This window comes from Sinohyriopsis cumingii, chromosome 1 (genome assembly GCF_028554795.1).
Source record: "Sinohyriopsis cumingii isolate HCF-2022 chromosome 1, ASM2855479v2, whole genome shotgun sequence".
Taxonomy (NCBI): domain Eukaryota; kingdom Metazoa; phylum Mollusca; class Bivalvia; order Unionida; family Unionidae; genus Sinohyriopsis; species Sinohyriopsis cumingii.
The window spans coordinates 159,863,888-159,928,647 of NC_142961.1; the positions used below are offsets into that span (position 1 = coordinate 159,863,888).

A 64,760-nucleotide genomic window follows, 5' to 3' on the forward strand; every position below is an offset into this window, starting at 1 on the left:
CTTTTTTATTGGGTTGATCCCGATAATACGTTTTGTGGAGGAGGGAGAGGGCGGCAGAATTTCTGACTATACTGCTGTTATCAAGTGATGACTTTTTAACATAGAAATTCAAAATATTATGCCGTAACTGAATGTAATTATGAATTTGTGGTCAAAAACCCATCTGAACAGAAAAGCTGACATCATTTTCACAACCTCTAAATAAATTTTTTTGTACTGTTTTTTTATTTTTACAACGTCCTGATATTATTGAAGTATTACATGTATTTAAATATACCAAAGCTTAGACACTGACCACAATTCTGCGCTAAAGGATTTTCGCGACGACAGTGATCAGCTGGCTCTTTAAACAACTATCCCAGCTATAAGAATGAACATTTTGTTCTTTTGGGTTGTTTTTATTTTTAACTCTCTGCACATACATTTTTAGTATCCCCATAATAGTTTCACCACAAGATAGGGGAACTCAAAGCTAGCTTACAATAACATTTCTGGTTATCAGCAAGGGACAATACATGTTGTAGATAGGAGGATAGAGACGTTGTGATAATAACATTATTTTTTCCCGTTTTCCATCAAATCAGATCAAACAATAGTAACAAATGGCAAGAAGAAAACTGATTCTTACACAAGTTACGTTTTCATGATTGAGGTCCGTTTTTGAAGAAATTAGTCCTCTTTTTTTAATCCAATTAGCAGTGTATTTTTCAATTTTTGTTTTGTATGCATTTTGACTATTTGCTTAAAAGCATAAACGGAATGATTTTGGATGTTGAATCTGCAGGTGTAAATTTGAAATTTAGACAAAACAAGCAAGAAATAAAATGTTCACTTCTTAAAAATATTTTTTTATGTACAATCTCTGGGCAAACATAGTACAAAATGTTTAATAAAATGGCTAGAAGACTAAGAAGGAATATCGGAATCACATAAACGATCTTCAGTATTTTCATTCTCACTTCTTACAGAAAGTACACTTGTCTTCGTCTGATATGTTACTTCTTGTAAAAAAAAAATATTAGTAGCAATTATCCCATAAATTAACTTAAAACTTTTGGTCCGATTATAGCTCTCAGATCATTCCTCACTACCTCTATTAGCATTGAATACTTGCGTCAAGTTTCTTGCTTAACAGTGTGTTGCCTTTTAACTTTATTTAAAAGAGCTTTGTTACGAATTTTGTTTTTTGCAATTTAATGAATTTATCCCCCCGCTTATCAAAAATAATGTGTGCTAAATGACTTTTGATACAACTTTCCATGATTTTGGAATTTTGGATATTAAGAAGTGTTCAAGAAATCATTGCATCTAGTGTTTATTTGATCATTTTGAAAGGTATTAAATTACTGTGGTAATCTACTAAGAATTTTAATGCCGACTTCTGTCCAAGATTCTTATTAACAGAACATTATAAGGAAGACAAAATTTAAAATACTCTGGGATAAATACTCATTTGGATTTCGCGGCTTCTCTTTCCAATAAGATACTGCCTAAAATTACATATCTCCAGAACCTGTTTTAATGAACTTACTCATTTTTTCTCATTTACGTCTCCCTTAATTCTAAACATTCTTTCTATTTCTGAATATAGTTGTACTGACAACTCTGCCACGCCCCATCTTCATTTTCCAGCAATCTTTTAACCCATTGTGTCTTAATATACCTAACGAATGAACAAATGTATCATATTTAGTCCTCGCTCATTTTCAGAAGATACTAGAATGTCAAAGCTTTTCTCATTATTTTAGCATCCCATGCAAATTTAAATAAAGCACGATTTAGTTTTGTTTCAACGGTTGCTGATGGATTTGGTTGAGCTGATAAAAGATGGATGAATGCAGGGAGAAGCTGAGTTTTTTTTTCTCCAGAATGACCTTACAACTACTGAAAGGCATCTTTGATACCATCTTGCCAGTATTCTTTTGCATTTGTTACGTTCTTCCTATTATTAATTTTCACCATTTGTTGATTTTCTATAGAAAAATCGGTGCCAGTGAGTGTAAAGTTACAAAAAGACCAATTTAGTTCTCAATTCGAACAACATATTCTTTTACTGGAAAATGTCTTGCTTCCTATTCAATGCCTTTGTTTTTGTTATGCTACAATTAAGTCAAGAAAAAATCTTGCAAAATATTCACAGTTGATATAAGAGAAATCTGAGATCCGTTAAGAAGAATAAGAGTGAACTTAGTTCAAATACACGTAGGTAGTTATTTGGATACAACAACATCAACAATACTAACAACAACAACAATAACAGCAGCAGTAGTAAAACAATTTTTTCTCCAAACTAATAAACCTTCCATTGGAATTTCATAAAATAAGTAAAATCAAACTTTCTTACGGAATACAGACAAAGATTCGAATATTGTGAGTTAAATCGATTGGAATATTGCATGTGAGTGAAATCGATTGGAATATTGCATGTGAGTGAAATCGATTGGAATACTGTACGTGAGTGAAATCGGTTGGAATATTGTATGTGAGTGAAATCGATTGGAATACTGTATGTGAGTGAGATAGATTCTAGTACTGTATGTAAGTGAAATCGATTGGAATATTGTATATGAGTGAGATAGATTCGAATACTGTACACGAGTGAAATCGATTGGAATATTCTATGCGAGTGAGATTCAAATATTGTACGTGAGTGAAATCGATTGGAATATTGTACAGAAGTGAAATCGATTGAAATATTGTATGTGAGTGAAATGGATTCGAATATTGTATGTGAGTGAGATTGATTCGAATATTGAACGTGAGTGGGTTCCGGGACATATGAAATGAGCACTATTCCCGTTACTACCTTCGTCTTGTGTATGTATAACTTCAATAAGTGAACGTATCAGTCGGAGGTACTGCATACTAGGATGTAGCACGTTTCATATATTGGTACTAGCATTTAAACACTGGTTCATATTGCTTGATGAAAGAAAGAAAAAAAGAAGAAAAAAAAGAACTTTGTCACAAGTTTCGCTGAACCATACTTAATTTACAGGTCCCAATTCATAAATCTAAACTTACACATCGGTGTTTAGCGTTAAATGTAAACTTACACATCGGTGTTTAGCGTTAAATGTAAACTCACACATCGGTGTTTAGCGTTAAATGTAAACTTACACATCGGTGTTTATCGTTGTATAAAAATGTGTATTTCAGAATGATACAATGTTATTTCAGTCGACTGTTGATAACACTGCTGACATATGAAGTGAATAAGCTGCATCTTTTTGAGATTTTAACACAAGTATATAAGTAAACTGGAATACAGCGCTGAAATCAAAGTCGTGTATGACTAACTTTTTCTTCGTTCAGATCCATTGTGTTGTTGAATAGCAAAGAAGACTGCTAACATAATTCCGTTATTTTGATGGACTCCTTTAATTGGCGATGGCTATAGATTTCAGCGGTAACTTAAGAAATATAACAGCGATATTGAATGAATATAATTTTCAGGATGCATCAATCATTCCAGACATGGATGAGTTCAAAAATCATCGTTTTCGTTTTTCCGAATTTATATTCTCTGCATGCCACGCAAGTGTTCTTCGCGGTAAAACACATGCACGATGATAACACTTAATGTTTTTATACGTGTAGCTATCTCACATAATTTTATAAAATCAATGACTACATCGCTATTATACCGAAAATCGCTAATTTGGCAAGTTCTCTCGGCCTACAATATTCTCCGCTGCGTAAACATAATCAAAGAATTATTTCAAAACATCAAGCTGAGAGAACGAATCACATAAAACTTTTATTGCAACGGAAAATTAATCAAATAGACGCTTCATCGTTAAACAAAGGTTTATATATTTTATATATTTTTCAGTGCAACAATAGTTATACATTAAATCAACATCAATAATGTAAAACGTTACATAATCCCTTCTTTACAAGATTAGGTTTTGAAACTTATCTAGCCTTTTTGGTAAAATGGTACGATATCCATCCTTTACGGATGTCATTTTTTCATTTTACACTTTGCGAAAGTTTCCACTAGTTTCTCTCTAAATCTCCTATTTAAAATACTGTAAATAAAAGGGTTAACAACATTATTTATTAGGTATGAACGTATTAAAAAGTTTGTCATGATTACGTTTGTTCCATCAAATGGCACGTGCATGAGCTCATGGAATCTGACCACTACGTGCGGCAAGAAGCTGAGAATGAAAGTAAGAGTTACAGAGAAAAAAACAACGGCTGAATGGATACAGATTTCCTGTGTACGACCGGAACCTAACACAGATGTAGTCGTTACATTGTAGAGCCTACCGTCGGAAATCGCTGGCGAATGTAAATTCTTAAGTACAGATGGATAGGAATGTTTTCGAGCTCTTCTTTGCCTTTTGAACCAACGGTGTATCTCAGTTCCTATTAGTGTGTAGACGAGAACGAGGACAATGACACAGATCAGCAGGGAAGAGGCAAGACAGATGTAATAAATCCGATAGAGATTGTAATTCAATTCATCGTCGGGTGCCATGGAACACTGCTTGCCAGTGAGATTTTCTAATTCCACGAAAATGTCTCGACTATTGGAGAAAAAGAATACAGGCCAAGCTAGAAGAACAGCCACAGAAATGCATATGGCGCACACCAGTTTTGCCTTTCTTCCCGTGAACTGCTGCAATGGTTTACATATACTGTAGTATCTATCAAAAGAAATGGAGACGAGGACTAATCCAGAAGCTATCGTTACACAATATTCCACAAGTCTCATTATTTTACAAAACATCGTATTTTCAAATATGTACTGATGTTGAATGTCGTATATTTCCAGTGGCATTGCAACGAGACAATTGATTGTATCCAGAACAGCGAGGAACATGATGAAAATTCGCTCAGTTTTCCTCGAGGTCTTTGATCGATAGACGTACAACACTGAGGAGTTTCCAATGAAGCCAACAAACATCAAGGTGGCTAGAACACAGACGACGGGCAGCAAAGACTTTGACATTTCTTCATTCAGTTGAAACAAATTCCTCTCTCGTTCCGTCACGTTTGATGCATAGATCCTTACAATAGCCATGTCTTCTCGATTCTGCTTTCTAGGTCATCTACACTCCAACCCGAGTTACATTCTTATGGTATAAAAAATAGTTTTGATTCAGCTCTTTTCAAGGCAAAACAAGTACGAGTTCAAGAGTGCTTCAACAATGATGCGACACCTTGATTACTTCCAAAACCATATTAATAGCAACGCTTGTAAATGGTTCCATCTCATGCTTCAGTCTTCAAAGATTTGCTTTACACTGATGTTATCTTGTCATCCAATGATACCTGATAAAATAGCTATTAAAATCGTTGGCTCTAATTGTTGTCATCTCTTCCATTTCTTTATCAAATATCAAATGGAATCAGATGTCATGGTGACCAACAGCGCGCTTCCATTAACCGCACCGACAGCCCTGTAGGAATGCAAACATAGATACATGTCATGAATAATTGAACCAACGTAACGTACAATGTGTTCGACAATCCCTAATGTGAATTATCGTAGAATCGAAATAGATAGAAAAACATTTGATACTTTAGTTTCGATTGTAATGTTAATATTCCCAGACGTGAATCTGGCTCACCATACAAATACTTATATTCAAAGAAAATTATATGGAACAAAGAGATATTGTTGTGAAATATCCTATAAATAGTGTTTTGACCTGAATTCAAAGCAAAAGAGCAAGCATGTGTCTCATCAATTGTAGTATTTCAGTCAACAATTGCATGTTTCAATCATATTTTGTGGGTGGTGTGAATAGGTGTGGGTAGGTGGGAAATATAATGTTTTCTCGACAAATAAAATTAGTGAGAACTAACAAGAAATTTTGAATGAATCTCATATTCAGGATGGCAAATATACAAACATACATGGGTGTGCGTGCGTGCGTGGCTGTGTGTTTGTTCTAAGCTCACGTATTCAGTTTACACCATATATAGTCCAGAAACTTTGTCAAATGCATGTACAAGTAAAGGCTTTTGTGGAAATCAGTAGAACACAAAAGCGCATTAGAATACTGTCTCCACATCAATGACAAAACTACAACATCAAAAGTATATACTGAGGTGTTTCATTAATAGCATATATTACCGAGAAGAAAAAAAAACAAAAAACAAAACAAAAAGGAAAGCAAAGAATTAAAAATTGAAGACGAATGAAAAGGTTTTGAGTTGTATAGTCTACTTTAATCTTCTTGTGATCCAAACGAAATGTTGTACATACGACATTATTTACGTGTTATTTTCTGTAAAGATCACACGACTGCCAGATAAAACAGTTTTAACTGAGAGAGGAAAAGAGAGTGTGTATAAAATGAGATCTCTAAGGTCAGACTGCTTTGTTCAGTCCAGATGAAAGTGTTTTGCTGTCTCTATTTCACCACAGGGACAATTCTTAATGTAAGATACATGATTCGAATATAAATCGTAACTTAAATTATTACATTTGTTCTTAACCTAGATATAACCTGTGACATTTGATTACCAGCACAATAGTAGCAAGGAGTGATTTCTCTTTATCGATTGAAGTAGGCCTAGAAAATATGCATTGAATGAGCGTTTCTTACTTCTTCACGGAAGATGTTCCATTTTCGAATAGCATAGGGTACAAACGAATTATTGAATAATATTGTTTTACACAATGGAGGTCGAATAATGTTTGTTGATCGAATAGAGTTGATTTTATGTTATACAAGTAAAGGTCAAATCATATCATGAAGATATACAGGAGGTAATTTGTGATAAATTTTAAAATATTGAATCAATTTTAATTTTTAACCGCAAGAGTTTAGACTTTCCAAGTTAGTTTCATTGTATAATTGTGAAGAGGATCAACGTTTGGTTGTACTTGGTATTATTCTCGTCACAGCAATATTTTCTTTTTACTTGGAGTATTTTCCGTAGCATTGTACAATTGCTCCAAATGTAATCAGCGTAATAAAAAATGGCAAAATATAGGATCTATACATTGTTTTCCAAAGACAATCGAACTTGTTAGGATTTAAAACTTTTTAAACAGTTTAATATCTCCAACGCTTTATCGAATGTTAATTTACTATGTGCGTGCCAAGAGGCATCACTGCCTAAAATAATGCCCAAATGTTTATGCTGGGTAACATCTTGTCGGGATTTCATTTGGCCATATATAATATAGGATGATGTGCATTGTTCGGTTTTCGTGATATTAGAATTAATTCAGTCTATCTGGTTTAAATGTGACTTGCCAGCGAAAGGACCATTCATGTATATTTTCAATATCTGGGTTTAAGATTTCACCAGCTTGGATCTTACTATCGATTATCATATATAGATACTTGGACCCTTATGTAGGCAAACATTCTCCAAATATGCATGACTGTCTGCAGCATAGAATATGAGACTTGGCGAATTTCATATAACTATTGCCAAATATTTCATTTTTTTTAAAAATTAATTACTTAAAGTTAAACCGTTATTGAACTGAGCAGCTAGCGTTAAGTTACTCAGCTCTTAAGTTCTTCTGCATTTCACGTCTGTTATTAAACAAATTTAGCAAACTATAGATAAATAAATGAATGTGTACTATATGAAGTGTGCCAATAAATTATCATATATATATATATATATATATATATATATATATATATATATATATATATATATATATATATATACACAAACGAAACTTCTAACAGTCCTCAAACAAATAAACAAAACACATTTTTTAAAGATGATTATGAAAAATTTGGATAAAAAACTGTGTACATGCTTAATTGTAATTTAGTTAGCTCCTTGTATTGTTTAACAAAAGTTATGAACTTTTTGTAAACGATCTTGTTAGGTGGATCTTTTTTATTTTATTGTCCTATTTATTTAGGTTTTTTTTTGCCTTTTTCAACAATATTTTGATCAAAATTGTAATCAGGAAATGCGAAAAAATAGGAAAGATAACTGAAAAAAGTATTAAGTTTTATATGCTCAAGTCGCCTTCAGAAGGTCAGATACTGCAATGGCAGAACAAATAGACTGCACAAAGAAAAATACATCATCTACCGAAGACTGAGCTAGCTTTGGCAATGCTGCTGTTGACTGAATGTCAATGTTGAGAAGTTGCTACCTAGATATACGAAGCTGTCTGGAGCCTTGAGTTTCTGACTCTTCACTGATGAACGGTTTACATAGGGCTTCTCAGGGGCAGGTTGGTACATGACTTCAGTCTTTTTGATGCTAATTGTGAGGCCGTAGTTGTCACATGCCTCAGCGAACCTGTTCATGCTGCTTTGCTTGTCTTTTTCTGAACAATCTACATGAAATATGATGAACCGTAGTGCGTGTATTTAATGCTCAAGTGGAGATGAGATTGAAGTAACAGTAGTCTTAGCAACCTGCCCCTACTAATTAAAAAAAAATTAATTAAATCATGTAATTTTAAGTAGCATTCGTAATATTATTAAGTTCCATTAGTGTTCTGTGAATAAAGTGTCTAACCTCTGTTGATTTCGTGGAATCCAGTAATGTTTTAAGATTTCTGCATAGTTGGGCCTGTAAACAACGAATTTATATACTTCTTTCTTAACGGCATTGGCATTCTTATATTAATGATATTCATCTTCAGCCGGTTGCAAAAAATACAGATCCTGTCATCTAGTGGACACATTGTGGTCTGTTCCATCTCCTCGTTGCAATATGTAAAATAAGGGTAGACATTCTTAGTTTTGAATCGGGTTTTCTAACTGTTGTCTCAATTTCTATACTGAAATACTTTTCATAGACAAATTATAAAAACTTTATATAACCCAGACAAAGGGTGCACACTGATTCTTTCCAGGACGGCTTACAAAGACAGTAAGTATTAACTTACATATGACACACACACACACACACACACACACACACATATATATATATATATATATATATATATATATATATATATATATATATATATATATATATATATATATATATATATATATATATATATATATTCTATTACCTGAGGAGATACGCTTTGTCCAGTCTTTCATAATGCGGTAATTATAATATCTATTAATCTTAAGCTTAGTTACTAAATCATCCTAAGTATATTTGATGCCTATACTTTAAACATTTAATTAAAACTTAATTTCCTTTTATGTTGTATTCTTTCCATTGCTCAATTAGGTAACAACTTGTCATTTCTGTAACAGTTGATTGACAATAATTTATTTATGGGACCATCTTTACAACGACCATTCCACCTAACCAAATTAGGATATGACAGAAAAAATAGCAGCCATAAAACGTTATTAAAATCAGCCCTGCTATCAGTCACAGAATACCTAAAGAGTGCCCTGATTTTTCAGTGTGGTCTTTGTTCTGCAGCAAAAGTGTTTCTACCCCTCCCTTTCCGGAAAAAAAGCTGATAAAAAAACAGACCTGTGTTGAAATCTCTATTAACCAGAGACCTCAAATTGCTCGACGTAGTCGGACCCTCAAGAGTTTTATTTTTTTTTATTATTATGGAAAATGCCCCGTCGTCGAGGTACCTGTGTCTGACCCTACATGCATCACTAGACATGTTTGTGCTGCCAGAAGTTGTAGAACACTACCTAACCACCAGTACGCACACCAGCACCCGAGGTATCCATGACAACTCACCGGTGCATAAATCTGCCGTTGTGACAAACGTCAGGAGCACATTATCGAAACTTTGTCACATCCTTCATAGAGCCCTGATTTAGCTCCAATTGCCTTTAGTCTGAATTATGTCACTACAAAAACAGCTGAAGGATAGATGATTTGAAAGACGACATGAGGAGATAAGTGCAGTTTCCTTTTGTATGAACATCATATCAAACAGTGAATACAAAATGGCATCTACTAATTGGTTGATCAGATCTAAAGAATAATAAGAGGTGCTTGGGAAGTACTTTCTAGAGGATGCAATGATGTATTGCTCACTAACAAAGAACATTGATGATGGGCGCATTACTATTCAGAACTTTCGTAAATACTCCTCGGACATGTAAACTATTATAATTCCAATACATACTTGTATGCTAGTAGTATAGGCTGGCATCTATTTGGAAATACATTATTATATTTGGGACGGTATGTCCATCTATGGGAAGTTATCATCCGGATAGGACAGTATGTCCGTCGATAGGAATTCAATATCACGTTCGGGACAGTACGGTCATCTATCTGAATTACGATTACGTTTGGAAAGGTGTGGTAGGAATTTAACATTATGGATGGGATAATGGTACATTAGTGCAGATTTTTAAAAATGTATTGCAAATAATGGGTGAGAAAAATAATCTATGTCCGTGTTTGAACCAAGACAAGGAAATCGCAGTCGCGGGGTAACCGTTTGACTGGGATTTCCTTATCTCGGTGCAAACCCCAAAACTAGATTCTCTTAGTCTAGACCAGATGGTATCATATTCATTAAACACTGGAACATTCACGGAGGCTTTTCTTACCAAAATGGAATCACTTTATATTGATAAAATTCAACTGAATTTTTAAATGCCAAACTTTCGTTTGTTTTTCCGTGAATGGAAGTTGCCAGGATCCTTTTAAAATGTCCAACTTGGTGACATATTTAGCATTTCCAATTTTGTCGATACAATCATCTATTCTTGGCAATGGAGATGAATTCTTTTTTGTGATACTGTTGTCTTTGCTATAATCAGTACACATGCAGAATATATTATTTGGTTTTGGCAGAAGATTATATGGTGAACTCCAGTTACTTTTACTTGGTTCTATATCCTTCAATAAATATTGAATTTCTATCTCCAAGCATTCCAGCTTGGGTGGATTCATCCTGTGAGGATATTTAATAGGTGTAGACTCATTTATAGATTTCATTTGTTCGTAAAAGGACGTCATAAATCAAGTGCTCATATTCACATAATAGCTATTTTAGTTCACTCTTTTCTTCTCGCTGTAGATGTGAACGTTTCTAGTCCAGATTGTTTAATATTTCTGAATTCCGAAGATTGGTTAAACTAAAGTTACTGCAGTTAGATTGTATTCTACTGTTTGGGATATACACAATTAATTGAATGAATAATGAACTGTGTTATCTCTATCAAAATGCCCCTTTATCACATGTATGTGAGAAAGTTGTTCATGTTTCCGTGTCCCAGGAGCTTAATGATTTACTTTAAGTCATTTACTTTCTTTTCAAATTGAATAGGGACCATACCATTTAGCACAAAGATGATTTTGAGGAATGGGGAAGAGAGACAGAACTTTATCACCAGGCTAAAATCTCCATTTCTGTCTATTTCGGTCATTTCTTAATTTCATGTTTGGCAAAGTAGAGTGAGTACTAATTAGTTCATGCTACGTCAAAGCCTTTGACAACTTATATTTAAAATCAGATATAATCAATAAGTCTATTTCATCAAACAATTTATTTCTTAAGAATACAAAATAAAACTTCAAAAGACACTTACAGTATTGTGAATTATGTTACAAAATAATCTTAAATGTAATATCACAAGTCCAAAAGTATATAATGTTCCGAATGAGTTCCAATAATCATTAATGTGCTGATGCACCAATAGTCTTAAATGTCCTGTCTTTGAATAAATTCACAATATCCAAAAATAGTGTGTTAATCGAGTCAATTAGCACTTTGTAATTTCAATGAATGATTAAATAAATATTCGTCCAGAATGATATCTAAACATAATTGTAAATGATTCCATAAACTACTCTTAAAACAGAAATGAATAATTTGTTCATGAAACCCTTATTTATACATATTTCATTTGATCTAAGACGTAATACAATGTTCTGGTAAGCCAATGGAAAATTCCACGAACTCGTAAACAATGTTAAGCCTTGAATTCACATTCTAGTAAACATCTTGTGATCAAAATTACAATTATCACAAAAGTCCGATATGCAAACACTCTATCACAACCCTCAATGAAGGAAAAAAATCAAGTACATAACACCATTAAAGACAGAGGTACATGTAAATCGTATGAGTGACAACACCCTCGAAAATTGTACGAGTGACAACATCCTTGCAAATCTTCCTTCACCAAATTACCATCATTGTCATTTGTTCATGAAGTCAGACTGGTCTAGTTGTTCGTCCATAGCAAACATATTCTGGGCAGAATAAAGCAAGCATAAATCGATTTATCATTTAAGAATCAAACGTAAAAATCAGTCAAGTGTAGTGATATGTGAGCACTGGGTTCTTAAATAAAAATTACTGTAGTATTTCGCCTTTAAGAACCTTTCAGTTGACAATGACTGTTTTGAGGTCCTTGGAAACAGCTGTAAGCTGACGCGGGTGTTTGATTCGCTCGGTATGAGACCGACTGTGTGTACAGAAAACATTGTTTGTTCTACGGATTACTCCGAACTAACTGCAGTTATGTATACTTAATTTATATTATGTACCTGTTTTTTTATCATATCTGTGACAAAGGGTTGTGAAAATGGAGTTTTTGCCAACATGACATTTGTCATGATTCTAAGAAGTAAACAAGATGTTTGTACGATCTTAGTTCAGTGCTTAACCTCATTTACAAGTTGAGAAGGTTCTGTAATCTAACTTGGTTTAAATTTGGTGTAATTATCCATTATGATGATCAGAGTTTCCAGAACATTCTATTGCGACATAGGGCAAGTGAAGCATGCAAATAAAGGATTTGGTAAACAAATATTCATTCCTGGTTTACATAAGTCTTTGGGACTATGTGATCAGAGTTTGCAGTTGTTTTCAGATATCATTCTAGAAGGTTTATTTATTTAAATCATTCATTGGAATTACAAAGTGTTCATTGACATATATCTACATTATACGAATAGCTGCAAGTCTCTTTAGTTTACAGTTGAGCTAGACGTATGAACAATGGATGATATTTCTAACGTACAGCCATGTGACGGAAATTAATTTTGATTACCGACAGCAAGGTGTCTGTAGACGCCGATAGCAGAGTAATCAAAATCGAAAAGTTGGGTATCGTAAAATACATGTTAGATATATAACGTCTTACTAATTTTCTTTACAGCAATCACTGAATATATAGATGCCGATAACAGAGTAATGATAATCGCAAATAGGAAGTTGAAGACGAAGTTTTCATTGTAATGCTGATGTCGGCATTGTGGCCATTGCAAATAGTAGCAAGGACCATGGATATTAACCAAGTGACCGTCTTGATTTCAGTTTAGTTGAAAACAAAATGAAATCACAGACATTGGCTGTATTGCATCTTAAATTAGACACATACTTAAAAAGGTCCGACTATTAGTGTACTGAACAACAAAGTTCCGTTTAAGTGAACAGTTCGTCAGTGCATCCCTTAAAATACCCCTCTTCGAAGTCTGATTATCCAAATATTAAATGCAATTGTGCATTAAAGTTTTCAATATGTTGTTTATACACAAGAAAACTGGCAGCTTTCAAATCGTCTGATACTCCACAATCCTTTGATAACGGGATTCAGCAAAATAAAATTCACTTGGACCTAAATCAGGGCTTTACGGAGAGTGTAGCAAAGTTTTATGTGATGGTACGTTGTCATGGTGTAGAGGGCTACTTCGGATACCTGTGCTCGGATGGGTGGTTTCGTGGTGTTTTACAACATTTGAGCAACACTTTGGAGGCATACAAATATTCAGCGACACTAGCCGAGTCGGACGCTGAGCGACCTGGTCTTAGGCAATGAAAACTATGCATATAAAGCTCTTTTAACAGTCCCTCTACGTCGAACGACCTGCAATCTCTGCTCTTTTACTCTGAGCCAAACTGTACGATTGTCACTTGGGTCTAGTTCAAAACAGATAAATCAAAGTTTCATCACCTGTGTCAATCTCACATTTGTCTGGTCATGTTTTTCATTTTGGGCTAGTAGTTGTTTGGAAGTTTCAATCCATGTCTGCCTTTGATTAGATGTCAACAAATGCGGGACCCATCTTGCACTAAACGCATCTGAACTTCAACCATCTTGAAAACGAAATATCCACCTAAAAACCGTAAGTATCAGAGAGGAGTACATTGTGAACTTTATCCAAGTCCGCCTTGATATCAGTCAGAGAGCAACTCACGAGAGCCTGGATTTTCCTGTAGGCTTAGTAACATAAGTGTTATCGTCCGACATTTTTACCTCACTGTCATTTACCTATTTTACGTTGCACGCATATTTCTGCAGGTGTCTTGCGTGCTGCAGGTGCAGCTGCAAATCATCTTGTTGAACGCTATTTTGTCTAACAACTTGCATAAAATTCATTGACAAGTTTAAATAAATGATGACCAAATATTTAGAACTTTCTAAATGCGCCTTGTTTATTGTGCAATGAAGAGTGCATTTTGAACCATTTCTGCTATTTGACAGATACAGAATATGTTCCGATAACAGTAATGCGTGATCATCGACATAAAGTTTAATACTTCATCAGGAAAACGAGAAGACGTGCTAGCATGACCATTGAAGCAATAACCGAATGTAACAGGTCCAATTACATCACCTCTTGTTAGGTAACATCGTACAGAAATAAACAAGGAATGTGGGAGGGGATACATTTATTGACCATTTACAATAGACTTGGTTATTCATATATGAACGGGGATACATTGCTTGACAATTTACAATAGACTTCATTATTTCAACAAACTATAGCTATACATTTCTTGACAATTTTGGATATTTCAAAATGTTTCATGTGAAGACAAAAAAACAAACAAAACAAATTAAATTTGTCACTTATAACATTATGTAAATATCGATCTATCTTTCAAAGACGGATGTTGTATATCACGTTTTTATTTGATTTTTGGAGCTTTAAATCACAAAATAAATAATTATTTTACTAAACATTAATCATCTGTATTATTTGTACAGAAGGCCGACACACCAGTTAGTCAGCCACTATCAAACGGTTCGTCCACATCAATAAAATTCAATACTTTTTCAATGACCCGTACATATTAAAAAATGACCAGATGATATTCAAAACGTAGGTGGCCCTTGTGACGTCTCTTTAGGTTAATCTTTTCAAGCGACGTTCACTTACACACACACTCATCACAAATGTATGTATGTATGTATGTATGTATGTATGTATGTGTGTATATATATATATATATATATATATATATATATATATATATATATATATATGTATATGTATATATATATATATATATATATATATATATATATATATATATATATATATATATATGTATGTATGTATGTATATATATATATATATATATATATATATATATATATATATATATATATATATATATATATATATATATATATAGAGAGAGAGAGAGAGAGAGAGAGAGAGAGATCTGTGTGTGTGTGTGTGTGTGTGTGTGTGTGTGTGTGTGTTCTGCTTTACATATAAAAAGCGCATCGTTAAGGAAGGTGACAATCATTTTCTCGTCATGATACATATATGTCAAGCAGTTGTAATCAATTAAGTGCCAAAGAAAATTCTGTCAAGTTTCTTCTTTAGGTGAACGAATATTCTGGCAAGGCATTTCAGAACTTATATTTTCTTTCAGATAACAGTGAGAATCTAATATTTGTTACTCATGTTGTTAAAAGAACATAGAAATGGTACAAGTACTCCTAAATGATCTACATATTGCCCTTAAACGCACACAAAAATGCAACTAGTCAGATTGTCACACTTATATCATGCATTCAGATAGGATAACTTCAAATATGTAAGACAATTATGCAACAACATTCTTCAATGGCACGAAGACAAATACTATGATACTTAGGTGAAAACTAATGTTTCCAAAGTTTGGTTTCGAGGTGATTCAGGGTCACTTATAAGCATGAGAAAGTGTGAATATGTCGGTAGTTTTGTGTTGGAATAAAAAAGACTCAAGAATAATGATCGCATGTTAACGCCTGTTTATTATGCCCCAGCCACGAAGTGCAGAGCATAAATTCAAAGGTATTCTCCATGGTAAAGCAGTGTTAGGGACCAGCTTCGCGCTGATAAAAGAGACCGCCGTATAGCTGAGGGGCTCTGGCTTTCCACCAGACTCACTATTCATAAGCAAATCTATGAAGCTACTAAGAAGAACGTCACAAACGTAGTCCATGTAGAAAAATCAGCCCACTACAATACTACGATCATGGAAAGATCCAGCTGCAAAGAGCTCTTCGAGATTACTAACAAACTAACGTCAAGGAACAAATGAACACCACTTCCAACTACCTTCTCTCTAGTCGACCTTCCGGACATGTTTGCAAATTTCTTCCGTGACAAAGTACAAACCATTAGAGATAAGCTTGACAATACAATTTCAACTGACTCGTCGTCACCATACAGTTGGGATACGGAAGTTCAGCGGCAACCATTAGACATGTGAACCTGTCTCTATGGATCTAGTACGTACAATAGTGATGAAGAGTGCACCAAAGTCATGTGAACTTGATCCAATTCCACCATCACTGCTTCTTGAGTGATTAGATCCAGTATTGCCTTCACTAAATGATGTTATTAATACCTCTGTGTCATCCGGGGAATTCCCATCATTTTTCAAAACCGCCATTGTAAAGCCTCTGCTGAAGAAACCAACACTCAACCATAACGATTTAAAGAACTACCGCCCAGTTTCTAATCTCCCATTCATATAAAAAAATCTTAGATAAGGTTGTTCTAACCCAGCTTGTATCTCATCTGAATTAAAACAGTCTTTTTAGCAATGTACAATCTGCATATCGCCCTTGCCACAGTACTGAAACTACTTTTCTAAAAGTAGTTAATGACATTCTCTGCTTTGGATAGCGGAAAGATTACAGTCCTCACCCTCCTTGATTTGTCTGCAGCATTTGACACAATAGACCATGATATATTACTTCACCATCTCCAGCATGTATTTGAGATTCATGATACAGCCTTAATGTGGTTAAAGTCCTACTTGGTCAACAGGGCATAAATTGAGTCTGCAAATGGAATACACTCCAGCCCAGTTAATATATGTTGTGGTGTTCCACTGGGGTCTATTCTTGGACCTGTTCTCTTCATTATATACACTCAGCCGCTCACAAGTGTCATAGATCATCATCCATTGTCTCACTGAAGTTGATGCTACCATCCAAGGTATAGAGAGGTGCATTTCTGATGCGATATCATGGATGACATGTAACAAGCTGCAGATGAATGATGATAAAACTGAGACCATTCTTATCACAACACAAAGACTTTCTCAGTCACATCCTTTACCTCAAACAAAAAATATCAGTAACACCAACATTATATTCACACAGTCAGTACGAAACCTAGGTGTCACTCTGAACAGTACTGTCACGTTTCACCAACATGTCATGAACATATGCAAGGCTGCATATCTTGAGCTGAGATGCATCAGCTCCATTCGCAAATATCTTTCAGTTGATGCCACTAGAACACTGGTATGTTCATTAGTACTTTCAAGACTGGACTATTGTAACTCAGTTATGTCTGGTTCATCTTAACATCTACTTCATAAACTTCAAAAAGTTCAAAACACAGCTGCTCGGATCATACTTAGAGTACCACGATCAGAGCACACCTCCCGCTAATCTCTACCCTACACTGGCTATCCAATCGATCCAGAATCAAACACAAAATATGTTCTCTGTGCTACGTTTCACTGACGGACTCCAGTCCTACATATCTATCCGACCTCACTCATGTGTACATACCAGCAAGATACTTACGCCCCTCTTCTGACAATCGTATACTCATTATTCCCACTACGAAAAAGAAGTCATATGGACAACGTTCTTTTGCATACCAGACTCCAGCAACGTGGAATGAATTGCCCACTGAACGTAGACACAAAGACACAGTGATCCCATTCAAGAGTGTTCTTAAAACTCACTTATTTCGACTGCAAGAACAAACTTAAAGACCTACTAATGTTCGCTACCGTAAATATTTACAGCCTGTTTTTATGTTTTCTAATTTCATGATGTTTGTTTTCTGTAATAATATTATTATATATGTTTTTTTATGTTATAGGTGTTGTCTAATGTTGTAAAGCGCTTAGAGCTTCTAAAGATTATGCGCTATAAAAAGTCCTCATTATTATTATTATTATTATTAGCAATAAAAAAATATATTCAGTGGAAATACATGTCGATCGACACGAAAGTATTGCCAAGCTTAAAGGCTGCAAAGTTTGTATAGAACTAGATTTCGTAAATCTATTTATATTTTACACAGTCACAAACATGAGTGGAAGATTGAAAATTGGTTACTTATCTCCCGTTAACAATGTCACCACCATGAACCAAACTGAAGCCACCAGAGTCCTCCAATGAGGTCGCATACACAACATGAATGATGTCTCTTCATTTGTGTCTAGAAAACAAATTTATGAAAGCAGCACTGGAAAATTAATTACTCAAAAATTGCGCGAAAATTATAAATTCATATAATTTAAGTCACAGATATAAATTAATTCTTGGGCAAATTAAGCCACCCCTCTAACCTCTAAAACGAAAGTCAATTCTTCAGGTTTTGATCTTATATAAAGTCATCAAGATATAGAAAACGTTGTTAAAACAAACACACATACACATACTCTCTCTCTCTCTCTCTCTCTCTCTCTCTCTCTCTCTCTCTCTCTCCATATTATGTTCTTCTATGAAGGGAGAGTGTTCATAAAAAGAGAAAAGGCAAAACTGCATTTAGTAAACGTCCACCATCAGTGCTGACTAATGTTTACTTTTTGTTTGTTTCTTTGTGGGTTTTTTTTTTTATTTAAAACGGTGAATAAAGATTTATGACAGAGTAATCTGACTTTCCAGTGTTCTCGACATAACTAGAATAATCACACGGGGAAATTACTCTTACCAATTTTTATTCGCTTCTTTGACTTCTTGTTGGATAGGCTTTCATACCAATACTTTACTTTTGCATCATTTTATGAATCATTGCTTTTAATTTGAAAACACTGGTCACAATGACATATTTCCATGTTACTAAGTATCTATGTATATACCATGGTTTTGCTAATAATCCGACAATAATTCATGTAAATGATAAATTTGACTACTGTAAAAGACCGGTTGACGAGCACCGTGACATGACAGTTTCACTAGCAACGTTTTCGACATTTCATTTTGTAAAGGTCGAACTTTTTGGAAGCTACATGACGCCTCACTATGGTCTGATGAGTTCCATCTTTCCTGAGTTTTTTTCCCTCCTTCTATACACTAGTGACCGAAGTTTTGTTCGAGTTTGTCTATAGAAAAGCAAAAGTATATGTCGAGATTGACATTAATATAGTGTTTTCTTGTCCTAATAAACGATATAAAAACAAAACAATATGCTATGACGAATGCATTAAAATTATTTTCGAAATGAGGACAACAAGTATTCTGATGATACGTGCCCATCGTCTATTTTATCTTAACACCGTGTTCCCCTCGCTATCAAAGTCAATTTCAGGATGTTCCATCCCGTGTTTCATGTAGACACAAATGTAGGTGAAGACTTTATTCCAGGCGTCTGCCACTTCCTTTGTATAGTTCTCCTGTAGTGTATTTTGTAGACCGTGGTTTAGAGCTGGCCATAACCTCTATAAACAAAAAGGAAATAGAAATAAGTACCTTGCATTGTTAACATGGAAAGATGCATATAAAATCACAATAGACCCACAAGATATCAGTGTGATTAAAACACAGAGCAATATATAGTTTTATAGGATCTCATATGCTCCCATCATTACCTCCACTGATATCATTCCGCGCCATCTTTCAGCTCCTCATCCCATAATGGGTATGTGCTAAAAATTGGTTCAATGAAATAGCACACAATTTTAAGTTACATGTCTTACAAAAGATACCCAAATTATGAAACTATTCCCAGAAGATAATTACGAAATCGAATATAAAGTTGACGAAAAAGTATAGAACTGAATAGTTTAATAAAGGCACGGGCTATAATTATAGAATGGCATGCAAATGCAAGCACAGAGAAAAACATACATGTACATACAAGTATAAACGAACTTTCATTTCTCAACCTTCATATGAAAGAAAATAACTAACATTAATGGATTATTGTGTTTGTACTCTAGAATAATGTATGCTAATCCGAAATTTAACGGGGCGAATTTGCGAATCTCACGTACTCAGGGCTAAACCACAATATCTAACAGTACCAACAATATAATTTATTGATTATCTACCACCAATTGATTTTTTAAAAAATGCATTTTGAAATACATCTTAAGACATAAAAAAAATATGGTCATCTTAATTGAAATGACGCTTTAAAGGAGACGGCACTGTGTTTTAATGCAGATTTGTTGATAGTTGACTTGCAGGAGGGACACAATATACAAATAATGTAAATATCGCTCCATGTATGCGAAAACCCTCGAATCTTCCTTGTTGCTTACGGAAACACGTTTGCTTCGTTGATTAGGTGTTGTAAACGAGTGTGTAATTATGTTGGAATTTTATCAAGCTGCTGTTTGAATGTCTATAATTATACATAAAACAAAACAAAACTTAGCACTTTTGCGAAGTTCCACAGCAGAGATACAGCTAAATGGTCTTTAGACTATGTCAGTATGGGCGACAGAAGTTGATAAGTTATTTTGTAGTGTCCTTGTTTATGATCAGTTAACACTGGCTGTGTGATATTTCTATAAAAAGTTATTTCTTTATATATCTTTTAAATGGTGAATGATTCGGCGTATAAAAACTTTTAAAGTAATATTTCAGTTTCATTCTCCAAAATATACATAACGCTTAGCAACGTTTACATTTTCAGTACTTAACTTGAAAATTGACATTTGCAGACACGATTGAACTGATAATTATGGGTGGGTATTTTGTGGTCTCTGTATTAACACCAATGTCCATTTAGCGATGAAAGACATGATTTCGTTTGTTTGCCCTACTTACGCGTAATTTACTCAGGAAATACCTTGTTGACGTGTATTAAGTTAACCCTAATTTACAGAAAAGGTATGTCAATAGACTGTTGTTGTGGTAAGTATTGTATGTACTAGCTTATAAGTCGAGTCCAACTTCAAAACTACTCAAACCCAGATGTGTCGTCGCATAATACGCTGGCAGACCAGGGTCTGTTCAGTTTGTTAGGAGTAATTAATAGAACAAATAAGGTAAACCTGATTTGCAGGCGCCTTATTCTATGGCAAATCAGGACCTTTGTCGTTTACAGCTAGACGCATCTTATAAGCGAGTACAAATGGGATTACATATTTATCTGCATACAGCATTCAGTCTTCTGCATACTCTTACAACTGGAACGGTCAAAGCATTTTTTTCATATATGTTTTCTTTCCATTTGTGTATATATCACTTCCTTGAGATGTAGTCCATGTAAGTTTTAATTATTTATTCACTTGTTCAGTTTGCAAACTTTGCACAATACTAGAATTGATTCGGTTGGTATGCGTGTGGCTTCCATGTTTTATACGGCAGTGATAGTAATCTTAAATGACAATGTAATGTATATCATATCCTTCAACTGTTAGGTACCTGATTAACTAGACTGAAGAAATCATCCTTCAACAACTGTTTGTGCTCCAGTTAGTTTGCACTGATAAAACAAATTATTGTATCTACCATATCAAAAGCAACTGAAGTCCGCTTTTCTTGGAATAATCAACACAGCTCTCCATCTTCGTCAACGCAATGAAATCCGTTAACACAAGATTTTTGCAGATATTTATTACTGTGTAGTACTCGCTAATATGTCGAGGCCAACTGCACACAATACATATTGTGATCTGCCTTAGAAAAATACGCCTGCAGATCAGTCTATATTGTTTGTTCTAATGATTACTCCTAACAAATTGCACAGACCCAGATATGTCGACGATTAGGCGACTGCAGATTTGGTTGCCTGTAGTTTGCAGTTGCAGATGTAGTTTGCACTTACATGCTAGTAAATATGGTAAATATTTTAAAATCTGATTCAGTCTTTGAAACAAGGCTTCGGCCATACTGAGCTAAGATAATGTCAAAAGCGCTTAGGTTATGGGTAGAATAATAGGAATATAACAGTTGAAGTATGTAGCGACATCAATATAATGTTTTCTTTTTTATTCTTCAAGTTTATAATAAAATTTGTTATATGTGACAACATTACATTTGTAATAGACTCAAGTACGTAAGTTAACTAACATAAAAACCTGAGATATCCCCGTTCAATAAAATAACACCAAAGATATACTTTCGACAAAACAGTCAACAGATGTACGCTGGCTAAAAGGACTCTAATCATATGAGTCCACTAAAATTAGACCAAAGTTAGCTATTATAATTCAAGAAATATTTGTCAACTAAAACGAGTCCAGCACGGCACATTCGATAAAATAAATCGAAACATAATATGTATATTCGCTAAAATAATGCCACATAGCAAATTTACTATATGCTGTTAGCTCTGTGATACTTCAGATGAACCTGTTAATAAACTTATTATTCTTTATTAGATCGGATGGTGCAAACGCATACCAACTTTTGCATTATAGCTTTCAAATTGTATATTTCGAGAATGACAACTCTTATACAAGTGATACAAGCTTTAATGAATCAGACCGTAGCTTTTCAAACAGTACCAGAACACATTAACTTCAAAATCAATATCATGTAATTTCGTTTAGAAGAAAACAGCAGGGACCTAATGGTATGCATGTGTCCTTCCAAAGGAGCGGACACGACCAGATATCTCAGACGTTTCAAGTTGTCAATAATAGATATGAAACAAACTGAAACCTTACAGCAGCCTTAGAACACTGGGGACCTATGTTTCTTTTCTGCCATGCTTTTAAATATTTTATGCTAGCCTTAGAATAGTGGGGACTTATGTGTCTCTTTGTAATGCTTTTGAATCTTATGTACTTTCCAGCTTTTGGTATTTTTGGCATGGCGACTATAAGGTCCTGAAAGAACTGTCTGGATTGTACAAGATCTGCATTTTTGCATTTTATTTTCTTCAGAATATATATATATATATATATATATATATATATATATATATATATATATATATATATATATATATATATATATATATATATACATACATATACATACTCACACACATTTTAGAAGCAAATTTGCCTTATTTAAGCGTAGCTTCAGTGCCTCTGTAGTTCTGTTGCTAACGCTTAAACAAAATCGTTTGGCAAAGTTATTTGTTTCGCAAAATTATATAAACAATGCCATGCCAAGCTTATTCTTTTCAATTTCTAATATATATTTTCACGTGTACAGAGCAACAATCCCCGAATCTTTATCATTTAGACGTACGCTATCTTAGAAATTAAAAAGTGTGTGTGTGTGTGTGTGTGATTTAGATTTTTAAAGCAGCTTTAACATTTTTTTCAAGAACTAGAGAACAGCGATGTTTTTAATGAGATCGACAAGGACACACTGAGAGATAATACCATAGCTGCAAGTAAAAAATGATATAAAATAAAGCATTTGTAAGACTACATGATACCAAGAAATCCCCAAAACCCGGCAGTGTAAAACGAATCCTTAAAATATACAAGGAAGGAAATCCAATAAGCCACATGGAATTAAACGCCCAACAGGAAGGATAGTCGAGATAGCGGAAAATTAATTGAAAGGTTATGTCACCTATCTTCCATTAAGACACAAATCATCTGAGCAAATGAGGAAAAATTAAAAAGAAACTGCCGGAAGATGCATTTCCTGGCTGTATGGATGCAAGCATAATATACCATAGCGTACCGCGAAAAGAAGGACGAAAGGACTACATGTTTGCGTGAAAAAAACAAAATAAAACAATAACGAGAGAAGGTGCGATAAGAATATCAATCTTTTGTTTTGGTGATTGTTTTCTGATATTATGGATAATCTGGACCAGAAATTTTCGCATTTGCAACAACAAGAAAGGAATGAACTTAAACAGTTATTATTTGAATGCGAGCACTTATTTCCAAACGTTTCTACACTAAAAAAAATTATATGACGTTGAAATTGTAAATTCCGAACCTGTGAAATAACACCCGTATAGAATGAACCCTCTCAGACAGGAATACTTGAAAAAAGAAATTCAGTATTTGCTGGAGAATGATTTCATAGAGCCCAGTAAAAGTGACTGGAGTTCACCATGTATACTTGCTCCGAAACCAGATAAAACTTTCCGTATATGCACTGATTACAGGAAGGTGAACATTGTGACTAAAACAGATTCATTTCCATTACCAAAAATTGATGACTGCATTGACAAAATCGGAAATGCCAAGTATGTCACCAAATTTGATCTTCCTAAAGGATTTTGGCAAATTCCACTGACAGAAAGAGCAAAGGAAATTTCGGCATTCGCGACTCAAGATGGACTTTACGAGTGTAAAGTGATGCCGTTTGGCATGAAATGTTCATCTAGTACTTTTAAACGTCTAATGAATATGATTACCTCTGGTCTAGATAACTGTTATGCTTACATCAATGACGTCATCATCTACAACGACACCTGGAAAGAACATTTAGCAACAATTCGGAAATACTTTGACAGACTCACTGATGCAAGTTTGACAATTAATTTATGCAAAAGTGAGTTCAGCTGTGCTTGTGTAACATTGCTAGGATATATCGCGGGACAAGGACAAGTTAAACCTATAGATGGTAAGGTCAAGGTTATCTCTGAATTCCCTATGCCTGTTAGTAAAAAGAAACTAATGCGATTTTTGGGTATGGATGGATACTACCGGAATTTTTGTTTCAATTTTTCGATAATTGCTGAACCCCTGACAAATTTATTGATCCAGAAAAACACGTTTTATTGGACTGAAATATGTGAGAAGGGTTTTGATATTTTTGAGGCCATACTTAAGAGTGCAACAGTTCTTACAGCTCCAAATTTAAGCCAATCATTTAAATTGTCTGTTGATGCAAGTGATGTTTGAATGATTGAAGTAGTATTGATTCAAGAAGACGAAAATGGTGTTGATCATCCAGTGTGTTATTTTTTCTAAGAAATTTAAAAGGCACCAAAGAAATTATTCAGCAATCTGGAAGGAATGTTTAGCTTTGATATTGGCATTACAACATTTTGAAGTTTACATTAGTTCAGCGCCTTATTCGATTATTGTGTTCAGTGATCACTACCCCTTTACCTTCATCGTCAAGATGAAAAATAAAAATCAAAGACTACTAAGGTAGAAATCATTCTTTTTCTTTTATGTGGGAAGTGTTATGTATATTTGATTTAATTTACTTGATTTAATTTAATTGTTTTTTAATTTTATTTTAATTCTTTCTCAGAGTAAGATTCATAAAGAGGAATCAATACCATACCTGGAGTACATGACAAATAACATGTAGCAATTGTTTCAAACTCAGTTTTTTTCAGATGATTGACCAACGTCCGGGCATCTGTTTTGCATTATAGCTAGATTTATTATTGATGTTTTGAGAAAGAATAGTCATTATTGCTTTAACACTTGAGAAGTTTAAGTGTTTTATGTTGTGACCAGTTTTGGGATGAATATTTTGCTTTCTTCAATTTATTTGGATTTCAGTTTTGCTTTCCCTGGAAATACTTGTGCTCTAAATTAATTCTTGGACAAGGACGTTTATCAAAATTTGCACAAAATTTAAACACTTGAATATTATTTTCTGTGATTCAACAAAGAACTGTTCACACATCAGTTCGACGCTGACCACAGCATACGTCATCACCTTCCATTTTGGATTTCATCGGGATTCGAACTCAATTTCTTCTCATATTTAATTCTTGGATTATTTTGGATTTGATTCGTAAAACCGGAGGTTCTTTTTCACATTTTTAACTTGTTTCTTTTAGCGAAATAAATTATTTGTTAAATTTTACAAAACTTTTTGTCTTCACTTTTTTCTTTTTACGTTTTCTAAGAGCCTACACACGTAACAACAAGGACGTTCCCAGGTGCTGCTGTTGGGAGTGATCACGACCTCGTGATTATGAACTTCCGAGTGAGGCTGAAGAAAATTAACAAACCAAAGAACATCGGGCTCAAATTCAACCTTGAACAACTGAAGGACCCTAACATTTGCAAGTCGTTCCAAGCCACACTTGGAGGAAAATTTGCTCCACTCCTTGTGATGGATGGTGATGTCAAAGGGACGACAGACACTTTCAACACAGTCATGACAGCAGCTGCCAAGGACATCAGTGGCCTCCATCGCCCAAAGAAAAACCCTAGGTTACGGAAGAGATTCTGAAGTTGTGTGATGCCCGAAGAGAACTCAAAAACACCAGACACACAACAGGGGCAATGGAGTACCGAGAAATAAACAAGAATATCAGAAAAAAACTTGAAGAAAGCAAAAGAAGATTGGATTGGACAAAAGTGCACAGAAATAGAGACCAGTCTGACAAAGAATAACAGCAAAAAGGCATTCCAAATTGTGAAAGACCTCACCAGACAGAAACAACCAAGAGCCAGTACCATTCAAGACAAAAATGGAAAATGCCTCAAGGAAGCGAGTGACATTGCAGAAAGATGGACTGAGTATTGCAAAGAACTCTACAACCATCAGTCCACAGGAGACCCAGAGGTGCTTGAAGTTCCAAACTCCTCAAATGATGACGATTTCCCCATTCTCAAAGAAGAGGTGGAGTCAGCAATAAGAGCACTGAAGAATGTGAAGGCAGCTGGAGTAGACAACATCCCAGCTGAACTTATCAAGAATGGGTGGGGGGGGGGGGGATCAGTGAAAGAGCTACTAACAAAAATCTGCAACAAGATCTGGCAGACAGGTGAATGGCCAACACAATGGACCCAGTTACTGATTATAACTTTCCCCAAAAAAGGCAATCTCAAGCTGTGCCAAAATTACAGAACTATCAGTTTGATCAACCATGCTAGTAAGGTAATGCTGAAGATCATCTTGAACAGACTGAAACCACAAGCAGAAGAAATAATCGCTGAAGAACAGGCTGGGTTCCGGAGTGGAAGAAGCAGAACAAATATTCAACCTCAGGGTTTTGTGTGAAAAGTACTCGCAACACCAACAAGACATCTATCATGTGTTCATAGATTTCAAAAAGGCCTTTGACAGAGTGTGGCATGAGGCATTGTGGGCCACAATGAAGAAGTATAACATGGGTCAAAAGTTAACCAATATCATCAAGCAGCTGTACGCCAAGGTTACCAGTGCAGTAATTTCCCAAGGTTATGTGGGGGACTGGTTCCAGACAACAGTGGGAGTGCGTCAAGGCTGTCTCTTGTCACCCACGCTTTTCAACATCTACTTAGAGCGCATCATGAGCGAAGCCCTGGAAAACCACTGTGGGACAGTCAGCATTGGAGGGCGTAACATCACCAACCTCCGCTTTGCACACGACATTGATGGGCTGGCAGGCAGTGAAGACGAGCTTGCCACCTTAGTGAAGAACCTGGATGAAACATCTTCCAGATTTGACATGGAGATAAGCGCTGAGAAGACAAAGCTGATGACAAATAGTGGCAAACAAATCTCAGCCAAGATTGAAGTCAGAGGACATTAACTGGAAACAGTGAGCCAGTTCAAATATCTTGGTTCCATAATCACCGAAGACGGATCAAGAGCAGAAATTTTGTCAAGAGCAGCACAAACAATGGCAGCTATGTCAAAGCTAAGACCCATCTGGAGAGGCAAGAATATCTGTCTGAAAACTAAAATCAGACTATTGCGAGCTCTAGTCATCTCAATCATTTTGTACTCATGTGAGGCCTGGACCCTGACAGCAGAATTACAACGAAGAATCCAGTCACTTGAAATGAGATGTTACAGAATCATCCTTGGCATCTCTTACATGGACCACATCACAAATGAAGATGTGCGTAACACCATCAGGCGCAAAGTAGGCCAATATGAGGACCTCCTCACCACCGTCAAAAAGAGAAAGCTGAAATGGTATGGCCATGTCACTAGAGCCAACAGTCTATCCACAGCAGTCCTGCAGGGCAGCGTCCAGGGTGGCAGAAGGTGAGGTAGACAGAGAAAATGTGGACTAACAACATCACAGAATGGACCAGGAAAAGTTTTGCGGAGACACAGGCATTGGCACATGATCGAGACAAGTGGAGGGAACTGGTCAGGTGTTCAGCAGCACAGGGCCTCGACGACCACACTAGGTCATGAGACTGATGATGATGATGACACACGTAACACATGATAGTTTCTACTTTGGAAATGTGTTTTTAATTCATTCAAAAATGTTGTAATTAACAATCGTCTGAAATGATATGTAGGTATCTTTTCGTCTTACTCTAAGGAATACAATTTTTACCTGGGATGAGAAGACGAATATTATACGTATTGGTTGATATTAGTTTCACTGATCTGAGCATTTACAGAGACTGTACTATCAGAAGTTAATATGACAGTTAGATCTACAAACGAAACCTGCATAGTGGATCAGTAAATTTAATTTTTGGGTGAAAAGTATTCAGATGAAAAATAATTCACCTTGTAGTTCTTCTTCCGAATGCTTCCAAATCATAAAGATGGCATTTAACAATCTTAACCAAACAGTAGGATTAGCATTCTACCATTTCAAGAAAAGTGTAGCGTATGTAGGGGACACAGGCCTACATACTGCTGTACCCATTATTTGAATGGAATTTACGCTTTTAAACAGGAAATTATTATTGAGTGGAATGCTCCGTAGTACAGTTTGTATTACCTAATACGGTTTATTTATATAACTTAAGTATGCTACACTTTCAGAAGTCAGTGGTTATTCATCCATCAGTCATTTATACCTGGAAATGTCATCAACCGTTAAAAATGTCATTATTTGAAATCTTTTCAAAGACACCCATTAACAAGTGTTCCAGATTCACTTCTAAGTTCTAACCAGCCATATATGCTGGGACGGAGCTAAGAGGTGTCAACAAACAGATATGAATAGCAGAGGTACGAAATGATGCTTACAAATAGATGAATACGCTAAAATTTATATAGTACAAAATCAATATATTTTACAAATTGACTCGTATCTTTCTTTCTATCAAGCGAGGTGTTATGTACTACAGAGTAAATTGTAGTTCGGCACTGGTGATTATCTACAGATAGTCTATACCTTATACATTCGAGAAAAAAAAAAGAAGTACAAAACATACGATAGATACGTAATTAAAACATTGTGGAAATTGTTTTTTTTACTACATTAAACAAGGAGACCTTCGTTGGTAGTGTATCAGACTCACCTCGTTAATTTGCTTCCAGTGTCGTACTAAGGGTAAATAGTTTACGGGACCAGTGGCGTAAATGTCGCCCACGGCGACGATGATGGCCCGAATAGCCAAAGTAGTAGGCCCGAATGGGAAGGTTCTCATGAGGGGGCTAGGGTCCCTCCCACAAGCTTGGGTCTGGGAAGCGCTGTGAGCCCCCCCCCCCCCCCCCCGGAGGACTCGGGGCAGAGCCCTCTCCGAAACGATTTTTCTGCAATTTAATGTCATTTGGTGGCTTTTCATGGTATCTAATTCGGTCATTCACACACGACAGTTAAGCACCACTGTATGCATGTCAGTCATTTCCACATTAAGCTCATTAATCGGAGTGAAGACACATATAACAAAATGCATATTAATAAAACAATTTACAACGGAGGCATTTAATTAAAAGTTTGAAAATATATAATAAAACTTAATTTTTTCATCAAATCGGCGCTCTCCAATTTCGCTGGTTTAAAACCAAAATAAAATCTACCGCATATTGTTGTATAGTAGTTACAACAACAACAAAATATGAATCATTTTTGCCAAATTCAAGCAACCTTTCAAAGCGAATCCACGAGTCATGTTTCTGTTTATTAATAAAACGCCACGCAAATAAAGATAACTCAAGAAACATGATCCTTCAGCAACAATCGCCGTAACGTGTTGAACTCTGAAGTCGTCGATCACCACCGAATGCAATACATAGTTCGCAATACACACACGAATCAAAGCAAATCAAAAAACTGATAAAAAAGAAATTGGCGTTATTTGAAATTAACGTTATCTGCAGGTGTTTACCAAAAATATAATCCCACATACCCCTTCATTTAAATCTAACGAATGGTGTTTGTCTCACGGATTTGATGACAAAGGTATATTTTAACTGATTTGTGCCTAGACGATAGTATTGATCAATGTCAGCATCCATCTCGCTCACTGTGATGCAAAAGAGGATTATCGGGGTGTTGAGGGCGCAGATGTAGAAGTTTGTTCATGAGGCACACGCTGGCAGCATAAATGAGTGAGCAAATTCTTTTTATACGGGTGCGTTTTATAATTTACTGAAAGGTCGGGATTCAAGAGTAGCGAATATAGAAACACACAGTATTGGTCATTTTCGAAAACACTTATCAGCTATTTGGGCGCCTCAAGACCTCTGGCGCCTGCCCCCCCCCCCCTTTAGTACGCTATTGTTTGCTTCCCTTGATTGTGCTGTCGTCAGATTTGCATAGCTTATCGTCACAGAAGCCTCAATATTAGATAGTTATAGTAATTTTAAAAAAATATATTCATATTTCAAAATAGTTTTGAAAATTCTGCCTACTAAGAATCTCTTTGCTTCGCTTATTTTTTCTTCTAATGCATATAGCTGGTTTTAAAGCATCCCGCCTCGATCATAAAAGTGTTCAGTTGAATGCGATACCCACCCGTAACATATTTGGCTTGACATGACGTTTAATGTGCGTCTGACCTATCGAGATAAGGACACTATTCAGGAAGTCCGAATCATGCAGACTCTCTACGGCCGCACCAAGCCCCTCCATGACAGTGACAGCGTGTTTCTGAAGCATTTCCTTGTCAATTTCCCACTCCAGTTTGTTTTCATTATTTATCTGAATGATTTTAGGGAACAGCGTTTTTAATTCTGGCTCCTTCTCAAAAAATCTGAAAGGAGAAGAATCAGTAAGATATATTACATTTCGGAAGCATTCTTCAACAGGTGAGTATTACTACTGAATGTAATGTTTTACACACATTAACTGTACCCATTCCACTGAAAAAAAAAATCAATTGGAGGGAAAAGAAATTGTTATCTAACTGACTGGTTTGGTTTAGTTTAATGGGTTTAACAGCCATTTATCAGTACATAATGGACTATATACATGGCGGTCAGTGAGTATATATATATATATATATATATATATATATATATATATATATATATATATATATATATATATATACATATATCAGCAGACGTCCTTAGTAGTATTAAGCACGGAAAAGGGAAAACTCCAATATATATTGATCGCCTGGTTAAAGAGACCGCTTTGCAAATGAGACCATCATGACTGGATATTAGGTTTCTAAGAACAACACATTTTAGCACCAGGTACAACATTTGGTAATTACCGTATCAAAACTACATTGATCTCATGAACTCAGTATGTATTAGGCAAACACACGATTAAGATTCACGAATACTAGTAAATATTAGTGTAGTGTTGAACTAAGCTTTCTTAAACAATTCTCAGAGCCGATTGGCTTTACCCTGCAATAATAACTTTGAAAAAAGCACTGATACGTGTGTAGGCACTGATACGAGTGAATAACGTATATGTTTGTACTTGAATAAGCGTGTGTTTGATTGAAAATTTTCAAAAATGAAGCAATCGTAATTATTAAATTACTATGTAAGAAATTCTTGGACCTTAAAAAGAGGAGTATCAAACTGGGATAATAATCCTGAGCAAAGCTGGACAGTGTTACAGCCTTTAACTGACTAAGTATCGTCGTCGTCTTCGATAAAATGGCTTGGAAATCTCGTTCATTGGATGGCCCTATTAATACATTGATGTATTGAACAACAATAAGAACATATATTACCATTACTAATACTACAACTTTTAGCACGACCGCTACTAATAAATAGTATGTTTCACACAATTCTTGAATAGTAGTAGTAAGCGCAGTTGTTGTTGTTGCTATTGTACTAACATTGTTGTCCTCGTCGGAATAACACCACTGCTGTTCGGGGATGAATGGCGTATTATAGTGAATTTTTAAGACCGGTGTAAATAAATGAAGCCGAACTCATTTATATATTAAAGTGGATCTAAAACAGACTCATTACAAGTAATATGGAAACGATGTCCGATCTAGTTTTGATATGATGCGTGTGAAAGGGCCTCTGGTGGTCGAGTGGTCTGAGGCTCCTTTTTTTTTTTTACAAATTACTCACACGTCTCACCTCTGTCCACGTGGGTTCGAGTTTGGGCACAACCAACGTGTTTATGTACGAAAGATTGGGGGGATATTCCGGGGATCTTTCTGGGTTCTTCCTCCGCCAGAAATACTCGCCGCCATGTATTGCCTATCGTGTGTTGAAAACCGAACTAGTATGCCATGCACGCTGAATATACATGCGATTTCTACAGTCAGTTATAAATGAACAAAAGGGTTTATAATTAAGCATTGTTATGTATACGTAATTTAATTATTAGTTTGTTAGTTTTAATTTTTTTATTTCATTACATGTTATTGTAATGTATTTTTGTTTACTGGACTTGATTTTTTTAAGAATTAAGTTCAGTTCTGTTTGACCTGACTTTTTATTACATCGATAAACACGTAACAATAGAAACACTGCATCTAGTTTCTGACCTTGATTCAGAACCAGTGACAGTTTTGGTAAACAATTTTTTGAATTTTTTTTTAATTCTTTCTCCGAGTAAGAATTATTAAGTTATGTCAAGGTTATACCTGGACGACGTGATAATTATCATGTAACAAACGTCTATTCCTTCTTGAAATATAACTTCTTGACCCCCATCTGTGAATCTGTTTTGCGTCTTTAACTTGTGTATAATTGTTATCACTATAGAGATTGTTCAGTCGGGCTCCAAAAATATGTTGTGACCAGTTTGAGTTGAAATTTTATTTTATTGAATATCAAGTGATTCTTTAACCTGGAAATACGTAAGTGCTTCTACAAAATTCATGGATATAAACATTTATTGGAAGTTATACTGAATTCAAAACTGGAATAATATTTTATGTGATTCAACAAGGAACTGTTGACACAAGAGCACTTCTCAGGTTACAACCGACGTCATCGTCTTCCATTTAGGATTTCATCGGGATTCGAACTCAGTTTCATTCAGGATTTTTTTACTAGGACATTTTTTTTTAATTCTTGGATTGTTTTTGGATTTTATTCGTAAAACCGTAAGCTCTCTTTTCTCATTTCTTTCTTAATATTCTAGGAAAATAAATTATTTGTTAAATTTTACAAAGCTTGTTGTCTTCACTCTTTTCTGCTACCTTTTGTAAGAGCCTAGACTCGTAACGGTATATCTAATGGTAGATTTGCACATAGAAGGTATAGAGCAAGAGTTCCAAAGAGTAGGCACAGATCAAGAGTCATACAAAGTAGGTGCAGACCAAAAGTTCCTCAGAGTAGGTGCAGAACAAGAGTTCAACAGAATAGGTACAGACCAAGAGTTACAGAGAGCTGGTGCAGAACAAGCGAAGGAACTCGCTAGATTTAGGTTTTAATAATGTCCTTTGATTGATAGGTGGTAGATTAAGAGAATGTATAAGTTATAAACTTAAAAGTCAAATCCGAGTTAAAGCGTTGATAACTTTGTAACAGTCACTCCAATACAGTATTTGAGTCTTTAAACATTTCTTACAGAGGGAGTTTTAAACTCGCCCGTTGATATAATTTTACCATTTTTAGAACGTTGTTCCGTCTTTCATTATTATCATTCCCAGACGACACAACCGTAATCAAGATAATCAAGTTGCGAGACGTGTTATAGACTGGTGTGAGAGAAATTTCAAGAAAACCTAAACTTAGTGTTTATAGCCATATAAAAAAGTAAACCATTTAGCAAATTGGACGCAATGTTCGTCTTGCTTGCTTTTATAACGTGTCAAACACATACATTTTCAAACGCTTTTACGTCCTTAACAGCTATTTTCTGTTTTGAAAAATCAGTCATGACTATCATGTAAGACTAGTATATGAATTATTGTATGGAATGTTGTTTTTATTTACTTCGACAGAGAGCTTCATTTAAGGCTATCAAAATGTACGTTACTGCAGTTAATAAAATGTCTCTATATAGGTCAGCTGATACTTCCGTAACTAAAAGAGAGTTCTGTATCAGAACTGTTTGCAATCATTGCTTTTTACATCAGCTCTCCCTTAAATATTTCCCTCTCGTTTTACACTGACATTATGCAAATCCCAGAAAATCTGTAATGTAAATATGATGTCAAATGTTATAAGTTTGTTCAACTTTTCTAAAAGACATCAATCGAATTCGGTTCTATTTATAACCTAACGTGTAGAAGGTTTCGCTGCGAATCACCCACCTGCTGACATGTGGCTATAAATAACACTGCGCTCCAGATCTTGTCCCCCTTTTAATTAGCTTTATTTGAAAATGCATTTCTGTAAATACATACAGACGGCTTAATAAACGAGATTGCATCCGCGGTGTGGGTGGGCCTATACATGAATACGATATTAAAGAAACTATCTTGTTTTCAGTAAAGCCGTTATTAGCAAAATCTTAATAATCTGACAGGCTTCAAGATAAAGACAATACTACTTACATGTTTTGTTCTAAGTCTGTAGAAAGAGCGATTTTGATAAGAAGAAGGGACGTCAGGTCGAGACATATTCACAAGCTGGCTCAAACAATTTGTTACCTCACTAGGAACAAAAAAATTGTTTTGTATTTATTACATACCTATTCATTACGATTGTTAAATATTTGTAACTTTGCAGTCTAAATGTAATTCAAAACTATTTAGGATTGAAAGAAGTTGGACTTGGCGCTTACAAGAATACAGGCACGAAGTAGCACAAAAATGCTGATTTAAGATTTATGTACCGATCAGGGTCAGAGCCTTATACCCCCATGACTTTGCTCTTGAGGCACACGCCTGAGAATAATTGCGACGAGAGCACGGTTCTGTAAAGTCCCTCGCAATGCTTGCCTATGAGCGCATCGCTTGAGAAAACTTTCCGCGTCAGAAGTTTCTGACTTCGGTTAACGCCGTCTTGAACATGGGTATTGTAATATTTTTGGTCTTCAATGACCACCTAGAATAGTTTGTTTATGTATGTAGACTACTTTATGCTGCTGAAAGAATTTCTGAATAGACATGTACTCGCTGTTGCAGCCGTAACAATATTATTTTGCCAGCGCCTCCTGTGGCTCTTGTTACTGTCAATATTCCTCATACAGCAATTCCAAATGGAGGCCAAATTTTTCAGGTTCATTAGCTGCGCCACAGTATCGATGACTGATTGTAAAAATGTCTTTGCGTTCTCCACAATGTTGCTCACGAGTATGTCCAGGTGGAATTGAAACACTGGATCGAGTCAACAAACAGCAGCTGGCCCAGCCGGAACTGCGTGTAATTTTCCATGTTGCTGGGAAATACACGTATTGCTGCACTCGATGTCGCTGAATGGTCAAGTAGCCATCATACCCAGACTGATTATGAAGCACAAAAGGAATTTATTTTTGTTTTCCTATGTAAATTTGCAGCTGTAGGTTGCATGCACTGTGCGAGGCTCCTTTGTATGTCCCAGTGATGTGACAGTGATGTCAAACTTTTTAATCAGTACAAAAGAGACCATCACGAATACCGCAATGAATGGCCTTGGAAAACCCTCCAGTATCATCATCAATCATGATCATGTGAGAGGGCGAGGCAGTCTGTTGCCGGATCCATTTTCGATAACCACAAGAGATTTAAGGAATACCTTCATCACGTCCTTTCCGCGGTACAACAATGTCGGTTCAGTTGTTTCTTCGCTTCTTACCACGATCAAACAAAATCTACAATGGACTTGTTCAGTAACATTTGTTGAATTTGACGGAACTGGGACGGTGGTATTTGGAAGCGAAGCTTCAACGGGATGGTTGAGGCATTCAAAGTCCGCGTAAATCACATATGTGTATGTCATCTTCCGTTGCACTATAGTGAATTTTAGAATATTCTTGTCAGGTTCTAGCATAATCGTACGCTGCGGCTTTCATTGGATCCTCTGCAGTAAAAGTCAAAGTTGTCGAACAATTGTTTCGTGGTGAATACATGCAGGAGACAGCGACACGGAAGTATTTTGACCTTGTGCTGCTGTATCGGTAAAGCAACCGTTATAGACGTTTCATTCACACGTAATGGTACCGCGCCTCTTTACCATCGATGCTGCTGAATAGTCGTGGATAGGTGTTTCGCATAAAAGTGTTCCAAACAAAGTTTTTCAAATGTTTCGAGTATGGTCTCAGAAGACTCTAGAGGAAAGTTTATGCTACCAAACTCGAGTTCACTTAGGTACTGTCAGTATTTTCGAAACATCTGTTATCGTCGTTTTCGAGCGTTTATCACTGGCCTCCGTCGAACATACGCTGGTGTTGGAATATAACTTGACCCTCAGAAGGCTTGTACAGAGATATACCTGAACACGAACTTTCACGCATCTGGAAAGAGTCCATACTGAACTAGTTAGGGTGTAATATTCAATCTTATTAAGGACTGATTCAAAACCATCGATTTATTATTGATGGCATAGACGTCTTTACAGATCAAGATCACAGAAGCACCAAAAAGAAATTAGCCGCGTAAGACTTTGGTTCCTTCTAGGCCTTTCATGGACGAAACTGGAATTAAAAAACAGTCCGCAACGAGAGTAATATTCACCTTAAATCCTGACTCAAGTATTAAATTAATTGTTGATATGCTTGTTGGATTGCCCAATAATCTTATAAATCATTATCTTGTGCATCTCTAAGTATGGTACTTGAGTTTGCCGATTCCTCAGATGCGATAACAGCTGCGATAGGGTGGTGGTATTGTTATCAGCGGCCATGTGTGTAATTTTGGATTGCCTGACCTGTGAAGAAATTTTGATATGCAGTTGCGCTATTTCTGCCGAAAGATGCTCCATGATCGGACGAGAATCACCCGCAATTCTGCAGCTTGGAATCAAATCGCTCTTCCTGATCAAATAACATTCTCTTCAATTTTGTAGTTAGTGAAATCACTGCACACTTACCGTTGCGTTAGTGAATTACACAGACTCGACCCTGACCATCCATTGTACGTTTGCATCCAAGAATTTCAAACTTGTTGATGAACCTGTATTTGAACTAGACATTTCCTGTGGTTACCGTGCCGTCCCTGAATATTAGCTGTATTTGTTCTATGTCTTTGCACGGAAATAACTCTTCACAGGAACGCCATAATTACTTCGTGTTAGGTATCATATCCTTGCATTCTTTGTTACTGTAAATAAATGTATTGTCGTTCTTACGTGTAAATACCGCTGAGGTCTCCATATATTATATGCCAAAAACATTTATGTAATTAATTTGTTCTTGACACTAATCATGGAGCTTTTTGCTATGTTCACCATCTTTGTCGTCTTCGTCTCTCCGCTGTCTTCACTGTCATCGTTAAATATTTCACTGTCTTCGCTGAGTATATTCCTGACATGGTTGTAACAGGTGAATCAGATAACTACAGCGATTGGAAGTGGGTTTTTGTTTTACAATATCATACAATGATTTTTCACTCATTTTGTTGAATTCTTCTCAGAGTTTCCGTCGTGCTTGATCCAACACAATTCCTAACCTGGCAATTTTATCAATGTGTTCAGGATACCTTTTTGAACAGTTGTGGAGCATTTTAGGACTCTTTGACTGGCTACATGACCTTTTTTATGATGATATAAATTAACTACTGCGCGGATAATATAATTCCTGCATTTGCTGTGCTTATGCGTTCTTTCATAATACTGTACGTGTCAATCAGTGGTATTTTCGAGATTATCTAATATTCGCTGATTGTTCAATATAATATTCCCAAATAAAAGGAAACTGTCTCTGCTCATGATATCTTTAAGATCGTATTTCTTTGAAAGGCATGCTGCTATCTCAAGGTGCCTCAAACTGATGTGATCCGATAACTACTAATAAGACTACCTCTCAAAGAAGTACGCATACCTGGCAGATAATCGACACCAGCAATTCATCATCAGATTTGACTTCATGTTCGTGTGCAAGCCCAACTGACCTAGAGATTTCATCAGTTATAAAGAAAACATAAGTTTATGTCAGTGTGATTCGAACCTGAAATTCCTCGATCAAGAGTGGGACATGCTAACCAAGTAGGCCACGCAGACACTTAACATATGGAAGAAACGAATTCGTAGTCAATCATAAATCGTTGGCTAATGCACGTAATGCACCTCCACCCCTTGTGCTGATGTGAAATCGAATCCGATGTATAATCGGCATTGTGCCTGCGTTGGAGTCCAATACTTATTTTATAATACAATGGTTCTTCATGTGCAATGACTCTCCCTGAAAATAAATCATACGCATAAATACAAATGTACTCACTATCACAGATCGGTATGACAATTCTTTATCTCGAAATTATTAACTTGCCACTTTCGCCACCGATCATTCGATTTGTTTTCGCCTCAGTCGTTTACGTTTTGCTGCTATGGAATATAATCCAAAATATCTTCGATTCTTTTTAGAGAATTGAAGTCCAGTAGGAAAGAAATTTCTTGGATTTCTATTCGCTATAAGGACACAAAACATTAGTTTAACAATATTACCAAAGCTGCAGGCGGACTCTCAACCAGTAGCCACATTAGGCTGAAAAGTGTGGTTCCTTTTAGAACCATCGCGTGGATTTTCTCACTGGAGGCGCTCAAAGGCAGTCACATAGTGCAATTTCATCCTATCCGTTTGGTCCACACAGGGATTTACTCGCGTGTGCCAGTTTGCAAAGTTATGGGAGGTGTGGTAGAAGGGGTTGACACTGATCGGTCAATGAAATCTAAAACTTCGTAAAGACGCTACTCACGTGGACGTCAATGAAAATGCTAAACCGCTTCAAATCTGAGCACCAGACCGACCACGTGAAATTAACTGGACTATTAATAAATATCTGATCAGCATCTCATCATGAAATGTTAATTATAGTCTGACTATACATCCCCGTTTGTTTGTACCTCCTTACCGATTTCAATAATGGAAAACTTTAATGTAACAAAAAGTGCAAGGAACTTAATCGATTCATTCATTGATTTATAATTTGTAACCTGACTGAGTAGAGTGGCCTTAACATAGTCATCATCTGCGCATTTCGAGCTTAACGGAAGTTTTCAATATAATAGACGGACATTCTCGAGATCCATTTCCACTTCCTGGACAAGTCCACTTTAAGCAAAGGTGTGTGTGCACGACACATACATACGTCATCTGCTTCCGATATTTACAATATTGAATAGAATGACAACACCAACTTTGCCTTTCACGTGGATTTAACAAGCAGTTTAATTTGTATGTTCATGTGTGCAAAGGTCAAGGGATATACTTCCAAACTCTCAACGTTCTGGTAATTTACGGAATTATCCGGCAGTTACCGAATAGGATGAACTACGTCATTATGTTGTCGGATGGATACAAACTAACCCATAGCGTACGCAGTATAACGCCGTGTTAGTATGGAAAGTCCGTTAAGCATGAAAGGTGAAGGGGATGCCAGTATTAGTGCCATTCTAGTCACAGTCAGGTTAGAAATTATAAATCAATGATTCAATTGACTTAGTTATTTGCACTTTTTATCACATTAAACGTTTTCGTTATTGAAATCAGTAGGAGGGTACAAACAAATGGTGATATATAATGAAACTATAGTACAGTAAATACATGATTTTTCGCGTTTTATGAACCGCCGCAGTTTCCATTTTAATTTCCACGAATTTCAGGATCCAACCAGCATCAATCCTTCCAAATCAACGATAGAGCTCCATTAATATATAAACCTGTTAGCATTTCATTGTCAGCAAAAGTGCGAGTTTCGATGTCTATTAAAATAACTAAATTCACAGTATTTCAGAATATACTAATTATTTTTTTAATTAACAGTTTTACTTTTCTAAATCAACAATTATACAGCATATAATTAAGTTGCACCTTATCTGTTAGCAAGAAAAATGTTTTTAAGTTGACCGTGTTTATTGAATCGTCCAGATGAGATCCATTTTACGTGCGTTTAACGCAATAGCATACTTTTAGCTCTTGCAGAAAGATATAATTCCTAATAAGATTACATAAAGGCAGCAGATGGCATGGTTCTTACATTCCATGTTGATAGACGTATTGATTAACAGCTAAGTTGTTACACGGATATATGTGAAGTAGACTCAAAATGACGTCAAACGGCTTTGTTTTGACGTCATTTATTAGAAGGATTGTGTATGAACATAATGATGGTGAACAGAAGTTCATTTTATATAACGTCAGTGCATCAAAGAGGCAGGCCTAGTCGAGGACTTGTGATTTAATATACAGGAAACGGAAAAAATCATGAAGCTAATTCATTGAACAATAATACTTGCACCTGTTGCAAATTTTATCATGTAGCTTGTAATTTTCATTATGTTATATGTGTCTAATTGGTGTTATTCGCCACAGGAGGATTCATCAAAGAGTATCTTGTTAACAACCAATATTTGTTTTATGAAATGCCGAATTATGTCAGTAAAACGAAATCTGGAGGCTATGGTATTATATTTGAAGTTATGTATAGTAAAGTTATATTGTGTGCTCTACATTTGTCAGTGATGAGGGTAGAGTATTGGCCTACCAGACATGCCATTTTTTTATAAAATAAATTGATGTTTGCTTCTATATGGGTTTAATGCCTAACCTCATTAATGAGCTTAGAATGTTATTCAAGCGAATTTGTTTACAATTTGGTGGAAAATTCCATCGAAAGTTGGGATTTTAATAAATTCTAATGTGTTTTAGGTCTATTAAAATTAACATATAAAGAAGACTTGGCAAAGAATGATTAATTCCTGTTTCATATTAATCTTTGGGAATCTGTGATCAGAGATTTTAGTCGTGTTCAGTTATAATTTGAGAGGTATCATTTATTTAAATTATTCATTAGAATTACAAAATGTTCATTGACTTTCTGAACTAAAACTCTACTTTGGGATTATTGTGAATTTGTTCAAAAAACATTCTAGATTATATTATTGTGACACATCTAGACTTGTTTATCAGTACATTCAAGATTATTGAAATCGTTCAGAACAATATATTCGTTTGGATATATGATAGAACATTTATGATTATTTGGATTTAATTGACAATAATGTGGTTTTTAATCTTCGCTTTGTAAAAAAAAACTGTTTGTTGAATATTACTGACCTTGATTGTTTCTATTATTTCTGCCGATTTGTTTGAGACCATCGAATCGTATCACTGATTAGATTGTGAATGAAGTGAAATAGTTTTCCTTTAGAAACCATATTGATTTTGATTTTGAAAATGAGACTATGAAAGTTTCTATGGACAAAGTTACATGCGAAAATTGTTAATTATTCGCTTAATTTATGTAAAGCAACTCGATTAAGAAGAGGTAATGGCAGGCTTTTCAGGGACTATCAGATTTGTAAATGTACCCATGCTGGTAGTAGCGTTATCGACTATATTTGACTTTATAATAGTATTTGAACATTACTTTCCCATTTTTATGTCCACGATATTAAGGCTTATTCTGACTATTTACCATCTGATTTATGCTTTAAAATGAAGTGGTTTTTATTCTCAAGACTCTAATGCTGAACATACTAAAACTACGGGCCAGTGTGATCTGCAGCATGCTGTTGCATTTTTACAAGATCTTTTTGACAACAATATAGCAGATATTCTTGCTCGTGATCCTGATTATTTCTGTCATTGATCCGATAGTACAGGTGTAATTGTATAGGAGTCTAATAATATTTCAAATTTCTCTGAACAACTGTGTTTTGATCAGTTCTGTAGAGAAGAAGTCGGTTGTTTATTTTACTGATTATAAAATCAAATCACATAAAGTATTTTTGAATAGCGAATGTTGGGTTAGTTATAAGCGGTATGTATATAAATTTAGCAAGTTTGTGAGAAACTGATATGTTACTTATGTTTGAAGAGAAAAAAAGAAACATTGGAAAGGCATACTTCAAATACTAAAGAAATTATCACATGAGTAATCCAATGAAATTTTAAAATTTTAAAATTTCTGTAAATAAGCAAATTTGTGAATTCTGCTGAAAGTATTTCGTCTGGGGATATGATTGATTGACTGATCACATTGGACTATTGAACAATTTTTGATTATCAGGGATAATTTGCGCGATTAATAAAGAATATTAACATTGAAGAAAATGAATGTATGGTCTTTATAAAAGATTGTCCATTAAGACATAATGTGGAATATTGTTGACGATAATATTAGTCTGTTTGAATGTACCTTGGTGTTGTATTCTCCAGGATAACATAGCTTTTTAAAGCTCAGCAAGCTAATAAAGCTCTGAATGCAAAGGTAGATCCTTATTGTAATTTGAAAAAATTAAATTATAATGAATGTTAGAGACTGTTAGATATATATTATGTACCAGTTATGGGGTAACAACAACAACATATGTGTGCTTGATCAAGTAACAGATACCGTATTTTCACGCATATAAGACGAGTCAAACTGCAAACATTAAAGATCATGATCTGCCGTAGCATAATGCGTCTACAGATCATGGTCTATCTTGTATGTTCTACTGATTCTCCTGACAAACTGCACAGACCCATATCTGCCGGCGCATTATGCGACGGCACATCTGGGTCTATGCAGTTTGCAGTTGGACAAATCTTATAAACGATTAGATACGGTAGATGGGAGAGAGGGTGAAGCCTCTAATGTTAATGCAAAATAAATATCGAATTACAGCCAGGTCTGCTTCTGATTTTGGTTTATAAAAGTGTCAAATAAATGTATAAGATTGAGAACAGTACCAACCGCCATTTGTACGTTTCCATATTTTCCACACAAAAAATGTAATATTGCAAGTTATGCATTTAATCGTATAACGTCTATTCACCTCAGAAATGACGCCGCTTAAACATAGAACGATTGCATATATCACTTATTTTCCCTGGTTCAAAATTAGTTGGGGTTATGTTATATTTTTGTACAAAATCTCACATATGACAACACCATTAAAATACAAAAATTTGGTACGTGTCACTGTGAGTGGATGCATACAAAACTACTCTGGTATATGTTTCGTTCGGGTAATGTAGTATGTCCTAGCCAAATCCCTGAAATTCGGGTTCGTTTGCTGGGTCTCAACGATAGTAAAACTATAATCTGTGTTTTAAAAAAAATCATTGACGTATTAGATTTGTTTGCTGTGCTCGCGTTACATTTGCACTCAATGAATTATAGCGTGTGATAATGATATGTTGCAAACAACAATTGTTTCTCGACTGAAATGAGTGCAATAAGGCAACAAACAAAAGAAAACCAACTAATGATGCATCTTTATCTCCGTGCAGCAAGAAAAAGTTGCAGAAAGAAAATTAATTAGGTAGTTATTTGAAACAGCTACAATGATTTTGACTGGCATATAACGAGTTTACTAAAGCAAAGATTTCCAAATAAGTTGCCTTTACCGACCTGCAATGAAAACACTTTTTTTCACAATAAAAGAAAAACTAAAGGACAGAATAATATTTTAAGCCGTTGCACTGTTTGCATTTTCCAAACCAACGAAATAATGACATCTAGGATTACAAGAGTTATGTTCTATTCTATAACGTAGCTGTATTGCTTAAAATACTTTCCCTGGAGAGTTCGCTTAGCGCAAGTGTCTTAAGATAAACTATGGCTGTTGTTCGTATTCTAATCATCAACACTGTTTCTGTTTGAGTTTTCGGGTATAGAACGGACATTCAAACCCTTTCTACATAAATTAAAGCATGCCTGACCTTGCCGTGCATTGTAATAGAATTAAAGCGACATATTAGTAATTTTAACGTACCGAATGTCACAGCAGCAGGAAATCGAAAAGAACAACAGTTAATATTTTAATGAAAATTTGCAATTGCAAGTGAAGATGCATTTGAATTATCTGATACAGATGCATCTAAATGCATTTACTCAAATATTTGTATTTGTGGTTACTTTACCAGCATATGAGTACACCTGACGCATTATCTGTTTGACACATCATCAAACATTTGGAGATGTTAGTGGCAGCTTCGTGGATACTTCTGTCAAAATGTTATGATACATGCTGGGCGTTTCATTTAGAATATATACCAGAAGTAGATATACCCATCTTAATATAAAATGCCATTTTGCTTATTCTATCAAAATGTTAGCCCCAGGTTCTTATTATTTGTGATCGCTTGTTAATTATTTCCAACTGTCAGCACAATATCGGCTAGATGGTGCCCATAAAGAAGTACTTTTGAACGTGTACAAATGAAGAGAGAGAGAGAGAGAGAGAGAGAGAGAGAGAGAGAGAGAGAGGCAAGTGCTTTATAATCACGTGGTAGCTATTTAATTAACATTAATTGAAGAGATGTGAATAACAAGCGCTTGTTTTGCTCCTAATGTTAAGTATAATCATTTAATTTATATTATATTTCTTAGGATCAAGTCCACTCCTTTTATCTGTATACATGTGGAATCATTCCTGAAATCATTCTAACACAGAGCATATGAAAGTTATGATATCACTGCTGTAATTCACAAAGAAGACACGTGCGTGTATTACAAAAATAACTATCTCTGTAGAAATGTAAAGCTCAAAGCATATCATTTACTAACTACTGCGTAACAAAATTCTGAGCTGGTTATTCAAGGCCGCCGTTGTGGCTCTTCGTGTTCGTACGATACGGCTAATATTTGTTCGTAAGATACGGTTAATCTATGTTTGTACGATACGGTTAGTATTTGCTCGTAAGATACGGTTAATCTGTGTTCGTACGATACGGTTAATCTGTGTTCGTACAACACGGTTAATATGTGTTCGAAAGACACCGTAAATCCTCATTTTGACACAAAATGCTTTCATATCAAAATATCATACATTGATGCTCTCAGAGATGCATATCAAAATTATATCTTATATATTCTTGGAGATCCTATGCATTAGTTATGCCAGTACTGTCTTGGCATTCAGAGTGGATATTCAGCGTTTAACTTGTTATACAATTGCTTACCTCATGTGATTTATTGCATTTCCATACACGATAATTAGAAGAATTTGGTCTTTGTAATTATGTACAACAGAAGATTGCACTAGATGACATCACGCAACATCCTTAATGACTTATCGTTACTCTGTAGTAATCTGGATATATTCAACGCATTGCATCTTTGTCGACTCAAGTAAAAACACTTTTGTGCGAAATATTGAGCTACAAGCAGATGGGGTTGGGGTTGAAAGGAGGCACAGCAACAAAAATATGTTATTTAGTGTAAGACAATCGTAGTAACGGCCTTGCAAAAGGACACACCACAGTATCCCATTCGGGTTCGAACCATGGACAATAATAACAGCTACACAATATATTTATCACGCTAACTAATTAATGACATTTTTTAACCACTGTAAGTTTATTGAAATCTTTATCTAGAGAAATAGACTAATTTCACTATAGTCTTATTATAATTCCAAGCAGCCAAAATTCATCTCCATGAATTTATTTATTTTATCTGCAAAAGTGATAAATCCCCCTCGATATCACTGTTCCATATGGCCCCGTATTACCTAATATAGATATCACTCTTCCATATGGCCCTTTAGTACCTAATATAGATATCACTCTTCCATATTGCCCCTTATTACCTAATATAGATATCACTCTTCCATATGACCCATATTACCTAATATAGATATCACTCTTACATATGACCTCGTATTACCTAATATAGATATCACTCTTCCATATGGCCCCTTATTACCTAATATTGATATCACTCTTCCATATGACCCCGTATTTCCTAATATAGATATCACTCTTCCATATGGCCACTTATTATCTAATAGACACGTTGGCAGCATGACAACATTCTAACTTAAATAAAACAAAACATTTGAATATTAAAACTAATTACTTTCATAACTGTATTTCTTGATCAGAAGTCGAGGCATAAGATATCCGAATACAATATGCAAGTTTGTATCAATGTATCTTTATAACGTGATAAATTCGTGATTACAGCGTCAAAATCTCGTCATTGTTTGAAATAAGCAATATGGTCTTTACAATTAACTTTAAAAGCATAAGGTGGTATTCACAGCCAATATTTACACCAAAATACGTCGATAGACTGGCCATTTATCCAGACGCAAAATAATTACTAAGGTTAAATCTCATCAGGCAACAAACCTAAACAAACCTAGACCGTCCTCGGTTACTCTAAGAATATAACTTACATGAAAAACTCATCAAAGTGTAATTTGTAAGACAATCTGCTTTTGAAGCTAAATTTGTATATACCAACAAGCTGCCAGGACCCAATGAAGCCTGTATCGGGTGACAATAATATAGCATGTGATCACTCTCTTCATTCCGCTCATTTACGCGGAAAAACTTATATTTTAACGACGCCTGTGAAATCTAAAATTTTTTGTAATTGACTAGTGAAATTGTAACTTTTTAACGTAACTAGTTATATATTTAGTTTTTCCAATTTTGGTTTCAAACAGCGTGTTTTTATTATACAGCGGTGAATATAAGAAAGATCGTTAAAATCATTCCTCAGGAAATAACCCATGAAATCGATGTAAAATCATCACTAAGTAAGTAGCGCCTGACATGGATTTAAAATCAGCCCTAAATAAGTACCCAACGACATGGATGTTCTTTTCAAAATGCATTTTTTATCGCTCATGAATTCCTTTTTCAACTCTTCCGTATTTTCTTCCATCTCGTTGCCACGAATCTTTTCTAATACAATTATTCGTCTGATTTATTTATACATGACACAAGCATTTCACACAGCAGCTGTCCAAGCTAAACTGCGAATGTTGTATATTTGGGAAGCTGATTATTATTCACCAATGGAAATATGATGATAATGCTCTATATACATGGGAAATGTATCAGGCCACATGTAGTGTGTACAAATTACACAGATGTCAGTGCCTTCCTGGTGCCAAGAATTTAGATTCAGCATGTTGATGTATGATCTCGTCGCATGCGATTGTTTTATATTCCCTGTAGATTAATGTGAATATCTCTGTCATACTTATTAAATACAAACTCTCAAGGTCGGTCAAAGTGGCATAGCAGTATATATCGAATGTTCTATTATCATTGTGTGGGCTTTCTGGTGTACATCTGAGCTGAGCAATTCATCTTCGTGATCTTAAAGACAAAATTTCTGAAGCACTTCAGAAAAACGTAAACAATAGATACAGCTCTTTCATATAGATACCTAAATCTGATACCGCAGGATTAAAATCAGCTGTTGGTACCTTACGGTTTAAGACTAGTTACGATGAAAATTTGCAAAAACTGCAAAACTAAGTCACAAGTTATCATCGCTGATATGTTTCTCTTGATCCGCAGTTGGCCAATGTTAATAAAAACTACAAACTTCTGGTTCAACCCCTTTGCTCACATGCAGTTTTAAACAACACCATTATTATATCAAGCAAGAAGTCATGTTGTCTACAAAGTCTTCCTTTATTATTTCTTCAGATTATGTGACAGTAAAACTAGGTCATTAGAATTCCCCATATACTATATTGGAATCAGTAAACTTGCAATCGAGTGCTCTATCATAAAAATTAATTATTATAGACGTATAGACTTCCTAAACGTTACCTTACACTTTTGTGTCAATCGACCAACTTATAATTCGCAGAACGATTCGTGTCCATGTAAAGAAGTTTAGAACAAAAAAAAATAAAAAACATTTTGGATTTCCGGTTGAACAAATCTGAAACCCTATAGAGTGTTAAATCGATAGACTAATCTGCACTCAAATGCAATTCTGATCAGACGTAAAAAGCATGTTGTACCTTAGATGGTTGCTGTCTTTACTTAATCTATCAGCTGTTTTGGAATTTATCCCCAATTACACTGGTCAACAGTGAAATCATTACTGACTTGAAAAGGCCCTAATCTGTAGTATTTTGGTGTGCCGAACACGAATATAACCGTGAAAAATTTGTATTGGCTCTCGTTTTGAAGATATTCATATACCTCATTTTCTATGTTTCACTGTGTAAATTTCTCCAGTAGGAATGCAGCAACATCCGGAATAATGATGTAACATTGCATAATACCATCATGCTCACATCATCCACAGTTGATTGCATCATTTTCTGATGCAATGCAATACTAATGCCATGCGGCTGCTGAAGTAAGTTGACGTCAGCAGTGTACTATACATGTGTAGGCCTATTATACTAATGCCAGGCGGCTGCTGAAGCTGACGTAAGCAGTGTACTATATAAAGCCCAATCAGATAGGTTCAGCATTTAAAATATTTTAGACGTTGTGCGAGACAGTTCAAGCTACTGTTACATAAAACTTATTATTTTATCCATTTACGTACAATAAAGAACAGTAATGCCTCGAAAGTGTGTTAATACCGCGGACAATTTTTGCTATATTTGTGGGGAAGTGACATTTGCCAACCAGAAGAAAAGTATCAATTCTCAAGTGAAGAAGGCATATCATCTTTACTTCGGATGCAAGGTTGGTGACCAAGACAAGCCTTGGGCTCCGCATATATGCTGTGCTACATGTACAACACAGCTTTCACAGTGGTTGAATTGCAAAAGGTCATCAATGCCGTTTGCAGTCCCAATGGTGTGGAGAGAGCCAAGCAACCACCTAAATGACTGTTACTTCTGCTTGGTTCCTCCTCTTTCCGGCGGAATAACGAAGCGAAAGAAGTCGAGAATAGTCTACCCAAACATTCCGTCTGCATTGAGACCAGTTCCACATGGTGAGGGACTTCCTATTCCAGAACCTCCAGCAGAATATTCTCTTGATTCGTCTGACGAAGACAAAGGTGAGTCGACCTGTTCTTCTCCTGGTCCATCAGCATGCAGTGATCCAGATTTTCACTGTGGTGCATCATCAACCCCACACAGAATAACACAGGAAGAACTAAATGACCTGATTCGTGATTTGGACTTATCAAAGAACAAGGCAGAATTGCTAGGATCAAGACTCCAACAATGGAATCTTCTAGAAGAAGATGTCACAATTACTGCATATCGAAAGCGCCACCAGCAATTGGAGCCTTTCTTCAGAAAGGAAAGTAATCTGATATTCTGTTCCGATATTGAGGGCCTCATGAATGCTTTAAAAATCACTCATGACCCACAAGAATGGAGACTATTTGTGGACTCTTCGAAACTGAGTCTCAAGGCTGTGCTTTTGCACAATGGAAACATTCTTCCATCTATTCCAGTAGCGTATGCTGTCCACATGAAAGAGACATACGATAACTTAAGGCAGCTACTGAATTCCATTGAGTATAACAAGTACAGCTGGCACCTCTGTGGTGATTTGAAGGTAGTTGCCCTTTTAATGGGACTGCAGCAAGGATATACAAAATACATGTGTTTCTTATGCGAGTGGGATAGCCGAGCAAGGGAAATGCACTACATGAGGAAGGAATGGACTCACAGGCAGAATGTAGCCATTGGAGAGAAGAATATCTAACACCCAGCTCTGGTTGAGGCTCAGAAAATCTTGCTACCACCCCTTCACATCAAACTAGGTTTGATGAAGAACTTCGTGAAAGCCATTGACCGGACTTTGCCAGCATTCCGATACCTGCATGAAAAATTCCCTCGACTCAGCGAAGCAAAGATTAAAGAGGGAGTTTTTGTGGGTCCTCAGATTCGAGAGCTTTTCAAAGATGACCGGTTCAACAACTTGCTGGAAGGTGACGCGAAACAAGCATGGAATGCTTTTCGCCTAGTTTCTACAAACTTCCTCGGAAATGTTAGGGCAGAAAACTATAAGGAACTAGTAGAAGACATGTTGATGAAGTATAAGAAACTTGGCTGCAATATGTCTCTAAAGATTCACTTCCTTCATTCCCATTTGGATTTCTTTCCTAGCAACTGTGGTATTGTTAGTGATGAACACGGCGAACGTTTTCATCAAGATATCGCAACAATGGAACAAAGATACCAGGGAAAATGGTCCACTACAATGCTGGCTGACTACTGCTGGACACTCCTCAGAGATGCTCCCGAACAGCTGTACAAGAGACAGGCGAAGAAATCTAAGATGTAGTCAATGACTTGATTTTTTATAGGTAGGCTATTACAGTTGACCTTTTACTATTGGAATGCATTTCGTTATGTAAACATTAATTTCTTGCAGATTACAAAAAAACTAGAGCCAATTTTGCAATTTGACTGTCATATTCGTGTTCAGCACATAAAAATTGATAAGAATTGACTAATTTTATTTCAGTAACATGACTTTTGTAAAAATTTGTTGTCCAGTGTTATCTAGCAGTTGACAGGAAAACGAAAACTGTCAAAATATGGCGGCAGGAGATTACAGATTTTAAATATTATAATTTATGGCACTGAGAATCCGGTTGAGTGCAAGAAAGACGAAGAAGAAAGATGAATTAGGCCTATTTATGGAACTATAAAATCGAATAAGATACATAAAGACAGGTATATTTCCTGAATGGGGATAACGGTGGTTTAAGATGTGATATCACCACAGTGATATCAATTTTTCTCACGCTAATACATTGGAATATCTTATTATGAAATATATAATTTGCATTATTGAAGGCAAGCAAACCTTTTCTTCTTCTTCTTCTTCTTCTTCTTATTATTATTATTATTATTATTATTATTATTATTATTATTATTATTATTATTGTTATTATTATTATGATTATTTAAAAAGTACAAATATCATGTTTTATAAGATATCGTATAAAATTAATGAAATATCCGGCTGATCAATGTATACGATATCCTTTATTTGTATGTGGAACTACTCAGAAGTTACAAAAATTTTTTAGATGTTTTATTAACATTCCACAATGTAACAAAAAGCATAGCTGAATTATCGGGTATTTTCTACTTTCCAAAAGTCAATAGCTTTAATTAGTTACAAATTTACATGCATAATTAGTTTCTTAGTCAGTAAAGTGAATCAAACAATGAATTTGAGGTAAATTAGTGCTCATTTCAAAACCAATCATGAAACAGTATGCGTACAGCTTTGGCTTGACTTGGCTTTATAGAACTAGTATGCACTAAAACAAGCCCAACGAATAAAGCTGTTAGAGCCTTTCAGTATCCTAAAAGCTCAGATTTAAACACTATCGAAAATAATCATACATTTTAAGCTTCACAATGGGTACGCTATACCAAGAAGAACCCGCAAGGAAAGGGGGTGATATGATTCCCCACCCTGTTATATTACCTTGTTTATCGTTATCTAGGAGATGATCGACCACCGTGCTATTGCACGGATCGAGCAAGCAATAAAATAAATATGAAAATAATGGATTGAATAACAGAGATCTGAGAAAAGATATAGAAAAGAACAACACAGGACCCCGTATGTAAAATATAAAAGTTTAATCAATTACATAAACAAAATAAAACTGAACATGACACTTGAATGATACATTTTCTCTCTGAAGTAAAATTACAAACTTAATGCGAAATTCAATTAGCCGTGCTGTTATACCGATAAAACAAATTTCATCATAGACTTGAGTGAACCTTGAGTCAGCATAACCTGGCTGCTTCATTCCTTCCCATTGTGTAGCACAGGTATGGGGCGATTGTTTCATTCACATAAGTAAAGCGCACCCTAAATATTTGTCAGGTTTTTCTTTTCTGGCGTCGGACAATATTCCTATTCGTGTTATGTCAGATACCGTCTACTCCTAACTCCACAGAACTAAGCTAATGTGGTCAGTTCGCAGCCTGATACTGATACACAGTCTTACCAACATGAAATTGATCTCTTTTTTCCTAGCTGCTAGCCTCATTGCTAACAGGAACCAAGACATAACTAGACCTCTTGGATAAACTATTACAACCCCACTGGTGGCTGTAAATTACAACGTGAACGTTGTCGGTCGATATAAACTGATTTTCTTCGGTTAAGAGAATACACAACGTAATTACACAAATGAATTAACAGATTCGAAGTCTTTTTATAACTACAATACTTGCTAGTTAGCGATTCATTAGCATTGACATAGTAACAAATTCTTAGCATATATGATACATATCGTTTAAGACAGATACATTAAGTTTCACAATTTGTATTAGAGTATTACATGGAATTCTTAAGATACGTGATTTATATTACATCTGAACTAAGTAATTCAAAAAAATTCATATAAGTTTGAACACATTCATGGAATACATGAGTCATATAACATTCGAGACAAATGTATATAAACCCTTAGTTGCCGAACTCAAGGAAAGTTGATGCATGAATTTAAAACGATGACAATTCAACAAATAATGACAAATTTACATTAATGAAAACTGTGGAAGGTATTGAATTGCATACCAGTCCTATCAAGATCAGGTTGAAAGGCATAATAAGTTTGGTAAACCCATCAGAGAAATCGATTCTGATGAAATTGACGAAGTTGTTGTTGTTGTTGTTGTTGTTGTAGGGTTCAATGCCATTTTTAGGACAAGATAGGCTATACATGGTGGCCGGTATAAATGATGGAGGACGAACCCTGGAAAATCACCGATCCACGAGAAGCTACTGGCAAACTTTCTCACATAACCACATTAGCCGAATCCGAGACTCGAAACCATGCAGACAGAGGTGAAATGGCAGTGATCCGTAACGGTGTGCACTTTAGACCACTTTGCCACTCGGGTCCCCAAGCTGATTTTGTACTGCAGGGCGTTGTTAAGCGAAACACCGTACGCTTTTATGTGGATAGCACTGTGTGTGTGTGATTTTGAATATTTTATTAAACTTCTGTCATTTCTAATCTATCCTACTCTAGTCCAAGAGTAATGTAGGATACATATGACGTCGATGTAGCGTGCATAACTGAACGCAACCTATTTCTGCACTCTTACTTCAGTTCAACGATTCTATTCGTTCTGACTACTAACGCAACGCTAAGGTAATTGATATTGCCTATATAATGATACATCGCTAAATGTGGTAAAAGACGTGTTGCAACGCCTTCAAAATTCTCTAATGAGATAAGTTAACGTTATAGAAAATGTCATCTGTATATTTAGCTAAAATTTCCAAATATGCAAAATGTGTATATTTCTGTATGTATATGGCAGCAATGTTTATTGATATTTCAAGGGTCAAACAGACATTTAAAATCTCTATGATCAGTACTCTCAGATGGGTAAGGTTTATCACACCGGGGATTTAAAAGTAGACTCTGAAACTAGTATGTCCAGGGATTATAACAAACGGAGTATTTCACGAGTTCTTAAGAAATAAAAATCTAGTCAGTGTTGTCCAGTTAACAATATGCACTGGTTCCCGTTACACGTTCGTTATAGCGAAAACGATGATTTTTAATTTCTACTTTAGAATCCATACATCAGTCGCTTATGTAGTGTGCAAATTGCACGAGATTGCTAAGAGCACATGCTATATAACAATATTCCTGTATTTACTTGGAAACAAAGGGGGGGGGGATTTAAACAAACGTGTACGACCTGCTAAACAATAAATAAATACCATTCAATTAGTTACAACTAGGGGACAGGCTAACAAACTAAATGTAAGGAACAACAAGACCAGATGTCTTTGACGTGCCTTAACGACCTGAGTATTCGGCAAAGATAACTGTCTTATCAAAATAGATTTAACCTATAAATAACATCACATAAATAACTCTATCCACAAGCTAGGATAATAATCAAAACAAAATAAGTCCAAACCTACCAAAACTAGTAGACAGGCTAGCAAACTTAAAATTAGGGAATAAATAAGAACAGATGAGTATTCGGCAAAGATATCTGTCTTATCAAAATAGATTTAGTCTGAAAATAAAATGACATCACAAAACAAAATAGAAACAATTATCATAACTAGTAGACAGGATAATAAACTTAAAATTACGGAAGATATAAGATCATACTTCTTTGACATGTCTTAGCGACCCGAGTATTCGGAAAAGACGTCTGTCTGAATCAGATAGACTTAGCTTAAAAAAACAAAACAAATACTAATAGCTTCATTAAAAAAACTAGGAACATAAATCAAACATAAAGATAGATAAGCAAGTACTTAGCCCAACCCTAAACCCACACATATAGAAACAAATAAACTGAAACAACCCTTAATCTAAATTTTAAAAAAAAAAAAAATATTTTCTTTTCTTGTATTATTTTCTGTCTTTAAGAAAAAAATTATGTATTTTTCTAGGGCACCACAATCCTACAACATGAAATTAAGGACACTAACATCTTTTCCTACCGCAAGCTGACCGCAGATAATAGGTAGTACAAATAACGCAACTGCACTAAGGCACAGCCTCTCCTCGAGGCACTAAAACAATTAGAACACCTAGATAAGACCCAAAACATTAAAATATATAAGGTGGTCTAAAAAGCCCAAGACCGTCAGGCCCCGCTGCACAAGGCGGCAAAGTCTATCAAGACAGGAAAACTTACTATTACCCAAAATTAATACCTAAAAGGTGGTCCAAACCCCAAGGACCATCAGGCCCGGCTGCATAATGCGGCAACCAAATACTAGTGAAACTAGTTAGGACCCTAAACATAAGAATATATGAGGTGATCCAAACCCCAAGGACCATCAGGCCCAGCTGCACAAAGCGGCGCACCATTAAGCCTATGTAAGTTTAAATAACCATGCACAAAATGGTGAACCCAAACCAAGAACCACCCCACCCAAATCAGATTCAATAGATAAAGTTTAAATAACCCTACAGACTATCACTAAGCGGTCACTGGTGCGGTACTATCTTTAAAAACAAAAACGGCACAGAATACTTCTCCAAATATCCGTCAAAACGACAACTCATTAACCTTTTGATTAGTTCATTAAGTATCTGGCAAAAATTTTACCCTGGATAAACCAAGTTGCCTTCCTAGTGAGCAGGCTCCTCCCTGACCGAACCTTCCTCCTCGCCACCGCCGGACATTAAGTTAATAAACATGCATAACACATATTAAATACAGAAAGGGAGAGGCACTTTTTCCTCTCTTCATGAACAATTAATTAACCCTCCACATGGGAATAAAAACCTTGGTGTCCCGATGTGACGTCATAGTGGCGTCAAATCGCTACTGGCGTAACATACTGCGTGGTTGACACCTAGCGCAGCTAATGCAGACTGAATTGCTACCTTTAACTCGAGTGTGTGCTGGGTCTATCTCCACTCGAGTATAGCCTTACATTCAGGTCGCTAGGGTCTATGAAGCCTGTCATATTGACCCAAGTCATGATGGCTCAATTAATAGTGCCTTTAATACACATTAATGCCTGGGGGATGAGGCTCTAATTCCTTCCCCCGGATCAATTAAATAGTCCGCTTATGGACATTAACCAGACGTACGTAATAAGAATATACAGTTATGAGGGTTCGAGTCACAGGCTCGGTCTATGTAGGTATGTGAGAAATCTTGCAAATAGCTTCCCATATGTCGGTGGTCTTACCGGCATATTGCGTATTCTTCCTCTAACAGTTATACTTGCCGCCATGTATAGCCGATAGTATCCTGAGAAACCCTAAACGATAATAACAGCAATAAAGTTATGAAGAGAGAGTTTAAAAACCTTCACAAATTACATGGAGGACGTATATATATAAATATATGTATGAACAGATTGAAACATTTAGACATTTGGAATGTCATCAATAGTAAGAGAGGTTAAAATAAAAATATTTGTCAGGACATACTCTTTGAAGGGGTTTGTGTGCTTGGTGTGTCGATTGCAAATGGCTCTGACACATATTGCGAGGACTTTCACACACCAAATGCTCTATTAATTGATACGTTATACGCTTTAATAAAGCTGGTATTCAGTCTCGATCATCAGGATGGTGTAGGTGATGCCTTTCAGTATCATTCGATCTCAAGTAGAAGTCATTAAAAGTTAACAGAAATCGAAAGCATCTACCCGTGATAAAATCTATAATTAGAATTTTACTATGGCAGCGATTAGCTCATTAAGTATCTGGCAATATTATTTAATCTAGATTTTTGATAAATCATACGTATCTGGAGATTGCATAGAAAACGGTTAGTGATACCATTGTACACTGGAGACAGAAACCTTAAAACTGTCTTAAATGTTACAGGCCTTTTATTATGTTGTGGGGTTTTTTCTTCAGAAAATAAATATTTATTTATTTTTTCCAGACAATAAATATTCATTGTCGTTAGGTCACTTGGTTCTCAGATAAGACTCCTAACATTTCTAATTCAGTGGATCATGATTAAATGTAGTGTTTAGGCTGCACGGCAGTGATTTTCTCACTGTTGCAATTGGTAAAATATAATGTAAACTTGGGTTCGCATTTTGATACACAAGAGGTTTTCGATACCGTGAGGTACAAAAGGGTTATTGATAACGTTAATCGTGCTGGGGATGACGGGAAAATCGCTATCTATATCTGAATACATACAAAAATTTACAGAGCAAAATCTTTGAAAATGGACTCTTTTCTGGTTGGTTCATAATTGACCAATCTGCAATACAAAGAGTCATTTTGTCAGCTTCATTGTATACAAAATGTATTAATAACTTTCTATTCCAGTTAGAAAATTATGTAATTAGAACAAAGATTGGATCCATAGCCGTAGGAAATCCAACCGGAGTTAATGATACTTCACTTGGTTCTAATTATCAAGACATTTGCAAGACCTGATGATCTCGCATACGTATACAGCTGTTTTAGTCCGTGTCGTGATAGTATCCGGTTGCTGATTGTACAAAACTCCGAACACGCGGCATTAAGGCTAAGTTTACATCACATGATGCAATAGTATAAGGTTTAATACGAAAGGGAAAATAGATTTAACATTTTGCTTGCTGCAGATAAAACATTAATTTTACCCTCGACGTTTCATGGTAGTTGATTTTGGTGTAATATTTCTCTAAGTGACCGTTACAACTTTGAGGTATATGAAGGTATTTTGTCAAACTTATAAATCAGACAGTACACTCGAGACGCTAGGTTGGATGTTAGCCTAGGCCAAATCGACGGAAGAAAACTTATGGATTCTTTTGTAATAGATAACAGGGCCAAATGGGGGGGGAGGGATGCGGACGCTAATGCTAAAAAAAAATAAAACGTACGTACACTCTCACACACAAACAAACGAACAGTCACTTGAAGTTTGATCATCGTTTTATTCTTGCGCTCAGTTATTGGTTAGTACACACACGTTGTTTAGATGGACAGATAAACTTTACTTTGGTACCCATTAGAGGGAAGTCAGGGCTAATTTGAAATTTTGGACTTTCCCATTACCTGCAACACTTGGCCTGATCCGGTCCATGATTATGTGTGATGCAAGCAAAATAACGCGTTAATTTCATAGATATGTTACTTTTGAGTTGCCACAGTCTTTTGAAATTTTGGAATCTCCCACTACCTACAACATTTGACCTGATCAGGCCCAGGATTATGCGTGATGCGTAATAACGTATATACAGCATGTTTGTTTTTCGTTGAGGTATTTCACTTTGTTGTGCTTGGATGCAAGCGAAACAACGCATACATTTCATTTATATGAAACTTTTGAGTTGCTGCAGTATTTTGCTAATTATCGACATCATTCTGATTTTCTAGATAAACAAATTTGGAACAAATTATTAGGCTGAAAATTGCAGGCTTTGAAACAAGACTGGAAAGTGTGACTGTCTAATCGACTCCAGTGAAACTGATTTTGCGAGGTTCTCTTCGATACATGAACCCTTTAGACCTATCTTGGTTAAGCAACAAGTTAAATCAAGACAGACACATTTCCTGCACACTTATCTACCGTCTATACTCGCATACCAGTCCAACTGCAAAATGCACAGACCCAGTTCTGCCGTCGCATGATGCGCCGACAAATCTGGGTCCTTGAAGTATGTTAGAATTAATCAGCAGAACAAACAATACAGACCCTGATCTGCGGGAGCATTGTTCTGCCTCAGATTTTGATCTATATTGTGTAAGTTAGTCTCAACTTATATGACAGTCGAGACGATTCAGGATTTTGTTGATCAAACACTTCTCGATATGTGTATTAGATGGGAAATGTTTATGCAGACTAGCTAGGTAATGTGTTTGTTACATGTAAAATTTGATAAACTCTTTTGGGGATTTCTAGACTGAAAGATAAACTTATCTATTACATTGTCTAATTCAGAAAACGAAATTCAACCATAGTACCTTCTCGTTAAAAAGTCACCATAGGTGCGAGAAACCTTAACGTTGTTCATGCGGTATGCAGCATAGTGTTTCGTACAATTTTCAGCTATTTTCAACAAAAAATGTGTAACATGTAAATTCTGCAAATTTAATAAGGCTAAAATATAAGTATCTTGAGACCTACAATTACATGTTATGGAATTGAAATATGTCATGATATCTTGCTTCACATTTATTATTATTATTATTATTATTATTATTATTGATTTTCGGCTCAGCTTGGCTTTCTTCCAATGAGGGTAGGCTGTATCTTTTGCTGAAGGGACGAAACCATTCTTTATTGATAAATAATATCGTGTATGGTTGAGTTATCTGTTGATAAAAGCATAAACTAATTTTAAAAATATGCATACTATAGAGAACACTGATAAAACATGTTTAACTGATTTTCATTTCTAAAATCAGTTGCTTAAGACAATCACGATATATATATATAATACGATAATACAACATTACTTCGCACTGGAATAGACCAGGCCGTGAAATGCATAAATGCGTATACACTGCACCTTACAGTACTTATAGTATATCACTTTAATGTCTCTATGAGCATGTCAAGTACTATAATCCCAGAAGTCTATACTGATGACTTAGACTTCCGGCTTGACCATTAAGTATGACACATTCTCTTGCATCTCTTGAATTGTTCATTATTCTTGCAGGGCGAAGATAGTCATGTACAACTACATATTTAAATAATTAATCTTTATTTATATCGGTTGTTTATTTTACCTAAGACATTCATTATTTTGTATGTAGAAATATTTGCTTTTATTTCTTTTACCTTATGATCAGGTTTATTAATTGTACTTAAATTCATAATATTTATTACACCGTGTAATCATCTACGAAAAGACATAAAGATGATAATGATGATGATCATCGTCATGTTCAAATCTATATACGACGTTTGTCTTGAGAATATTGAACATGCCATTAATGAATCCTTTTGCTGTGTTCCATTTTGGAATTTTACCGTAATGAATGGCAATAAAGCACACAGAGTTATGAACTGAAACCAACTTTCGGCTACGATTCTAAAACTTCACGGATTCCGACGAAATAAATGAAACACCGCCACCGGCTAACTACAGCGTTGTTTTACATAGTCTCATACAACCGACTTGTAAGGCGGGTTATCTTTCCCAGTAAAACCATACTTCCGCGTCCGTAGTTGTTCTCTTTGTTGATTTCATTTTCTCATAAACTAGTTTTACGTGTGTTATCTTCATTACATTCGTCTAGTTGTATATCTATTTGAATTAAAACCAATAATATTATAATATATTGCCCATAGTAAATTTCATAAGAGGATCGATCAAACATCTAGTAATAATTTTGTTAAACTAAACAACCATAGTCATACTAATATGTACATAACATGACTGAAGGGCAGCAACTACAGAGAGCCGTTAGTAATTGATGTAAACGTATGAAGGCGTACATCATTACTAGTACCAGAGCAATCGCAATATTAACACACTGTTTACGAATTTATAGTCATATTTGTATTTACCAACAAAACTTATATCTCTCTAAATAAACAAAAATGTAAGCAACTAATCAAAAATATCTGAACCCATGGAAACAAAATTTTGGTTTGTGTAATTTTTAAAGAAAACATTTTACATAGAATAACATGGCTTGTTCTACAAATTACATACATACATACATACATACATTACATACATACATACATACATACATACATATATGTCCTACCTGAGAAAAACGATGACGCCTAACTTTGGGAGGTCATTGTGAATTATTGACCATGAGTCCTGTACAAGCTGTATCTGTTGCGAGTTGAGACATGCGCTTAGCTGACGCTGTTCTCGTGGAAACTGACACTTTGCGGCAAAGCAATTCCCCATTAACGACTGAATACAGCTGCTAAGACCGATTACGAACGATAATATCCTTCCTTATGGTTTTTAGAGTAATTTGTTTGTGATTTTAGAAAAATATTATTATTTTATGATAGATGTGTTGGTCCTTGAAACGTGTTTCACAAAACAGTACATAAAACACACAATCTCTTTCAAAATGTCAACGGTTAAATAGCTTTTCTTTCAAATCATATTCGTTATAAATATTTCACGTACATTCAATCACAAAACACGAAGACATCGCTCTTCGCTAAGACTGACTTTATAATGTTTCTCACTTAGCTTTTATTTATAGCTCAATTTGTAAGCATCACATATTGGATTTTCCAAGCACAGAATAATCCAACTCACGTGAATACACGATCCAATCGCAACCGTACCCTGCAATGAATGAATTAATATTGGGAGGCAAAACGCATGGATCACGTGTTTACATTCACAGTGCGTGGGTTCCAATGCTTTCAACAATGCTGTTGAAGCTAATATAATAGGTGTTATTAGACTGGCATAGGCACATTGCTAGTTCAACGCTGACAAAAGAAATCTACATTAACATGTTATCATATAAAAAGTATTTGTTTTGAAGAATTGCGGAAATAGAGTTACTCGTCGATAAGGTGAGAAGTTTCGGATCAAAGTCCTAAAGAATAAAGTCAACACTATCATATTATACATGAAGTATTACCCGACATCCAGACATTTCATGTTGTAACTTTCACTAATTAGCTCGCATCTTTACATGCAGTATTAACAGGCTTCAATATTTCGTTTACCAATGATTCAAGCAAATAGCACTTGTTCTAATTTGAAAGTTCAGAATGTGGCAATAGATTGGTACCTCGATCATAAGTGATCTTGTCAAAAACTATACAATTTTCAATGCATCTGTCAATCACCTTGTGTAGTTAATGAATATTCATACTGATTTTCTATACTCATAATAATTTTTCAGTGTTCAAGTTAGGGTCATCATTATCCATTATGTACTTAACCTGTCTTCTTGATTTTCCCTGTTGCTGGATAATATAAGCAGTACTACTGAAGAGTTTTACTGCTTTAATTGATTTTATATTGGAAGCAACCAGCTTTGTAAAATTCAACTCATAATTTCCAATTCTGAAGATGCTGATATGCCTGTAGTGGTTTTCTAATGTACTAATTTGCCAATTTGCCAATGTCCTGAATTGTAATGATGTGCCAACAGTCTTTTGTTCAATCACAGTAATATAATACAAGGTTTATTTGTTTGAATTCACTGTCATTCCCAGTTATTGTCTCTTTCCCAGAATATAATAGAGCACCTTCAAAGAGAAATATTAGCTGTGAATTATTTATTTACAGAATAAAAAGTCAATGATTCTGATCAGGTAGACAATGTACTAGATTATGGACAATGTCAGCTACAAGATATGATACAATTTTACCTAATCTATAGTGTATAATAAATTTAAAAAGCTAACAAACTCTGCAAATAAATATATAAAACACTCAGGAGCATAGCTCAACTATAAGGATTAAACAATAATTACAAAGGCAATTTACTTAGCTACTCAGACTATCTGCTGATTATGGGGAGAAATATTAAATGTGTGATATAGCAATGGTAAGCGATATCTTGTGTCTAACAGAAAGCAATGCTAGCGACCGTGAAGGTGATAGTGATGATTGTGACAATAATAATACCTGTTTAATAACGATGTTGCTGTTGTTATCATCATTATGTTATTGCTGCCATCGATATTATTATACAAATAATTTCTACATGCATGGATAATCTTCTACTTCAAACTGGTCAATAAAATACAGACATATATGAACAATTTTTCAGTCAGTAACATTAGTATATGCACATACATGCATGGCCTATCAACTATCGTACAAAATTATATCACCGTGATTTCTGTTGAAGCTGGTAAGTAAGTGTTTATCTCATTCTCCAATGTATGGTATAATTTTGACCCTTCATTTTGAGTTTTCATCATCCAAGTGGTCATGGCAAATCGTTACACAACTATGCTTCTTAATTTGTTTATGTGTTTGTGTGTGTGTGTGTGTGTGTGTGTGTGTGCGTGTGTGTGTTTGAACGTGTATGTTCATATCATGTGATTCAGGTGTACCAAAATATTTGTATCATTTCACATTAAAAGTGCGTTTCAATTCTGAATGTAATATTTCATTATTACTAACAAAACAACAATATTTTCAGTGAATGTAAGGGGTGTATACAGTTCCAGTTCCAGAATAAACAAAATGACATCCATTATTTGTTTACAAGAAACACGCAGTACTGTGGAGATTAACAAATATTGTTGGGGGGTGGGGGTCGATCAAATGGGTTTTACTAGATTTTTTATATATATAAATAAATCTAGTAATAGTCCTGGTGTCGACATTCATTTTAGATATATGTTTGAATCTTTCATCCAGACAAGGCAGTGGACAGGAATTTTTGCCCGACGAAAACTTCTCCAGTAGTTCTCTATAAATTACAACTTGTAATGTAGCGTATCTTCTGACCGTTGTAGGCTCCCGGAATTTAGTCCTAGTTGTCCTCTCCTGTTTGAGTCCCTGCATCCAGTGAATAAGATCAGATGTCGATGGCAGAAATATTGTTTAGAAATAATGATTCATGAAAAAAGAATAGTTTTGGTAAATATATATCGTCATAATGATAATAACCATGACCATTTAAGAATCTGAGACAAGATATTGTCAGTTCTAATAATTCCTCTATTGCCATTTGCGATGACTGGAATTAAGTTCCGGACATACCAGTTGATAGATATAACATTATTCATGATAGAAATCTCAAGGCCCAAACAGCCACGAAGGATATAAAGAATGAAATAGATTTTAAAGATCCATTATGGAGAGTAAATCCATATGCTAAATTATTTACTTTAATAAAACACAGTAAACAAGGCTATTTTCTGATCTCTGAGGACACGTTTTCATATTGCACATAATCATATATTGTTCGAGGATACAAAATAGACCACTCTACCATAATCTTAACATTATCATTACCTACACAGAGTTATTAGAAAGGCAATGTAAATGCTGTTAAGGCATAAGGAATAAAATGACTCGATTCTAAATGTTAAATTATTGACGTTTACATAACATTAATCCTGATTGGCAAGGCTAATTGGGTGCTTGTAATGCAGACGAAATTCAAGGTTTTAAGTAATTTCCCTCGCGCCAGAAGTCAAAGGTTTCTGTATTAAGCCAAGAAGTTCTTAGCGATGGGAAATAACAAATATATATCGTTAAATTGTCCTAGAGACGTTTGTCTGGAAGTTGGGGAACATGGGCTTCAAGGTAAAAGAGATTCGGCTCCATGGAAAAGAAACCGAATCTCAGAAAGCACAAAGGAAAAATAGATCTATAAGCGCACCACGCTGTGGAAAAGGAGAATAGCAACCAAGTTAACGTTGATGACTCGAAGCGGCTGGAGAGATATAGACAATAGAAAAAGGAATATGGCGACTCTGACCTGTCACCAACGTTGACTTTGAAAGGACCGGAAGCAACCATGTTATGCAGGCATGCTGAACAAATGAGTTTGGCCATTCAATCGATTTTATGATGAAATTTGTTTTATCGGTATGACAGGACGGCTAATTGTATGTCTTATAAATGTTGTAATTTTATTTCCATGAGAAAGTGTATCATTCAAGTGTCATGATCAATTTCTGTTCTTTATGTAATTGATTAAATTATTATACTTTACATACGAGAGCTCGCGTTGTTCTATTCTATATTTCTACTCAGACCTCTATTGTTTCATCCATTTATTTCATATTTTATTTTATTATTTACTCGATCCGGACATTAAAACCGTGGTCGATCATTTCCTAAATAACGATAACCAAACCAAAGGCGCCATATGGCAAGTGGAAACCCTAAAAAAGAATACTATATTGAAGATATTAAAATTTGATTTAGTACAAGAAAAGCTAACATGTAATAATCAGCTCTTTTTTGAAATTCTTGAAATGAAATTGGGAGTTAAAGTAATTGAATATTCACAGACAAATTAAACACATGAAAATGAACATGCTAAAAGAATGGGAGATACAATTTCAAGTTTAAGCAAATTACTTTATTAAAGAAATGTATCAGAGATGGCAACAAAAATAGCTGGTAAACAAATGGACCTAAGTGAAATAAGAAAGAAAATAATAGAAAGAAAAATATTTGAATGATAAGATGGGGGTGAAAAGAATTCAAAATACGTTGTTAGTCGTCAAACGAGGAATTGCAAATTACCGAATGAATTAATTTTGGATGAGGGGAAAATATTAATAGATAAAATGGAATACTGATCAACAAATTTAATTTCTATGAGAAAATGTATCCATAAACAAGTACTAGTGTTCTACAAACAAACGAAAAATATTGAATGCGTGATAAAAACATACAACTGTTGAAAAACTCATCTAAGGGAAGCTATCCTTTTCTTAATGCCTTTTAGCATCTAAAAAATGAAAAACGAAACCAGTCATAGTTTTGACGGATTTGCTATCGAATTTATAAGTTCTGTTGGAAAGATTCAGGCTGATTTATTTAGAGATCTCTAAATTTTGATTAAAGAAAACAAAAGCGTGTCTGATTTTCAGTCTCGGCTAGGGAGGAACAAATTTCAGAAGAACATCATGCCCATACATTCAAAT

At 35.3% G+C, this 64,760-nt stretch overlaps 1 protein-coding gene across 1 annotated transcript; it reads right to left on the bottom strand.

Annotated features, from left to right (window-relative positions):
• Positions 1 to 18,809: 18,809 nt before the first annotated feature.
• Positions 18,810 to 60,425, bottom strand: LOC149808236 (cytoglobin-1-like). The gene is made up of 3 exons (XM_089975285.1): positions 59,918 to 60,425; positions 30,598 to 30,835; positions 18,810 to 19,546 (listed from the first exon to the last, which is right to left on the bottom strand). Exons 1-3 carry the CDS (start codon positions 60,067 to 60,069, stop codon positions 19,373 to 19,375), a joined length of 564 nt encoding a protein of 187 aa, XP_089831411.1. The 5' UTR covers positions 60,070 to 60,425; the 3' UTR covers positions 18,810 to 19,372.
• Positions 60,426 to 64,760: the final 4,335 nt, after the last annotated feature.

Excerpts from the sequence above, each read along its gene's own strand:
- LOC149808236 (XM_089975285.1), bottom strand. The coding sequence starts at position 60,069 with ATGGGGAATTGCTTTGCCGCAAAGTGTCAGTTTCCACGAGAACAGCGT. Across the intron at positions 30,836-59,917 it reads GGCGTCATCGTTTTTCTCAG|ATTTTTTGAGAAGGAGCCAG; the intron begins GTAGGACATATA and ends TTCTCCTTTCAG. Across the intron at positions 19,547-30,597 it reads TCAAGCCAAATATGTTACGG|AGGTTATGGCCAGCTCTAAA; the intron begins GTGGGTATCGCA and ends TTTTGTTTATAG.